This window comes from Lygodium microphyllum, chromosome 17 (assembly GCF_053477565.2).
Source record: "Lygodium microphyllum isolate KBCC chromosome 17, Lygodium_microphyllum_v1.1.10, whole genome shotgun sequence".
NCBI classification, from domain to species: domain Eukaryota; kingdom Viridiplantae; phylum Streptophyta; class Polypodiopsida; order Schizaeales; family Lygodiaceae; genus Lygodium; species Lygodium microphyllum.
Genome location: NC_141151.1, coordinates 75,757,849 through 75,829,937, shown reverse-complemented (window position 1 = coordinate 75,829,937; position 72,089 = coordinate 75,757,849). Strand labels below are relative to the sequence as shown.

The 72,089-nt window shown below is 39.9% G+C and overlaps 1 protein-coding gene across 1 annotated transcript; it reads left to right on the top strand.

Annotated features, from left to right (window-relative positions):
• Positions 1-11,801: 11,801 nt before the first annotated feature.
• On the top strand, positions 11,802-58,901 carry LOC148022049 (TCP-1/cpn60 chaperonin family protein). Its single transcript, XM_087697648.1, has 14 exons — positions 11,802-11,981; positions 23,347-23,408; positions 23,994-24,066; positions 24,683-24,750; positions 24,863-24,932; positions 39,572-39,640; positions 39,719-39,790; positions 39,917-39,990; positions 40,151-40,428; positions 40,589-40,973; positions 41,100-41,225; positions 41,343-41,447; positions 57,973-58,047; positions 58,135-58,901. The coding sequence occupies exons 1-14, from the start codon at positions 11,957-11,959 to the stop codon at positions 58,318-58,320; spliced, it is 1,668 nt and encodes a 555-aa protein (XP_087553774.1). The 5' UTR covers positions 11,802-11,956; the 3' UTR covers positions 58,321-58,901.
• The last annotated feature ends 13,188 nt before the right edge of the window (positions 58,902-72,089 follow it).

Here is a 72,089-nt window from a genome sequence, read left to right as displayed (position 1 = left end):
ATATTGGACCCGAATATGATTATGGATGGCTTTGCCACTTGGATTTGAGCTGCATTTGATGTACTTGGACTTTGGTCAATTGCTTTGAGCTTCCATACTTAATCACTTATGGATATTAAAGCTTCATCAGACACTTACGCTTTCAGATATATTTGTGATGCGCTTGGGCTTCCTATATGTTTTGATGTATATATCTTGAGTTTTGATTACTCACTTTGCATTCCAAATTCACTTCTAGTGGGAGACACTTGTACTTACTTGGCAAGGCTTGGATCTTTGAGGTACTGGAACTTTTGGTTCTTTGAGATAGTGGAACTATTGGTTCATGTATCTACTCTCTTATATGCCATTAGACATTGTTACCTCTACTTATGGGATGATTTGATTCTATATGCTTTGAACCCAATATACTTATGGGATGTATGGTTTATTGCCACTTTGAGTTTGTAACAGTCTTTGGTATCAATGGTCTATGCTTAGTCACTACTAGTTGCATTCTTTATATCCTAGTTGCTACTTGGATGTCCCTCGTATTTGCCCATAGTTGGATTGACATATACTACTATCTTTATTTCAGCATTGCTGTAATTACAATTTTTAGTATTGTCCTTGAGAATATACTTTGGTTGTCTATTGTTGCTTAGAGTTGACGATCAACTCTATGCTTTGGTGTTCCATAAAAATTTCCCTTATTTTGGCTAAGTCTTCAAGGCTGATTTGCAATCATTTATAATAGCCCATTCTCTTAGATTTTGCATTGGTATCCTGTCATTATGGCTGGTTCTTCGAATGATAGTGCTATTTTCAATATTGAAAAGCTTCATGATGACACTAATTTCACCTATTTAAAGACATAGATACGGCAAGTAGTACTAGTTTAAAAGAAATAGGTTTAGTCTTTGAAAACCAAGAGTATAAAGCCTGAAGGCATTGATCAAGATACTTGAAATGAGTTGGATAAGCTATGTAAATCCACTCTATTTTGTCATTGTCTAAACATGCTTATGCCAATGTTGTGGAACCAGAGAATGTCACAACTCTATAGAAACAGAATTTGTATCCTTTCTCATTAATTTGTCTATATAATGATTTATTAAATTTATTTCCTTTGCACTAATTAGATATAAAGAAAAGTGCATTGGAGCTGGCCATTGATGAGTGGTCACAGGTTATGGTGGACCCACGCGGTGGGTTAGAGAAAAGATAGTTCACACTTCCACCTATATGGCCCAATTGGGCGCCTGTGACTAGAACTCACGCATATCAGGGCTAGACTCGCACACAGAAAGGATTGATGCCTTGAAGTGTGGGCTAGATCCACCAGAACAGACAATTACAATCAACAAGATGGCATGATCATGAAATGCTTGTATAATGTGCATGTGTGGGCTGAAAGCTTGAAATGCACATTTCTTTGCATAGGAAAGTCACATGAAGATTTGGATACCATTTTTGCAATGTACACAGAAAAAGCTTTCATATGACACCCATATTGGGGGGTCCCTAAATTTTAGGAGATCCCTAAATTTTAGGAGGTCCCTAAATTTTAGGAGCCTCGAATTAGCCTAAAAATGCTAGTCCTAAAAAATAGGAATGTCATTCTAAAAATAATGAGTTCTGTACTCTGACTGTGCTTACTAAATTTGGTTGTTTCTATTCTTGACAGTATTCAACCCAAAAAGGAAGGCCATAGAGAAGAGACAAGTGTCAAGACACTTGTCACACAAGTTTCCAAGTGTCCCACCACTTGTCACATCTCATGACATGTGGTTGGACACTTGTCTTGTGCTACTCCACTTTCCCCTTTTATACTAGCTCTCCCCTCTCCTATAAATAAGAGCTCGTTTTTCTTCATTCAACATCATTTTTCTTTGTTGTAAACTCATGTATAGCACCCACAGATAGCCAGAAACTGGCCCCATCCATCCCCATCATCATCCCCCACTTCTCCATTATCAAATTTCTCCATATTCCCTATTCTATCACTGCTGTTTTACAGGACAGCAAGCCTGTAAATTCATTACAACACCTCCTTCTCGAGCTCTTTCTTCCATTTTAGCAACAAGAAGCAAGCCCTATCCATGTAGTGCTGATCAAGGATGGAGAAAGGCTGATTTCCCCTTTTTCTTCTCTCATACTGTAAAGAAATCAGTTCTTATCATTGCATAATAGATCATGCATGTGTGTTTGTACATCTTTGCATGATCTTGTGAGAGTGAGAATTACTTCTTCTCACTCTCAGGTTGATTGTAACTGAGCTCTTTCCTAAAGGACTTGGGTTGAGCAAAAATACATTCCTTCGGGGGGGGGGGGGGGGAGGAGGGGGTTTGCCCATCTTCAACCCTCAATCTTGTCTCCATTACTTTTACATTTTCATGGCTGTAATTTTGTGAGTAATTTTCATTTTCAGCTTTAAGTGTTCGTTCTCTTTTATATTAAATCTCGAAAACAAGCGAATATCATAATTGTTAAGCATACGACGTTGTTTCGGGGCGTTTACGTTGAGACATGGGAAATGGAGCACAATGGCAACAAATCATTCCAAAAGAATGATAACAAGAGAGTAGCTGACGATGAGGAGTATTCAACCCCAAATGAAGGACAAAAACAGCGGCAAAAGCAGCCATCAAATCAAAAGAAGATGAAGCCCTATGCACCTCCTAATGCTCCTCAATTTCGCTCCAATCTATACCCACAAGCAAAGCAACTTTCCGAAGACGAAAAGCAACGCTTCATGAAAGAAGGGAAGTGCTTTAAATGTGGACAAACAGGCCACATAGCGAAGTAATGTCCAAACAAGGGATAAAGCAAGGTTTCTGACAACAAGCCTAAGTCGCTAGTGAAAATCAATGCTATCAGTGATGTAGTTGCAAACACAACTCACACTCTAGAGATGCGCAAATTATTAAAAGCTTGGGGACAGTTACAAGGTAAGCAAGCACTATTCTTGATAGATCTTGGGGCGAATGAAAATATCATTTCCTTGCAATTAGCTAAAGAGCTTGGATTAAAGAATGAAGAGATGGACACTCCGGCAGAAGTTCGCCAAGCTTTAAATGCTGATGAAGGTGACACAGTGAAGACTGTGATACCCTACATTGGCAAGCTCAAGTTTCAAATTCAAGGCTACATTGACGAAGATACCTTCTGTATCGGAGACCTTGATGGTTGCGATGTGATTCTTGGCATGCCCTGGAATCATAGAGTAGATTCAACCATCTTCTCTCAGAAAAAGAAGGTAGAACTCACCAACAAAGGCAAGAAGTACAAGATCCAAGCTAGAGTTTCTGGAGACACCATACCTATGGTAAGCCATATGCAAGTCTCTAGAGCAATTAAGGATTGTGTTCAATGTTGTCTGCTTTATGTCACTGATGTAAAAGATAATATGAATGCTGAAAATCAAGAGCAACTTCAGCTCTTGGAAAAGTATAAAGATTGTTTTTCGGAGGATCTTCCTTATCAGCTTCCCCCAGAAAGGCCAGAAGACCATCATATTGATATTATCCCGGGTAGTTCTCCTCCTAATATAGCACCATACCGTGTGAGCCGTCCTCAACAAGAAGAAATCAGAAAGCAAGTCGAAGAACCGTGGGCTAATTAGGCCAAGTAGCTCACCATTTTGTTCACCGGTTCTTCTTGTTCAAAAGAAAGATGGCACATTCAGGATGTGCATTGATTATCGAGCCCTCAACAAAATCACTGTGAAGAATCGGTTTCCTATTCCCAGAATTAACGACATTTTGGATCGTCTAGGAGGCTCAAAGGTTTTCAGCCGCATTGATCTAAAGAGTGGTTATCATCAAATTAGGGTAATACCACAAGATGTACACAAAACTGCTTTTCGCACTTCATACGGTCTTTATGAATTCTTGGTGGTTCCTTTCGGATTAACCAATGCACTAGCCACCTTTAATCGAATGATGGAGCACATCTTTAGAGAGCATCAACAATATGTCGGTACTTTCTTTGATGATATTCTTGTCTTTAGCAAGAATGAAGAGGAGCATCATCAACACTTGGAAATTGTTCTACAATTACTACAACAAAATCAACTCTTGGTAAATGGTAAAAAGAGTGAATTTTTCATGCATAAAATAAATTACCTTGGGCATGTCATCTCTCCTGAAGGGATTCAGATGGATCCTGAAAAGATCAGGATAATCCAAGAATGGCCTCATCTTCATGATGTACATGAGGTGCGATCGTTTCTTGGCTTATGTTCTTATTACCGCCGCTTCATCAAGCATTTTGCACATATGGCTTCTCCACTTCATGACCTTACAAAGAAGAAGATCTCTTTCCAATGGAAGGAAAAAGAGAAGGCAGCCTTCACAAGGCTGAAAACAGCTCTTACTTCTGGACCTGTTCTTATCATTCCAGATCTGGTAAAACCATTTGTGGTGGAAGCAGATGCTTGCGGTGATTGTATTGGTGCAGTGCTAAATCAAGAAGGCCATGCCGTAGCCTTTGAAAGCCGCCGTCTAAATGATGTGGAGAAAAGGTATGACATTTATGAAAAGAAGCTCTTAGCAGTGGTTCATGCTTTAAAGATATGGAAACATTATCTTTTAGGCAATGAATTCCTTATTAAAACTGATCATCAAAGCTTGAAGTATTTCAAGACTCAAAAGCATTTGTAGGAGAAACATGCAAGATGGAAAAATTTATTGTCTATGTTTCATTTTCAAATTATGTACACTCCAGGGAAACAAAATGTAGTTGCTGATGCACTTTCTAGAGTGCCTCGCATTGCAACTATTACAGTGGCTCATCATGAAGATTTTCAAACGATGAAGAATACTTATGATGAAGATACTGATTTTGCAGCAATTTGGTCAAATTTACAGCAAGGAGGTTCTCATCCAGATTATTCCATCAAAGACGGTTACCTTCTCATGAACAATCGCCTTTGTGTCACTCTTCATGTTTGACAAAAGGTGCTTAAAGAAAGTCATGAACCCCCTTATGCAGGACATAGAGGGAGGGGAGCCACTCTAAGTGCAATTGAGCGCTACTTTTATTGGCCAACATTACGAAGAGATACACATAACTTCATTGAGGCTTGTCTGGTATGCCAAAAATCCAAATATGATAGGCAGAAGATTCCAGGATTGTTGCAACCTCTTCCAGTGCCCAAAGATCCATGGGAATCTATCACAATGGATTTCATCTTAGGTATTCCAAGAACACCTCAAGGTCATGATATGATTTGGGTCATAATTGATAGATTCAGCAAACAATCACATTTTATTCCATGTCATAAAACATTGAAATCCGCACAAGCTACAAGACTTTTCATTCAACATATCTTCAGATTACATGGTATGCCTTCTGAGATCATTTCAGATAGAGACTCCAAATTCACAAGTAACTTTTGGCGTGCTTTATTTGAGAATTTGGGAACCACTTTAAAGTTCTCCTCAACTTTTCATCCTCAAACTGACGGCCAAACAGAGGTGATGAATCTCACTCTTTTGGATATGTTGAAAGCTTATGTTAGTGAACATAAGTCACAATGGGAGAAATATCTTCCATTATTGGAGTTTTCTTACAACAATACAGTGCACTCATCCACAGGGAAAGCTCCAAATGAAATAGTACAGGGTAAAGTGATTCCTCCTCCAATTATTTGCACTAAAGATAAGATTTTTGCTGCTGATGAGTTTGCTTCAGATTTAAAAACCGCAATGGATCAAGTTCGAGCCACTATCAAAGTTGCCCAAGAGCGACAAAAGAAGCAAGCAGATAAACGAAGAAGACCTTTGGCTTTTGAAAAAGGTCAATATATCTTGCTAAAGTTTGATAAAAGCAGGCTCAACAAGGTTCTAGTCAAAATTCATCTTTTCTAAAGCTCTCCAGTAGATACTTTGGACCCTTCAAAGTGATTGAGAAAATAAATGAAGTTTCTTATCGACTTGAGCTTCCTGCTCATTGGAAAATACACAACGCTTTTCATGTAAGTTTGTTAAAACCTTACATAGGACCAGAACCAAAGGAACCCATTACTGAAGATCCCCCAGAAGTTGAAGAAACAGAGCAACTCTTAGAACCTGAAAAGATTTTGTTTCTCAAGGATCGAACCATGAGAAGTGGCCTTGTGACACAAAAATTCTTACTAAAATTCAAGAATCTATCCACAACAGATGCACAGTGGGTAGATGAAAAATTCATGAAGGATTACCCAAATATTCTACAGCAATATCAAGAAGCTTTTTCAGCTGAGGACAGCTGAATTAAAGCCAGAGGGCTGTCACAACTCTATAGAAACAGAATTTGTATCCTTTTTTATTAATTTGTCTATATAATGATTTATTAAATTTATTTCCTTTGTACTAATTAGATATAAAGAAAAGTGCATTGGAGCTGGCCACTGATGAGTGGTCACAGGTTATGGTGGACCCACGCGGTGGGTTAGAGAAAAGATAGTTCACACTTCCACCTATATGGCCCGATTGGGCGCCTGTGACTAGAACTCATGCATATCAGGGTTAGACTCGCACACAGAAAGGATTGATGCCTTGAAGTGTGGGCTAGATCCACCAGAACAGACAATTACAATCAACAAGATGGCATGATCATGAAATGCTTGTATAATGTGCATGTGTGGGCTGAAAGCTTGAAATGCACATTTCTTTGCATAGGAAAGTCACATGAAGATTTGGATACCATTTTTGCAATGTACACAGAAAAAGCTTTCATATGAAACCCATATTGGGGAGTCCCTAAATTTTAGGAGGTCCCTAAATTTTAGGAGCCTCGAATTAGCCTAAAAATGCTAGTCCTAAAAAATAGGGATGTCATTCTAAAAATAATAAGTTCTGTACTCTGACTGTGCTTACTAAATTTGGTTGTTTCTATTCTTGACAGTATTCAACCCAAAAAGGAAGGCCATAGAGAAGAGACAAGTGTCAAGACACTTGTCACACAAGTTTCCAAGTGTCCCACCACTTGTCACATCTCATGACATGTGGCTGGACACTTGTCTTGTGCTACTCCACTTTCCCCTTTTGTACTAGCTGTCCCCTCTCCTATAAATAAGAGCTCGTTTTTCTTCATTCAACATCATTTTTCTTTGCTGTAAACTCATGTACAACACCCACAGATAGCCAGAAACTGGCCCCATCCATCCCCATTATCATCCCTCACTTCTCCATTATCAAATTTCTCCATATTCCCTCTTCTATCACTGTTGTTTTACAAGACAGCAAGCCTATAAATTCATTACAACACCTCCTTCTCGAGCTCTTTCTTCCATTTTAGCAACAAGAAGCAAGCCCTATCCATGTACTGCTGAGATCAACGATGGAGAAAGGCTGATTTCCCCTTTTTCTTCTCTCATACTGTAAAGAAATCAGTTCTTATCATTGCATAATAGATAATGCATGTGTGTTTGTACATCTTTGCATGATCTTGTGAGAGTGAGAATTACTTCTTCTCACTCTCAGGTTGATTGTAACTGAGCTCTTCCCTAAGGGACTTACGTTTAGCAGAAATACGTTCCTTCGGGGGGGGGGGGGGGGGGGGTTGCCCAGCTTCAACCCTCAATCTTGTCTCCATTACTTTTACATTTTCATGGCTGTAATTTTGTGAGTAATTTTCATTTTCAGCTTTAAGTGTTCATTCTCTTTTATATTAAATCTCGAAAACAAGTTTGCCCCTTGACTGCAAATGTTTTGATTCATGTGATCATTGTCTTTATAGCAAGTAGACATGCAATTCTAATAAGAAATCCAATATTATGTGCATGGGTGGGCCTTTGGCTCTTGTTCATTCTTATGCATGTGGTTCCATGCCCTGTTAGTCACCACTAGGTGGCATGAAGTATTTCATGATTTTCATTGACGATTATTTGCATAAGGTTTGGACATATCTCATAAAGTGGAAATAAGATATATCGGCTACCTTTTAGGATTGGCTTGCTCTTGTTAAGAACCAATTTGGGTATAGGCTAAAATGCCTTAAGGTCAGATAATGGGAGTGAATATGTCTCTAAAGCATTTGAGTAGTTTTGTGATGAGTGAGGTATTAAGCATAAGCTAACCACCCCTTACATCCCACCCTAGAATGATGTTGCAAAGCGCATGAATAGGACGATTCAAGAGAGAGTTTGTAGTATGCTTAGCTAGGTAGGCTTATTGCAACATAAGCAACTTTTTTGGATTAAGGCAGTTACTAACCATCGTACACACTTGATAAACAAATCCATGCGCACTGCTATTGGTTGTCAGGTTACAGAGGAGGTATGGTTTGGAAAACCTTCGTTGTATGCTCATTTACGTGTCTTTGGATGTGAGGCTTTTATGGGCAAACTTAATAAGATGGATCCTAAGTCAATGAAATGCATCTTTCTTGGTTATGGAGATGCAAGTGAGATGGGCTATTGCCTATGGGATCTGCAAGCTTGTAAGGTCATTCACAGCCATGATGTTGTTTTCCATGAGGAGAAGATACGCAAGCAATCTGAGCAGGTAGTTGAGGTTTGCAGGAGTATCTTTCAAGAGGAGCCTCTTGTTATTGTATACCTAACTAGACAGCTTGTAGTTGATGCTCCAATGGCCCATGACCATGATGTTAGACACGATGCTCCAATGGCTATGATCATGAGAAGATGAGGTAGTCCACTAAGCTGATTCAATAATTTGGGGTCATTTGTATGAATTTTCACATAGGTTGTGAAGGTAGACTTCACATGAGGATACTTCTTGTATTTTATGGTTTGCAAAAAATGCAATGGTATGAATTTAAGCTAGAGCATTGGTGGAATGAATATTGTAGGAGGTGTCAAATTTTTGGCACCTAACTAGCTTCTTCTTGATGTTATTGGCTTCAAGATATGTATTGCTATTTTTTGTAGTTTGCCATTTTAAAGTGAAGATGTTTTTGAAAACTACTAATTTTAGTGGTTTGCTACTTCTAGACTCCAAGCGACTCTCTTCTTTGATTACTGGCCTAGGTTAACTTCATTTGATTTAGCTTTGATTACATATGATCAACTTTGACTTGCTTCTATCATTGCTACTTTATGTTAATAACTTCTAGATGTTGTGGTGCAATCTAATAGGAAAAATTTGCATTTTTTGGAGCATCACTGTCCTAGTTTTAGGTACCAATTGATGACTATCAATCCAACTTTTTTTTTTGGGTTGATATTAAGGAAAAATTTTATTACACTTACCTACACTTTGAGCAAACAACCTCTACTAAGTTAACACGTCACACAAATGCAATCCAAAAAATAGCAAGAAAATATACAATTCTGGTGCTCTAGACTACCAAAACATGTGTGATAAGAAAAATAAAATAAATAAGGAATTTTGAAAAACAAAACTAGAAAGTATTATTCATTTATGCTAGCAACTTGTGTACTTGAAAGATAAAACTTATGGTGATGACCAAGATGAATGGTTTCTTGGAAGAGGATAAAAGCTTTGAAGGTGTCCAAAAAGTGATTTTGTTGTTAAATCTATGGAAGAATCAAGGTTTTGCATTGTGGCAATGCCATTTAAATAGGTTGGATGCGTATGACTAAGCATATACGACTAATTACATGGTCGAATCATTTAAATATAGTAGACAACACATGCCATGCAAGGTGCTCATGCAACTTCAGTGCAATCCAAAATCCTTACCTTAAGGTATCCATAGTTGGCATCTTAGCTCCTAAATGGTGTCCAACCCTACTCACACAAGCCATCTTATAACAACACACTTAAACCACTAAGTCCATTATAGTTATGAGATGGAATGCAACATAATGCCTCTACCCACGATCCAAGGGTGGAAATGATAAGGCTCTTCCATTATAAGGAGTGTCAAAAAGGGTTAAACTATTGCACATGAGTGTTATGTAAATAAATATACAAATATATAAATATATTGATTGCATGAGAGTATAAACATGTATATATACATGGTAACATCACCAAAAACCTTGAGCAATATTAAGCACATAACTTCTTTGAATGCATGTTTAGAGGGGCACACTCTATGCTTCTTCACAAGCTTGGTGCTTTCACTTGTAGGAGGAGGAGGACAATGATGATGATGATGACGATGATGATGGTGACAAGGAGGATGAGGACAATGAGAAGGAGGAGGAGGGCGATTCACTATATGTTTCATCGTTGGACTTTAACATCCAAAATCTAACCTAATTGTATTTCACATGTTAGAAATTGGAAATATCTTTAAACATAGTGATAAACAAGTGTTGTCTTGATCGATGCTTAGTTGATCAATGTGAATGAAACATGTCATTGGTTCATTGGGGAAAATCTGAGTCCCATAGATTAATATCTCTCTCAGTGCACTATTATAACAATAAGACCAACTAATCACATGATATTGTAACTAGAGTGCGCTTTGTGCATTGGAGCATTGCAATTTGCCGATTTTTAAATTTCCCTTGTGCTCATTTGGTGATTGATAAAGGGAAAGGAATGAAGCCCTTAAAATAAGGAAATTGATTTAAAAAAAGAACTATAAAGTGTTAATTAACTAGCGGTAGTTTCCCCTTTAAGAATAAGTTAAATTCCTCTAACCATTAGTATAACACGTCATTACGGGTAATGCTAATAAACTATAACATGATAAGATCAATCCATCATTCAACAAAGTTCAAACAATTCTTTAGTAAAACAAATGCTTCAATGTAGTCTTGGCATTAAACACACCTCGAGGCTTGTAATAAATTGATTAAGAGTCATAGAGAGGATTATGATGGACCTAGATTTCTCACGAGTTTTTGTAAAGGCTCTTCACAATAGTCTTGAAAGATGTGCATACCTTCTAATTATGGAAAAGTTTAATATCTAAAAGTTGCTATATGATGTACAATGATAGGTTAAGAATTATATGCTTGGTGAGTTGTGATAATGAATGCTTACTTGCACTTGGATACCACAAATTGATACCAATTGCTTGAATTGAAGCAATAGGTATATGTTAAATTTGTCCTAGGAGAAAATTGGAAATGGGGAAGCATTTATGTAGATACATTTGAGATTATGTGCATGGTTACAGGAAGTGCATTGTGAAGGTTATCGTGGAAGGGAGTGCTAAGCAAGCACAAGCGTGTCACTAGAGATGCCAAGCAACTAAGATGCTAATGCACTTCAACCACCACATGTAATGTTCTATACAATGGTATCTTTAACTTATTCCCCTTCATGGTTGGATTGTTTAAGGAGATGATATAGGATGCCATTAACATAAGATAAGAAAGCCTCTCTCATGGAGATACTTTACACAATACACAATGGTCATTCATGCACACAAGTGAAAGTGGTTAGGAGAGCATCATGAAAACGGCCATGCTTCAATCTTGTAGTTGAGAGCATCAATGGAGGTTTTGAGCATATTCAAAGATGTGCATGTATTGGTATGCCATCAGAAAAAAAAAGAAAAACAAGCCGTTGCACAAGGTAACATCTTTGACTCGACATGATCGAAGATCTATAGAAACATCATTTGTTGGTAAAACTTGATGGAGGATTGGTAGAGTGGCAAGCTCGGACCTATAGAGTCAAGAGTGTCATGTTGGAGTAACCACCATATGTACTTATTTTTATAATATTTAAACTTTGAACATGCGTCAAGGGATGTATCCAAGGTCTGAACTTGTGCACCCATGTACATACAGACATGCTTGAACCATGTGGGCTACCACCATATTCGCATTTCATACTCATTTGGCTTGCAGTTATTTTAGAATTGGGTAGATGGCCAATGAATGGACATATCCACCAAGACGCATTTCTAATGGGCAGGTTTGGACTTGTATAGGGCTAAGATTTGGGTCTAAGACCCTAAAGACAAAGTAGGTTTCTTTCTAGAAACTCTCGAATTTCCTTTTGCACAGCCAGCCAGCCTAGAGCGGGAAGTTGCAAGAAGAAGAAGAAGAAGAGAAGAAGAAGAAGAGGAGGGGAAATACAGAAGACGACAGACATTCATCATGCAAGCCCCCGTTCTCGTCCTGAGTAAGTCATCTCTCTTCCCCCTTTGTGTCTTCATCTTAGCTGTTACGACCGGTCCTAGTGCGATCTTGCTCAGAGCCTCCATCGGAAGCTCGGAACATCCACATGCACATTTCTCGCAGCAGATGCTATGTAGAAGCTACCTACATTGGAAAGCCTTACAAAGGAGCATTATGCAGTGACGCATCTCCCGAATTTGAACTTTCTCTGAGCCAGAGTCATTTTAAAGGCTCCTTTGCCAGCATTATTACTCGATCGCACTCAAAGAATGGATTTGCTCCACTTTTGGGAGGCTATACAACAACTTTCATTGCTTGTCAGCGGGCCTTGGTTACTAATGAGGCCACTTGAAACGTATCTTCACACTGCTCATGTGCTACAAGCGCATGATGTTCGCAGATCTCCTAAAGCTTGCAAGGATTCACGGCCACAAAGACTTTTGATTAGATACTTATTGGTGGTGGTTGCTTTTGGCTTGCTTTCACTGTCATGACGCGCAGCACAATATGCGTTTTATAATCACGTCAGTTTGCTGTGAACTTGGACTGTTTTAGTGCTATCTACATTAAGGTTTTATAAGTTTTCGTCAAAATAATCCTAATGATTACTTATCCACATGCAATTCTTGTATACCAAGTGCAAGCAGCTGACTTGGCATCAGGAATAAGGTCAACGTGTAGACCTTTTTGTCTAGATGAAGAAAGCATTGTGAACCTTAACAAGTAGTAAATGGTCTTAGGCCGAAAGAAGTCCATGATGATGAGATATTGAAGGTTCTGTCGAATATTGGAAGTTGATTGCAATCGTTTGCTTCCATGCCACTCTAGCGTGCATGTGATTGATAAGAGGGATAAAGGGAAGCTTTGCTAGATGGGTTCCTTATCATCTAGAAGCTAGCAACTATTGCAAATGCAATGTTGTAGTAGTTGCCTTCTTCATTACTGCTCTCATAGTTACTTGACAATAGCAAGAGTGATGAAAGAGAAGAGGGGATAGGATATTTCACACCTCGTAGGTTGAGCTCTTCCCTATCTTGTTGTTAAAAGAGTCATCAAGTGAGCAAAATGAATCCATTTGCTTGTGGTTTCACTACTATGGATGACTTGTTCGATTTTCACTTGAGAATGTGGTCCGACTCAAGAACCTCCGAATAGTGGAAGCCTTGCTTTTGACTAAGGAGGCCTACTTTTTTGTATCATCCAAAGGCTTTGTCAAGTGCAATGGAATCCTCGGATACAAAAGCAAATAACAAAGCCTCCTAAATAAGATTCTCAAAAGAAACAATGTCCCTTGATAAAGATCCAAATCATGTTTACGTAGAATCAAAGAGCATGTTCGTAACTATTATAAAAGTTGTAGCTATCAAAGTTGATATTTCCCTTCTCACTACTTGGGAAGTCTTGGTTCATTATTATCTTTTATTGGTGGGTGGTGATTGTCCTTCTTGTTGATATTATTGCACATCCTTCCCTTCTTGGTTTTTCCTTTACTTACCATGTTGCACATTATTTTGGTTTTTAATTCACTTACTACATCTTTACCTTTCTTGAACCTCTCCTTGCATCAAAAATCTTGAGTGATCCCTTTTCCAAGGGCCACTATCCACATCATACTATCTCTTTACCATCATGTATATGATTATTGTTTTGTGGCATGGTGATGGAATTAGAGATCCCTCTAAAGTTTGGAGCTTGAAAAGCTCATAGGATTATGTTGATACAAGCCCAATGGCCCCCCTTGGTTTTTAATTCACTTACCACATCTTTACCTTTCTTGAACCTCTCCTTGCATCAAAAATCTTGAGTGATCCCTTTTCCACGGGCCACTATCCACATCATACTATCTCTTTACCATCATGTATATGATTATTGTTTTGTGGCATGGTGATGGAATTAGAGATCCCTCTAAAGTTTGGAGCTTGAAAAGCTCATAGGATTATGTTGATACAAGCCCAATGGCCCCCCTCTAACGCTCAAATAGGGCGATATGGATCTTGCTAGTGCGATTAGTGGGGTAGGAGGCTTATTCAAGTAGGTGAGTGGTGACAAAAATCTCACCCAATACTTGTACATGGAAGGTTAATGTGGATGTTTTCACATGTTAGCTAGGTGGAATGCGTACACATTGTAAACCTCATAATTGTGTGTATAGTTTATATATTGGAAAAACTATGCATTGGAAAAATACCACACTTTCCAAACATATGGAGCTGACCCGTTTTTCTATCATGAAACAAAGTGTGAATTGGCTTAACCTTTAGCACTTTTTGTTTCATTTAGTTGATGTATCATGAAAGTCTTTCAACATGTTTGTTATTTGCAGTATAAAATTTATTTTAAAAATAATCTTGTAAAACTTGTTAATTTATATCCAATATCTTGTTCCTTGAAAACATGGAAATTTAAAAGGCACATATAGTTTTACCAAGTAGCCAACTAGACCGATTTCATACTTCCATACGTGTACATACATGTGTATGGGAAAAATGATGGAAAAAAGTATGATTGGGTTTGTGAAGGTGGCTTGGGAGAGTTGCTCCACCAAGGTCGTGGGGGAAGGTGAGTTCTTTTGGCTCTTCATTTTTGTTCTCTCTCTTTCATTTGCAGCCATATTTGCTACAAGTTCACTGTCTCACAGTAGCAAAGCTTCATGCATGGTTGCACATATCCAAGATTGCCATGCAAAGTGTAAATTTTATTGAAACTAGGTTTGAAACAACAATATTCAAAGCTAAGATACTTCAATTGATAGGAGAAGGGATGAACAATAGATGAGAGAGAAATCTTCAATTTTTGGTTGGAGAAGACTAGCAACAATAGTCGCTTGCATCAAATCACCCCCTAGATTAGGTTTCCTGCTTTCAAAAGTGCCGAGGATGTTGTCATCTATAGCTAGGAAGCCACAAACTCAGGTCACCTATAGCAAAATGGCATTTTGATATTGTCCAAATCCTATTTGCACTAGTCACCTTGCTGCAAATGGTCTCTCTTGAGTTGCTCCATTGCCCAAACTATCTTGAGAAATGGTAGGGTCTGCAGGGAGGAACATAGAGCGTGTATTGGCAAAAATTGTAACAAAGAAGCTCTAAAACATAGAAGAAGAATGAAGATTAATAATGAACACTGAATTGTGCTCAATGAATTTAGCTAATACAATGGAGTGTGCCTTAGGATGGCCGTGTCTTTAGGACTAGTACTAGCGCATAAAGAAGTTGAGAGATGATTGCACTATCTTGCGTAATTAGGTGGGAGCACGTGTGAAGGAATGCTTTATGGAGGGAGCAAAATGCAGTTTTCCAAGCAAGGGATGTTGAATAATAGATCGGAGATGAAGGACAAAAGTAGCAGGAGAAAAAAGTAGTCCTTAGGAGTTGTCAGTGAGCAAAAGAAGCTAAAATCTCTTTGAAACTTTGGCAACTATCAAGATGATTGTTGTGTAGCCAAATACAAGATCAGTTGTCCACTAAATGCAGCTATAGAAGACCACAAAAACCGATTGCAATCATGAAGGTATTGTATGTTTTTGTTTTAGGCTTTAAACTTTTGACTCTAGGATATAGGTGGAATGAAATTTGGATCTATTGTAGCTTTATATGATTTATGTATGGTAGTTATTTTTTAAAACCTTGAGGTTGCCAACGAGACAAAATGCAAAATAAAACCTTGAAAGATGAGACATCAGAAAACGTTTTTGGTGATTATGATTATTTGTTAATGCACTTAGTGACTCTAGTTGCTCAATAGATTGGCCTAGAACAATCTTTGCTAGCCTTGGATGGCATGTTTTTCCATTGCGTGCTAAGTGGCAAACCTACCCATGTTAGGTTAGTGCTTAGCCTACATGTGCGGGCACATAAACTCATAGTGAATAACAAGAGAGGAAAGTGGGTTGGAACGTTGCATCCATTAATGTGAGAAGAGAATGAAAGAACAATCCCTAAGGTACTAAAGGACCACACTTGAAGTGGGTGTTCACATGAGGAAAATAACCCTTTTGCAGTAAGAAGGTAAAAAGTGCATGTGGTTAAGTGAGCGTTCACACTAGAACAAGGAACACGATGATCTCCCTTGGATAGAATGTTGTAAAGATATATAGGGAATCATGAATGGTTAATCAAGTCCCAAATGGTAGTAAGCCTAATGCCTTGTAGAAGGCTCTAAACTTTTCTCTCCAAAGATCTTAAGTAGACACATTTGCCAAATTGTCCTATGTAGGAACATAAACCAATTCAATCTCCTTTGCATGCGACCCCTCTATGACGTAATGGTAATGTATCTCAATGTGCTTAGTGCGATTATAAAACATTGGGTTCCTTGCAATTGCCATGGCATTCTAATTGTTAGACTTTAGCATAGAAGAGTGGGTGATTGTTGTCCCACATTGAGAACAACCAAAAGTTGCATGAGCCATACATATTCCAATGTAGTTGTAAATGCTAGTTTGTATTCAACTTCACAGCTTGATGTGGCCACTGTAGACTGCCTCTTGTTTAGCTAGGAGATGCATGAATGGTAATGTATCTCAATGTGCTTAGTGCGAGCATAGAGCATTGGGTTCCTTGCAGCCGCCATGGCACTTTGACTATTAGTATAGATAGGAGCGGGTGATTGTTGTCCCACACTGAGATCAACCAAAAGTCATATGAGCCATACACACTCTAATGTAGCTGTAAATGTTGTTCTATATTTAGCTTCATTGCTTGATGTGGCCATTGTAGACTGCTTCTTGCTTAGCTAGGGGATTCATGAATTACCAAGCATGAAACAATTTCCACTAGTGGACACTCGTCTGTCAAAACAACCAATTCAATCACTATTGGTAAATGCATGCAAGGAAAGAGAAGTGCCTTTAGGGTAGAAGAGGCCCAATCATTGAGTGCCTTTAAGATAATGAGAGACATATTGTATTGCTTGCAAATGCTTAGTGCCAATGATGTCCATGAAGCATACCAATTGAGAAGCCTCATATTGAATATCTAGCCTTGTATTACACAAGTACTATAAACATCCTGAGAAGCATCAAATGGATCTCATGCACCCTCAAATGTAATCCATTGGTCTATCTCGATTGGTGTAGAGATAGGCTTGCAGTCTTGCATGTGAAAACACTCAAGGAGTTGCACAATGCACTTGGAATGTTGCAAAAGAATGCTTCTGCTCTACTACAGTGAATTGAATGCCGAGATAGTAGTGTAAATGGCTAAGATTTATAACACAAAATGCACACTACAATTCGGCGTTCAAGGCTGTAGTATGGATTTGTGGGCCCAATCAATAGCATATCATCCATATAAAGAACGAGAGTCAAGAGATCACCCCCATTCTTGTGGACATACAACATGCTCTCAAGGTGCAAATCATTGAAACCAAGAGCAATCAAGTGAGCATGCATTTTCTTGTAATGTGCCCTAGGTGCTTGTTTCAAATCATACAAGGCTTTATGCAGCTGACACACCTTGCCCTCTAATCCTTTCTTTACAAAGCTAGGAGGTTGAGTGACATATACTGTTTGCAAGATTAGTTAGTTTGTGAGTGAGATTGTGTATAAGTAGTAGGTTGGGGACATTATTTATCAATGTTGTTTAGTTGGCACTTGATTTATTGGGGCGAGATTGTGGTTGATTGGGCATTTATTGCTACTCGACTTGATTATTTTATTCATTTTCAGTTGATTTGTTGGAGAGGGGGAGTCAATGGCAATGTCTACTTACCCGACGATTCATTGTTGTCTTGTATTGTCTCTTGTCTTGGTATATGGATTCCATTTCTTGAGTGTGGCTAAAATAAGCATGTTTTGGGGCTGTCTAAGTGGCTAAGTGTCTAAGTGGCTAAGTGGCTAAGTCCATGGTTCTATTCGAGAGTTGTGGAGTGCGGAGAGTTTCCACTATCTCTGGAGGTGGGGATCTTAGTGGTCCGCAAGTCAAGGAGCGGCAAGGTCCATTTACTAGCACCACGAGATGGACCAAACTATGCTTTCTTCTTTCAGACCTCTCATTCAGGAGACTAGGCCATGACATAGATAGAGGAGGAACTGAGGGTCTAGGTTGCATACCACATCTCCCAATGGATGGGTGAAGGAGGGCTAGCACTCTTCTCCCAACAGTGGCCAGGGTGCATGATGGACATTAACTGGTGGGTTGGAGCCGAGGTCCCACATTTCAGTATTATTTTTCAAGCCCCTACCTAGTGGAGCTCACCGATGGATGTGATCAAGTGGCCCCTCGCATAGGCTGCCTACTTCTACATGTGCACAGAGTCACACATCTCAACTTGGCTGATGGACGCCACGGTTGTACTACCTGGTTCTTTTCAATCTTTCTTTCTCTCGTGTTGTGCAGTCTATTACGATAGATTCACATGCTTCCATTCTTACACCCACTTATGACATAAACCTCCTCATGTAAATTGCCATTCAAAAAAGCAATTTTTGCATCCAATTGATACACATGCCAATCACTATGGGTAGTTGAAGTGATAACACTAAGATGGTAGTCATACATGAAGTAGGTGTAAACATCTCATCATAGTCAATCCCATGCTATTGGCCATACCCTTGGACAAGAAGTGTGCCTTGCAGTAATCAATAGTATCATTAGATTTGTGTTTTAGTTCTAGGCATACCCTTTGACAACAAGGTGTGCCTTGTAGCAATCAATGCTACCATTCGATTTGTGTTTTAGTTTGTAAATCCACTTTGTGCTTATAGCATGCTTGCCAGCAAAGCAGGTAAGGCACTTAACTCCCATGTGCCATTTTTTTGTATAGAATCCAACTTAGATTGCAATGCTATCATTCAATGCTCAGTCCAAGAAGCATTATGAAAAGTTATAGGTTCTTTGTTACACATAGTAGCATCAAGAGCCTAGGCAATAAGATAACCTTGAGCATGTTTAGTGGTGGCCCAACGTTTGCGAAGGAGAGAAACAACCTGTTTGTTGTCTTATTACTTGTACAGTGTCTAATTGCCATCTAGAAATACACTTTGATTCTCGAATGGCCAAAGATTTGAAGGTTGGAAAGTCGTAGAAATTGGCCAAGTTGCAATAGACAAAGGAAAGCAAATCAACACCAGAAAATTGTGAGGGTAGACATCCACAACAAAAAACAACATTGGGCCCGAACATAGATGTTTCGATACCATGTCAGAATTTGGAGCGATGGAAGTGTAGAAGATTGTTGTATTGGATTGCACAACTTGAGAAACATAAGAAAACGAAATAACATTTCAAAGGGAGAACTTAGAGATATGTTTGGGAAATGGAATCTATATACCAAACACGAGACAGTCGCGTACAATAGCTAGTCATTGGCTGTGTGGGCACTAGCATTGGTTCTCTCTGCAATAGGGCTCGCATTGGAATTTGCAAATGATGAATGAATGATTGTGGAGGAGGGAGCTAATTAAATACGCGAAAAAATGTGCCATACAAGTGATCAGGTTGGCCATCAATAAATGTCTAAATCACCATAAAAATGACCAATTAAAAAAGGCCTAATGAACACTACAATACCTAGCCCACTAAGAGACACACCCAGACTGACTCGTGAGCTGACTAGGTTACTAACAATAGCCATTGCCATTTTCAGCCAAAGCCAAAAAGATTTTGCAACATGCAAACATCTCATATTTGTGCTTCAATGCATGTATCTGGCAATGGCGAGTCATGTCATCAATGAAGGTCACAAAATACAAGTATCCTTCAAGGTGAGGAGATTTCTTGAGTGTGAAGTCTTCTTCGACATCTTTATCTAGTTTTGCCTCCCCCCCTCCCCCCAAATCCACAAAAAGAAAAAAACTCACTACTACATACACACATAGCCCCTTCCCCGTGCTCCTTGTTACTCACCTCGTGTTCAATTCCATTAAGCTCTACATCTTGCCATCCTTGCCCAAACTCCTCTTCACCATCCCCTCAACCTCTTCTTTTTGAGAAGTCCTAGTGTTCATGTACTTGGGAACCATGGCCCCAAAAAGACGTGCTCTAGCTACCATGCGTACTATGTAACCACAAGTGCAGCACTTTTGACTCCAACCCAACCACTTGTGGATAGTGCGACTCCTACATCAGTCCTACCCTTGGTGGAGAGCATGACTCCTTTATCCCCTTTACCTCTTCACAATGGAGTTGATGTGTGTGGGCTCACAAACAACACTATGCATAAGTTGTAATTTTTGATTTGCATGCACACTTTTGGAAAAGAAGGCATGATGCAATTTATCAATGATATCACTCTCATCTACATTATAAGTAGGCGCTTTCAATAGAGGGAGGTCAAGCACCATATTTTAGCTTCTCAATCTAAACAAATTGTTGTACTTGAGATGACCAAACCAAGCATGCCACAACTCTGCGTCATCCATTGTAGTGGTGTCAACCTATAGTACATGCTTTGATACTTTCTTCTCATATAAATCAAGCTGATAAAGGTGGTTGTGCAATGAGCATGTGACAATGAGAGCATTTGAAATTGGGCTTTGGAAGTAATGTAAAGGGTAGTGATCATAAACTAACTTGCATATATGAAATAAACCAACAAATAAACAAAATACTCATTGAATAGAAGAGCTAGAATGCTCTTGTGGGGTAGATGACATATGATAGGCCCCAAAGTTGGCATTCCTTTTGGTATTTCTTTATTATTATGTTATTCAATGCTTGCATGCATCACAAGTGACTTGCTATGACAAACTAACACTTTCTTAATGTCAATAATTTCCATGTGCCTTGACTCTTGAATCAATGAGACTTGTTTCAAGTGTAGTGTCCTTAGTTGCTGTCACCAACCTTGACCAAATGTGTGACAAATTTGTCCATTCACACTTTAAAAGTGTAATGCATTTCAATACTTGCTTTCCTTGGTCCAATTGAATCTCGAAAGTGACATTGGAGGTGGAAATGGTAAGACACTGCTGCCTGTTGCAAACAATGTGTAATATATGCAAATCTCAGTTCTCAACTGATACTATTCACTTACGAAACCTCAGCCCTATTCATGCATCAATCCCAGTGCTTTGCCTTGACCTTTGCATGCCCAATCCATTGTCAAACCAAGTAAATTCAGATGTGCTCTTCAGATCTACACTACTATCATAGCAAATCAACATTTAATTTAGGCATGAAAACAAAGGGCAATTGCTTTGAATCTTGCAGTATGCATTCCATTAGGTACTACTTTGCATTTCCCTAATTTTCCCATGTGGCACAATCATCCAATTAACTAAACACACAGTTGTTACTCCATGTATTGACAAATATACAAATGTTGATACATGTTTCAAATAACCAAGCATGTATTTGGTACTCCATGTACTACCAATGTACAATTGATAATTGTGCAAGTTGGTAGTCATTGGGCTAGTAAACAACCAATGGCAACCGTATATATCTATGACTATAAGTGGTACTCATTGGACTTCACCTTGGTCGAAGGATCTGAGTCGGAATTTGAGATAGAGGATGACTCGTTAAAGGAGTCGGCATCCTTCTTTGTTTTCTGCTCCTTTTTCTTCTTGGAAGCCGCTAACTCTTTATATTCCTTCCTTAAATGACCTTTCATGCCACAGTGGTAACATTGGGCCTTCAACTTCTTCATTTTCGAACCCCTCCCTGAAGTTGCAAAAGCCTCATGGGAATCTCCATGTAGCATATCATCAGTGGATGTGCATGGAGCAGCCATCTGTAGAGGATTTAGAAAAGAAGTAGAGAAAAGAGGGAATTTGGAGAGGGAACACAACCAAAACACGAGCATAGACTACAAAAAACAAGAGTTCACATATAGTATAACCCAAAATCCAATCAAAATAAGACAAAAGTTGCGGGAAGAAGTCTAAAAATCAGTTAGAAACTGCCAAAAACAGCAAAAATGGCCTGATAATGTAAGCCCCCAACTAGTAGGAGATGTTGAAACATCAAAACACAGGCTGAAACAGATGCGTAGGTTGTATGGATGCTGACATCAGCCAAAAACGCAGGCAAAACAGGGCGCCTAGTAGGAGTAGCAGCCGCCTGATCAGCAAGAGGGAAAACAATCCTGAAATCAGCAAGAAAACACAGCAAAAACACAAATCCTGAAATCTGATACCATGTCAGAAGTGGTGCAGCAATGGAAGCATAAACATGTGCTGAAATAAACTGCTGAACACAAGACAAAAGAAAAGAAAAGAAATAATACAATACAGATGAGAACTCATATGTATGCCTGGGAAATGGAATCCATATACCAAGACATGAGATAGTACAGATACAATGTGAGTCACTGGCTGTGGAGGCACTGGCACCTGCTACCTCTCTCCAAGAACTGTCCAGTGATGAATGAATGTGGAGGAGGCTGGCAATAAATAGGCCAAAATAAATGCCTAAAATATGACAAGTCGGCCAGCATTAAATGCTGGCCGACTAGCTGCAAATAATGCCAATCCACAATAAACATGTCAAATAAAATGCCTAAAATGTCTCTGTGCCCAGCCTGCTGAACCACAAGTCCAGACTCGACCATGAGCTGACTAATCTGCTAATAGTCTGTTGGGCTTTCTATGCTGCTGCTGCTACTGCCTATGTTTATGGAGAAACACAAGGCTGCCTATTTTTTGTTATGGCAAGGTTTTCCAAGTTTTCACCTTCTGTTTGTTGGTTGCTTCTGGGTATACAGCTGCATTTGCATTATGGCTTCAATAACTAATATTACAGGTTTTGGGCATCTCACATGAAATCGAAATATATTTTTTTGTTGGACTAAGTGTTGTAAAGCAAGTCACCTAGCTACTAGTTGTGCAGTTGTGAGGAGCAATCTTGCCTTGTCACTATTTTTGTCATAAGAAAACTGAGGTTTGGAATCATGATCTTTTCAGGTAAAGGCTTTTCAAACATGGTTCAGATGGGGTTTTAAGACTCTAATGAGAATGTTCACAGACAAATAACACCAGGATAATAGTTTTATTAATTTGGCATGATAAAGTTAGCCAATTTTAGTGTCGTAAGCTGTTGTAGACATTTGTTAATATGTTGCTACATTTGATCCTAACATTGCATAAGTAAATGGGTACTCTAGTACACACTTAGAGATGCAGTCAAATAATTACCTACAGGGTATTAATGTGTCTAACGATTCCGTGACACATTGAAAATGAATATACAGCTTAATACAGCCCAGTTGTGCGGAAATAAAGTTTTCTGGAAATGTGATACTGATCTTATTTTGTGTAGACATTACATCAGTAGCATCCATGTTCCACATTTAACAGTTTGCTAAGGGGCTGGCTTATGGGGAAATTCAAAATCCACAAGATTCTACAATGAGTGTGTTACTTGTTCAGAAATGATATATTATCAGTTAATCTCATTGGCATATATATGTTCTATGTCTTGCAGATGATGCTGTTAAAAGGGAGACTGGTAAAAATGTACATCATGCAAACATACAAGCCTCAAGGGTAATTTGTTATTCATGACTGATGTTGAAGTATGAATGGATGCTGTCTGTTTTTAGCTGGTGGATTGATGGGCATATAAAAGCTGTTTACATTTTTCCCAAATTTATCTTCCTGGCTCTGTCTGATGGCTAACCGATGTGATATGGTTGGTGGTAAATTTACCTTCAAGTGTGCTTATTAAAGTTCACAACTGGGCGAAGAACTTTTAGAAATGGTTCTGTTATGACAGGTCAAATAGTAGCAAAGTAGGTGCTCCATGTATTTGACATTCTTCTAATATATGGTGCACCTTGTATGGACCTCTTCAATTCAATGACCTGTGCTTATGCACATGGTAGGGAAGGGCTTGTTGGACCTATTTAACTCACCTATTTTCTGTCATTCATCATGTTCAAATTCATGTGTGGTGGTGACCAAGGCTTTCAATCTACCTTGTTCTGGCAGTGGGGGGTTGCTTTCTTATCTTTTCTGACTCGTGATACATCTACTTTTTTATGAATGTGAGATACTTTTTATCTGCTAAAGTGAAAATTTGTGTTTGTAGAATACTCAAGTGATTCATTGAAGTTTGCTATTAATTCTCAGGCTGTGGCAGACATCATTCGTACCACCCTGGGGCCAAGGGCAATGCTCAAAATGCTACTTGATGCGGGTGGAGGTATTGTTTTTATCCAATTGTCTCTAGATATTGGGAAAGCAAACAGTTCATGCAGCTTTTACATGAGGTTGTGTTTGGTGAAGCTTGCATTCCCACTCAGAAATTCACTGAAATTTTGGAGTTTCTAGTTTGCTTAATGCAGTTATATATTTTTCTGATTGTGCTGGTGCCAGTTGTAATATGCACCCATTGCAGTTATATATATTTTTCTGATTGTACCGGTGCCAGTTGTAATATGCATGCATCTGTATCCCTAGTTGTCTGAAGACAAAGCTTGTTGGATCTCAAGCTCAGCATGTAACCCATACAGTGGATTCTGTGAACTTAGATGGAAGTTATTTTCATCTCACAGTAATGCAATTGATGTTATGATCATATTCTGCATATATCTTGAGGCAAGTTCTTTTCTGGAAGAGAAAAGTTTGTTTGTCAGCAGTGTCTTTGGATCCCGCAAGTAATTTTTATTATTTGAACTCCCAAAAGCTCTTATGAATATGATTCTATTCTTCTCTACTTCAATTCTGTATATGCTTCAAGTTTTCTAGTACAAAAAAGTTTGTTCATTTGTAACATTTATAATATTTTAACGAATGGTGGTGTTGTGTTTTTCTCTCAGGTATAGTAGTTACAAATGATGGCAATGCTATTTTAAGAGAGTTAGATCTAGCTCATCCTGCAGCAAGGGTATTGATAACTTCTCAGGCCTTTAAAATGCATTTTCCAGAATCTTATCATGAGGCTTTACATTTGTTCATACATGGGCAGTGTGTGCAATCTTGATTCTCTTTTGCTGCAGTCAATGATTGAGCTGAGTCGCACTCAAGATGAGGAAGTTGGTGATGGAACCACATCAGTCATTGTATTAGGTGAGCTGCTGGACTGTTGGTGTGTGAAAATGCAGTAGGGAATTATGTAACAATCTAATTCTTGGATTTGTCAATGTTTTTTGTGTTTTAAAAGCTAAAAACTGCTGCTTTGAACAGACTACACTTCTGCCTTTCTCCCCTGCTCCCTCCTTTCATCCTTTGGCCAATGGTCTCTCTTTCTATTTCCCTTAAGGCCATGGCACATGCCATTCCTTCCTAAATTCCGTTCTCTTCAAACTGCACCATGTTGCTATGCCTTTGGAAAAGGACAGCATCTGATGCCAAAAATGCTAATTCAATAAGGAAAAATGAAAGGGTGCCTTATAAGAATGAGTGGAAAATGGGACAATGAGGCTAGATGTTTTCAACCTTTTTCTTAGGCCTACTTTAACACACTGTTACCAGTAAGCTGGGTCTTAGGAACAGTAGAAAGCAGGCAGCTGCTCATACAGGAAGAATTTCTCCTATTTAAAACATTCCCGAAAGCCACACAACAGATTCCAGCTCATCATTCAGCATCAAATGCCATTGACCTGGTGCTGTACTGATCTCACATGTCATGTATCATCAGCAGGGCTCTTCCAGTCATAATTATGTACGATGAAATCAAAACCACTCCATCAACAGTCTCAATGGCTTTTTTAATCAGCCATACAATCTGCACAGACAGCTTATGAAATACAGCTATCTGCATGCTGAATGACTATCCTCATTTGCATCACCTCTCCAACCTTGAAGGTGCCTTAAGTAGTGAATGCACGAGTTCCAAAAAGTAAGCTTTCAACCATGAAGACTTTTATTGAATGTCCAACAGCCTTCATTGAATAAAGACGGAAAGATCAGAACTCATAGTTGAAACATCTTTGGGGTCACTAAATGTTTTCCAAATTAAGTTTATAATTATTAACCTTTTGGTTTCATAAAGTCCAGTTTCACTGATCGTTGTTAAACATCCCATCATGGACCTAAAGGCATACCATATTTAGGGTTTGTTTGCCACCAAAAAGTGGTACCCGAAGTACACCATGCTCAGGGTCCACTATATCGTATAGATGTTTGTCAGGCATTAGCATGGCCAACATCCACTCTCTCACAGTCCCTCTCTGGCTCAGAGACATGTGAATATTTGCGCTTAATATGCTGCCCAAGCAACAAATACAGGGAGAGAAGCATGAGGTCTGCACGAACAGCCAAATCATTTGCTACCAAGCTGGTGAAAAGGCTGCCTGGGTGCACAGGAAGGCTGTAGCAGCAGTAGAACCTTAGAACACAGCAGCAAATGCAAAGTCATCATGACAGAAAAACACAAGAACACTGCATAGTGAGAGGAAAAACACAAGAACTCAAAGATGATCATGAACAGGGAATGGAATCCATAATGAACATGAGAATGAGATACAACCTTAGAGGCAAACATCCCTTGGTGATCACCTACAACTACCCATGTCAGTCCCCTCTGGATGCTACAATGAGCATGAGAGGAGACTGGGTGTGTATGAATAGATGAATATGGCATGGATGTGAAACAATAAAAGCAGTGCACGTGTGATGCCACAAAGTGGCTAGCCACACACCACACCTAAAATGCCCATAAACCGATGCCAAACTACCCGTGCAATGTATGCTACTAACAGCTACTAGAGACATGTAATTTTGGAAGGCACCAATCATTTAGCCCTTGAAAAAGATCATAGCTATTGTGGCATGGTCTCCACTAGCTGATGTATTTGAGTTACATACCTTCTTGTTCCCAATCATAGGGGCTACATATGAGAATGTTGTTTGGACTTAGTTTGTAGACATTGTATTTGTCTTCAAGGTTTTGAAGATCGTCTATATTTCTCACTTGGCCTTCACCTTCTAGATCCTAACAAGCCTCTAATTTTTTGGTTATCAAAGATGCTTTTGGGGAGGGAAATTGGAGCTCTTTTGCAGCAACATGGTTACCCTATGTTCATGAAAGGTGCAAAATTATTGGGCGCAAGCCACATTTGATATACGACCAAGAGCTTCTTCTAGTTGTTTATGCCTCGTGCAAAAGGAGGTTTTACTTGATTGAGCTTCAAGTTGCGGGATTCTCCTTACTCTATACTTTTCCTTGTGGAGCTTAATTAGGCTCTTTTCATTTTTACAGATGCTTGTGGAAAGGGCATTGGAGTAGTATGGTTGTGTCGCTACTTATGAATATGGTAAACTTGATGGGCTTGGTTTGCAATATTACACTTACAATTTGGAGCTTCTTGTAGTTGTGAGCACCTTTGGCAAATACACAAGTTATTTGGTTGTTTTACTTTTGAACCTTAACGAGTCTCGTGGTTATCATGGATGCTTGTAGAAGGGCTTTAGAATCCTTTTGCATGGGCATGTTTACCTTGCAGCTTACGTAATGTACAAACTTGATGTGCTTGAGTTGCAATATTTGATTGATGGTCAGTAGTTCTGTATGCCTTATACAAATGGATGGCTTAATTATATAGACTAGAGGCTTTAGACTAATGATATTCTTTACGAGGGCTTCATCTATTGTGAAAAGGTGGATCTAGAACATGGCTTGAGGCGAAAGCTATGGAGGTTGGAAGAGAAAGAGCAGGTTCATGAAGACACTGATATGATTGACTGTTACACAAGTGAATTAGGTTCCAAGATGGAGCTTGGACTCATAAACACAATCTTGTGTATAGACTGATAATGACACAAAGACTTTACTGAAGGACAAAAGTACTATGACATTGCATTAGAAAAGAGAGCAAGTACAATGCTTTATAGGAAATTGGATGGTAGCACTTCTCCTACTTTGCTTATGGGATTCTAGTCTTGAGCCCACATTGCTCCATACAAAGAGGCTAAGTAGGTGTGATTGTAGAAATCTCAATACCCCTTCTCAATCACAACCAGAAGTACAAAGTGTGTAGAGGCTTTAGTGAGAGCAACTTGCAAAGTGTGGGCACACCATAAACATGGCAAAACATCAGAGGCTGTCACAGAAAAGGTTACGTGTGGGTACCACAAACATGGTGGACATTCAGAGGCTGTACCAGGGGACTCACAAAGTGTACAGAGGCTGTAATACAAGGCTGCATGAGGAGTTTACAAGTTTATGTGCGAAGCATTAGGGCTAGGCAATACAAGGCTAAAAAAGTCTATTCGAATAGAAAGACTGATGAGGTTTGTGCTTCTCCTAGTGGTCTTATTCTTCTTCTTTTGCTCCATGTTCTTCTTCTTCTTTAATAGCAACTAGATAAGCCTTTTGGGACCTCTTTTTGGCGTGGCAGAGCTTCTTGGTGTGTCTTGTTCTTTTTCAATAATCACAAAAAATTTGGTCCTTCTTGCCTTTGTACTTGTTGTCAACATATAATGCTTGTTCATCTCTAGAGGTGCTTGGTTCTTCTTTAGTTTTTAGCTTCTTTTCCTCCTCTAACAGTGATGCTTGGATATCAACTAGCTCAGGGTTTGGCATATTGATTAGAGTTGTTGACACATTATTATATTCAAGAGGCAAACTTTTGAGCAGAACACCAATGCAAACATATTCTTTCATTTTAGTGTTGATTCCTACAAGCTGGGTTAGAAGTCTTTCCATGTAATTTAGATGTGTGGCAAGTGATGTGTTGGACTTTATTTGAAGTTTGAAAAATTCAATCAAGAAACCATACTTTGATGACTTAGAGATTGTGCACCAAACAAAGTGTCAAGTCTCTTCCATGTATCCTGTGAAGTATCACAGTTATTCACATGGTGGATATAGTTGTTATCTAGCTCTAGTTTGATAATAGCTCGAGCCTTATCATCATTTTTTTGCCAAGTGGCTGTAAGGTCCGCATCACAAGCCTTCTTCTCTTTGCCACTGGTGATGGCCCAAAGACCTTCTTTATTAGGATGAGCTTGATACGGGTCTGCCAGGTGTGAAACCCGACCCCTTTGAAGCGAACGGTCGGAGAGTCCTTACCCATGTTGGAGTTGGAGGATCAGCAGCAAATGGGCTTCAAAATTCTCAGATTTCAATAGCAGAAGACTTGATCTTGAGTGTACTTGATAAGAACAAGTGCCAAAAGACACTAGATGAATAGTATCAAGAGATACTGGTGCTTGTGGCTCGAAGCTTGAGACCTTTAGAATGACCTTCAGAATCTCCCCTCCTTGATTTAATACTGAACAAAGTGCTGGACCATTTTAGATTCAGTGGATCAGAGTGACAAAGGCTTGGTTTGAGTGTCAGGAGAGAGAAAATAATGAAAAGATGAAGCTTTGAGTTCTTGGCTATGGCAGTCACAATTAGGGTTTGCAGGGCAGCTTGGTTTTTCACAAATTGCAGGAGTTGTAGTGCATCATTTCCAAAACTTTTTTTTATAGAAATGAAGCTTACTTCATGGGCTATCAATGCCCTATGATGATGGTTGGAATTGCGACTTGTGGGAGACGCAGCAGCAGCACGAACGAACCAGGCTTAGTTTGGAACGACCTGCAAAATCGATAATGTTGGGTCTATGGAGCAGTAATGTCGTGGTTTGTTGTGCTGGCTAGGGGCACCTTGAGCTGGGGAGTAAGTTCACAGAAAAACTCTCAGAGAGATATGCTTTGTATGTAGAGATCCAGCTCCTCCAAGTTGGATAGGTGCTGCTATCCACATGCACAAGTATGACAACAACTTTGAAAAGAGGCAACGCTGAAGTTATACTTGCCCAATGTCAATGATTGAGGTGCCAAGGAGGAGCTCTGGAAGTAGAGAAGTACTTTTCCAGAAGGAAGTTCAGAGAGATTTGACCTGTGGAGAGAGATATGAAGGCTTCAAGCTGATAGGGTGCTGTTGGTTATGGTTGCCATGGAAGCTCTATTGAAGATAGGAATGCAAATGAAGTTGGAGATGGGATTTAGCACTCAAACTGAGCTGAGTAGAGAGTGAAATGGAGCTAACACATGCTAAGCCATGCTCAGCTGCGCTCTGGTACCATGTGAAAAGATGGATCTAGAACATGACTTGAGGTGGAAGCTATGGAGATTGGAAGAGAAAGAGTGAGTCATGAAGACACTGATATGGTTGACTGTTACACAAGTGAATTAGGTTCCAAGATGGAAGCTTGGACTCATAAACACAATCTTGTGTATAGACTGACAATGACACAGAGACTTTATTGAAGGACAAAAGTACTATGACATTGCATTAGAAAAGAGAGCAAGTATAATGCTTTATAGGAAATTGGATGGTAGCACTTCTCCTACTTTGCTTTTGGGATTCTAGTCCTGAGTCCACACTGCTCCATACAAAGAGGCTAAGTAGGTAATTGCAGAAATCTCCGCATCTATGAGGAGAGGGTTTGACTTTGCATAAGTTGTTCGTATGCTTCTTTTGACCTCATATACAATATTCTACAGTTTATTTATATTATTTACGACGGCTTCATCTATGAGGAGAGGGTTCATATGCTTTTTTTGATCCCATATGCAACATTACATTCATGTACATTGAAACATGAAGCAAAAGAATGTCTAATGGTACTTGCTAAGGGAAACTTGCTCCAAAGTCCTCAGTAGTAACTCCTTCTATGGGACAGTATGCATCACAAATGAGGTGAGAACACTTGTACAAAGAACATTGTGCTTTGGTGCGGATGGATGTGATAAAAGTATCACAGCCATTTCCTCCAATCAGACTATATTCCCAATGGATGCTAACTCATCCCGAATCTTCTCCATCTTGTTGATATGGTCCTTCATTGTGGGGGAATCATAGACAAAGAGTTGTTTGAATCTCATCTCATAGTCTTGATGAGCAAAGGTCTTGAGGTGGTATAGAGAAGACAATTGTGTTAGCAAGTCATCTCTTGGACAGGCAGGCACCAGGTGGCAGACAGGTGCCCAGGTGCCACATGGCTTGCAGTTGGATTGCAGTAGTCGATTGCATTAATTGCAGCCGACTTGCATTCTTTTGGTCATTATTTTCAGCCTATTTATAGGCTTTGTCTCGAGTAGTCTCAGTTAGTTGTGTCTCACAGATTTCAGGCTGTAGACCATGGAGACTACCATCGGGGTTGGAGACTAAGATCTTTGAGGTGGAGACATATGAAGATAGTCTCTTTGCACCCCTGTATAATTTTGCATCCTTATACAACATTCTTCATTGTAGGTTTTCTGCGTTTCACCTTCTCTTTCTCTCTCTCTTCTTTCTCTGTTCACTCTACCTTGGTCATTCGCTTCCGCATTGCTTCACTTTGACATGGTGTCAGAGCACTAAAGGATTGACCTAGGGTGGTGGACTCATCTGGAGAGGAGATTTCAGCGCAACACAAGGCTGCATTTTCAGCGTTCAAGTGCGAGCAGGTGGGCTGCACCTCAGAACAAGGATGAGGTGAACGTGGGTGTGCAAGAAAGGAGAAGATTTGTTGAAGTTGCTACTGAGAAACACTTCACCCTTCACCTGCAATTTGCCTTGGCTGATTCATTCATTCCGTCATCTCTTCTCTCCAGTCTCTCCACTACCCTCACACCCCTTCAGGAGGACATTGCGGTTTGTGGTTCGTGGCTGTCTTTATCCTCCTCCTTGTGCTACGACACCCTTGTTCCCTTGTATCACATTCACTCCATGATTCAAAACTTCATCATTCCATTCATCAGAGTTTCTTCTCTCTTCCCTTCTCTTCTCCATGTTTGCCAAGTTCACTCCATGTTCATCTCCGCAAACCCTACTGCGGCAAAAATCCTCCACTCCAGTGAAGGCAAAGACCGGTGGCGGGTTTGGCATCCACTTCTCTTCATCTTCCGCTACATCAAGGTCTTGTTTTTGCAGGTTTCAGGTGTTTTCAGCTTGCTGCCCACATCCCTTTCGCGGAGGACATTGCAGTCTCAACTGTCCCTTGCTGTCATCTACAGTTTGGCTCCTGTTTCTAGCCTTCCACCCGTAGTTTGCAGTTGTTTACAGTAGAGTGACTGTTGCTGATCACTCTCCATTCAAAAACAAACTCGTTTTTGCAAATTTCAGGTATTTCAGCTTGCTGACCACACCCCAGACGCGGAGGACATCGCGGTCCAAGCTGGCCATTGCTGTCTACAATAGTTTGGTGCCTATTTTCAGCCTATCACACACTATTCGGAGCTGGCTTCAGCATACTGATTGCTACTGCTGATCCAGCCTTTCTCGGTTGTGTTTACCCACAAAGATCCTCCTCGTTAGAGAAGACAAAGACCGGTGGCGAGTTCGGCATCAACATTTGATTTCTCTATAATTTCCATTGCGCATTTGGAGATATTTTTTTTTTCCCTCCCACCCTTCCTTCTCTAGTTCGCCACACTGGTATCATGGCGTCTCCACCAACAGATTGTCCTTCTACTAGGTGCTACTATTGCGGCACGAACGGTCATTCCTTCGAAGACTATCGACATCGATCTTTGCTCCCCATCTCGTTGGAGTATATGTGTCTTTCACCAAGCACTCGTTGTGCCACCTCTCCTTTCTAGGCCACAGAGATCGTTCTACATTGGCTATCAGAGTATTATGCTTAAGGCAATAAGCCGCACCCGACGCGCACTAAGTCCTTTTGAGCACACGAAGGCTCCAAGACCTTACGAGGCGATAAGCCCTCTTGGAGACCACCCCATTGCGTGGAGGTTTCCTCCACCCACTTCTGGATACAACAGCTTCCACGGTCCACATTTCCTCCACAGTCCACTCTCCTGAGAGCTCGTGATTGTTCCACATCCTTGGCTCATCCCGAGCCTTCTTCTTTTCCACCCTCTTCCACTCAGGTTCGAGAGGCCACTTCTGGGTGCTTTTCGGTTTCTTCTTCCGAGCCTTAGATACCTTCTTTGGCACGATTGGCGGCACTTCCTTCGTCATTAGATGCTTCGCAGTCGGTAGACCATGAGTGGTTGGATTTTCTCTCTCTTAGATTGGGATTTAGAGGGGGATTTTTTTACTTCGCCCTCAAAGGGGGACTTCCAATTCTTCTTCGGTTTCAGAGGAGGCTCCTACTTTTACTCCTTCCGATTTAGGGAGGAACCCTATGTGCCATGAAGTTTTTTGCACGCCACCATCTTTCACTTTCGAGGAGTGGCTCTTCTTTGAGCAATCATTTTCTCTACTCATACCCATGATCTAGAGGATCTACCTAGATCGAGGCCCTTGGGTCTTTAGCAACGACTTGGTGGCTAGGCCTTCGTGTTGCTTCCAGCATGGAGTCACGGAGCTAGTGGTTTCTCTCCCGAGGTTGAATTTCGGGTTCTACAGCTCATCTAGTCTTCTGATTATCTTCAAAGGTCTCATTTCAGGTGGTATTCTCAGATTATAGGATGGATCTTCTTCGTCCCTTGGTCAGTATGGAGCCAACTCTCGAGATCGAGTATGGGCATATCCTTATGGTTCTTGGCACCACACAAAAGTGCGACATTTCTCCTATGCATTGCATGTTTTCATCATCTTTGTACTAGGGCGATTGGGCAAGTGAACAATTTTCCCACGATGGACATTGTCCAAGCAGCACCTGCTGCATGAGCATTCTTTCGCATGTAGCATTGCATCTCCGCCTCACTCTTCTCTTGTTTTCCTTTTTGGGCCTAAGAGAGGGTGTTGAGAAACACTTCATCCTTCACCCGCAGTTTGCGTTTTTGCGTTTTGTGTTTAGGGTTTGCAGCCCCAAAAAGGGGTGCTATCCTAGACTGACTGTGCCTATTTATAGACCACTCTCTTATTCATTCCTCACGGTTGATTCATTTAGTCCGTCACCTCTTCTCTCCAGCCTCCCCACTACCCTCACACTCCTTAGGAGGACATTGCAGTTAGTGGTTCGTGGCTGTCTTCATCATCCTCCTTGTGCTATGGCATCCTTGTTCCCTTGTATCACATTTACTCCATGATTCAAAACTTCATCATTCCATCCATCAGAGTTTCTTCTCTCTTCCCTTCTCTTCTCCATGTTTGCCAAGTTCACTCCATGTTCATCCCCACAAACCCTATTGTCTCGCTGGTATGTTATCTTTTGACAGCTATTGTTGTTTTTTGTTGTTAGAGAAGGAAGAAGGTTGCATTTTGGGCCTTTTAAGTGCAGATCTTACCTTTTTATCGCCTAGGCAGGTGAAGAAGCGGGATGAGCGAATCATAGCCCTAGTAGGCTGTATTTTCACAGTCAGAGGGGGTTGCTCTTTGTGTTTTGTGCAAGCATTGTAGGTGAAGATGTCTTCTTAGGCCGAGACAGAGTTTCAGGCGATCATGGACCGAAAGGTGCCCGTTTTATACCGGCTCTTCCATCATATCAAAAGCTTGATGGTAGAATTACCGCATTTGGCGGGTTATGATGCTTGCTATTCTGGAGTTCTATGATTTGGCGGAGCTTGTTACGGAGGCTGTTTATCGTCCTTCTTCGCGAGATGAGTCTAGATTCTCTTCTAGTGATAAGGTGGAGTTGGCAAAGACTCATGCACATTGGGGCAAACTCAATGCTCGCATTCACTCATTTTTATTTCTCACGTACTACAACTAGTATCTCTCATATTGAGCATTTGACGGTGGTCGAGGAGATATGGTTGGAGTTGGATCAGATGTACAATCGGATGATTGTCATGAAGTGAGTGTTTTTGGAAGTGTAGATGCAGACCATGAGTGTCAACAAGTCATCTTCTATGCGGGAGCATATAAACTAAGATAGCTTCACATGCAGGTACAAAACGTAAAGAAGGTGATCACTTGTCATGGCGATAACTCTTCTTTCATAGTTACTGCTTCGCTTTAGTGGTTTTTATTCCACCTTGATTGCTTCAAGGCGGTCTGAGACTCTTTGGTGGAAGTAGTTGGTTCCTATGGTCTTGGACTAAGAGGAGCAACTAAAAGGAACCAATGCTTCAAAATCTGAGACCTTGGTTGTTCAGTCCTCTCAAAAGGAGGGGAAGGACCAAAAGAAGAAGGAGGATAAATCTAAGGAGGACAAAGACAAGAAGTCTACTTGTCACATTTGTGGCAAAACATGTCATTAGAAGAAGAATCGCCCCGACAAGGAGAAGGAGAAGGAGAAATCTTCAAAGGATTTTTGAGCGGTGGTTGCTCTTTCATTAGTTGCTTTCCTCCATTTGGAGGTGGTTGAGGATTTGACCCTGACGGCTTTTGATCCTGTGTTGACGGCCCTATTTACTCAGGAGTGGATTGTTGACAGTGGTGTCTCTTGGCACATGACTCCTTCAGCAAGTGTTGCTCATTTGCAGCCTTTCCATGGTTAGATTCTCATTGGTGATAGTTTGTCTATTCCTATACAAGGACGGGGCAACATGAATCTTATTTCAGATGGATGTGGTGATGCTCATATCTCCGAGGTACTTCATTTACCAGCTTTGGGAAACCATCTTCTTTCGGTGCGTAGGATTTGTGCCCTTGGCCTTTTGGTCGAATTTGATGTGGATTCTTTTTAGATTCTTGATCAAGGATCGGGACATGTTATTTCTTCAGGTTATGAGGAGAATGGAGTCTACAAGAAGTTGTCTTCTTCTGCCTTAACTTCTGTCTTCTTACCACACAAACTCAGTCTGAGCTTTGGCATGCTGGTTTGGCCACCTTAATCATGATTACCTTTAGGAAGGTGTCAAAGAGAGCTTGTTCGAGGATTACTGGATATTGTGGTGAGCCAACAGCCTTGTGTATCCTGTATCCATGGGAAGCATACTTGTGATGTTGTTCTTGGCAAGGCTTTGAGGCAGTCTTCAGCACCCTTGGAGCTTGTTTCTACGGATCTTTGTGGACCGATGAGGATGGAGTCTCTTAGAGGGAGCTTGTATTTCATGCTAATTGTGGATGATTACAGCAGGATGAGACGGGCTTATTTCTTGAAGCTGAAGATGAAGGCTTTCTCCAACTTTAAGGATTGGTTGCTTTTTGAGGAGAATCGATTGGGCCGGAAGTTGAAGACCTTACGATTGGATAAGGGCGGAGAATTTGTTTCTAATGAGTTTGCTTGTTTTTGTGCAAACCGTGGTATTCACCAGGAGTTTGCCTATACAAGCATCCCTCAGGAGAATGGCATCTTGGAGCAGAAAGATCGCAGTGTGATTGAGATGGCCCGTACCATGATGTAGCATCGTCAAACCCCTCAATGTCTATGGGTTGAGGTTGTGGCTACCGTAGTTCACATCCTTAATCATTCTCCTACTTCCGTTGGTATGACTCCTTATGAGGTGTTCTTTGGGTCCAAGCCAGATGTTTCCTATTTCAGGGTTTTTGGTGTGATGCTCGTGTTCACATCTCGAAGACACAATGTGACAAACTTGAAGTGGCTTCCAAAAGATAGGTGTTTGTGGGCTATAGCTCGCAATCTCAAGGCTACCGATTGTATGATCCTGTTAAGCGGGATGTCTGTACGAGCTATGACGTTTGGTTCATGGAGGTTCCAGCCCCAAAGGGGGGTGAGGAACACTGTGTTCTTGGAGATCTTGGTGATAGGTGGGCCCCAACGACTATTCCTCTTGAGGACTCTTCTTTGGTGAGGAGCTTAGTTCCTAGCCACCGGATTCACCGATTGCTCTCTTGCAGTTGATGGAGAGCGATGAGGTGAGATCCAGCCTCCTACTCGTTGGGCTTGTGACACTCTTCGTGATGTAGGGATTGAGGGGGTCCGTGAGGAGTGGCAGCCGCAAGATGGCCCGCAGTGTTCTCGAAGGAACCAAGCACACCACACTGAGCTTGTTTACACTAATTATTGTTTGATGACTCTTGTCATGTAGGATTGGGAGCCCACTTCTGTGAAGGAGGCTTTGCAACATGAACATTGGCAGAAAGTGATGGAGCAGGAGTTGGAGTCGATTGAGAGGAATGGTACTCGGTATCTCGTGCTGAAGCCTCCTCATAAGAAAATCATTGGAGTCAAATGTGTTTTCAAGACCAAGTATCGCAGTGATGGCACATTGGACATGCACAAGGCCCGCCTTGTTGCTAAAGGTTTTGCACAACGCTCATGCATTGATTTTCATGATACTTTTGCCCCTACAGCTAAGATGGCTACTATTCGTGTAGTTCTTGCCTTGGCTAGCCACAGGAGATGGTTGATTTATCACTTGGATGTGAAGTTTGTCTTCTTGAATGGAGAGTTGCAGGAGGTGATCTATGTTGAGCAGCCTTGAGGCTTCGACTCTTCTGATGGTAAGGTGTACAGGTTGTGGAAGGCTCTCTATGGCCTTAAGCAGGCTCCCCATGCTTGGAATGAGAAGATTGACTCGTTCCTCCAGGAGAAATTAGGGTATTGGCATTTGAAAGCCGACCCCTAGTTGTATGTATACACCTCAGGTGGAGGTCGTGTGTTGTTTGTCCTTTATGTGGACGACTTGATTGTGACCATATTCAGATGGTTGAGCAGATAAAGGCAGCATGTCATGAGAAGTTTGAGATGACGGACATGGGACTTCACTTATTTCTAGGCCATGAGATCTATCAAACTCCAAGGGGGATCTTTATTTTCCAACAGTAGTACGTTTAGGACCTCTTGGCCACATGTGAGATGGAGGGATGCAAGTCTCTTACGACTCCTATGGACCTGAATTAGAAGGCTACCGCTTATTCTGATTCTCCCTTGGCGGATGCTACCCATTATAGGGAGTTGGTTGGTTCATTGATTTGGCTTCTTAATACCCGTGTTGACTTATGTTATGTTGTAGGTGTTCTGGCTGGGTTCATGAGTGAACCCAAGATGGTGCATTGGCAGGCTGCTCAGAGGATTTTGTGGTTCCTACGAGGAACTCGTGATTTTGGAATCTATTATCTTGCTGGTACAGGTGCTACAGACTTGGTCCTTACAGGTTGGAGTGTTTCAGATTGGGCTAGTGATGTGGATCATTGGAGGTCCACCACAAGTTATTGTTTTACCTTGGGTGTTGGTGCTGTTTCTTGGAGCAGCAAGAAGCAACCTACGGTTGCCCTCTCTTCAACTGAGGTGGAGTATTGGGTAGCATCTTCTACTACATGTGAGACAATGTAGTTTTGTAGGCTTTTGGAGGAGCTTGGCTGCCCACAAACAGGTCCTACTATTCTGCATTGTGACAGTGAGAGTTGCATTGCCTTGGCTTGGAATCTTGTGTTTCATGCTGAGATGAAGCATATTGAGTTCCAATACCATTTCATGTGGGAGAAGCTTCTAGATGTGACCATTTTCCTAGTCTATTGCAAGAAAGAGGACAATCTTGCAGATTTGTTTATGAAGGGGCTTCCCCAGACTTAACTTCGACAACACTCTAGATCCCTTAGCTTTCTGCCATGTCTAGGATCTGAGAGGAGGTGTGCAGGTGCCATGTGGTAGGTAGTCGGCCAAGTGCCACGTGGCTTGCAGTCGGACTATAGTAGTCGGCTGCATTAATTGCAGCTGACCTGCATTCTTTTGGCCATTATTTTCAGCCTATTTATAGGCTTTGTCTCCAGCAGTCTCAGCTAGTTGTCTCACAGATTTCAAGTTGCAAACCGTGGAGATTGCCCTTGAGGTTGATGGAGACCGAGATCTTTGAGGAGGAGACATACGCAGATATTCTCTCTGCACCCGTTATAATTCTGTATCCTTATACGGCATTCTTCACTGCAGATTTTCTGCGTTTCACTATCTCTTTCTCTCTCTTCACTCTTTGTCTTGATCATTCGCTTCCGCATTGCTTCACTCTGACAAATTGGGCCTAAATATCTGAGGCTCTTAGGGATAATTATGTTGGAGATTTTGAGTGCAGATAATCTTGAATGTTTGGCATAGTTTTCCAAAATGGCATTTTAAACCCCTGAAATGGAAATGTGAAATGGACTGAAATGTTTTGGTCCCATCCTTTTCTTTGGAGTTTTCCCCCCAAAAAAAAAAGGGTTTTGCTTTGTTTCTTGGGGGTTGTGGTCCTGGCCTGTTTGTGGGGCGGGGAGGGACTTGAACTTTACTCATCTATGTTTTTTGTTTTTAGCCAATAGCCAAATGTGTTTTAGCTTCAGCTTTTGTTTACAGCCTTCAGATTCTACTTTTATTGCATGCTTGTCTCTCTCATTGAAGCCATCTTTAATGAGGGGATGCATGGAGTCACACATAAGATTTGCATAACTATGAATGTTCTAACTCTTGAGGCTCAACTCTTACTGACTAGTAGCTACAAAATAGTGAGTGTAATGGGTATGCCTGACAATGTAAGCTTCTAATTATGTAAAGGCTAAAGTAGTATCTTGTACAATATAGCACAACTACACTCACACACTCATGTGCACTCTCACACACTAAGTATATTTATATTTATATTTAAATCTATATTATTTGGGTTCTTGTTTTCCCATTTCTCCATTTCGGGCCCAGGCTGAAACCTTGTTTGGCGACTTGAAAACGCGTATCCTTTTTGCCGTTTCCGAAACTCCAGGCAACTATGGTGTTTGGTGATATTTTGTTAGGTTTGCATGCCATCAATTCATTTGTGGCCATTAGTTTGATATTTGAACTTTGAGAGCCTGTAATTGATGCGATTCAGTTGATATTTGCCAGTTTATCTATTTAAGGCTTGTGATATAAGTTTGCTGAAGTATACTTTGGAAGTAATTGCACCATTTTATGTCCCGATATAGAGCTCTACTTAAAAAATTGAGATTCTATTAGCTTGGTGCTGATGTTTTGGCTTGGTAATGATTTTCACTTTTACAAATGGTGTTTTTCTCTCTGTCCATGTTGCAGCTGGTGAGATGCTTTATATGGCAGAATCTTTCATTGAGAAGAGCTACCATCCTACTGTTATCTGTAGAGGTAAAGATCTTTCCAGAAGGTCTGCTGTTGCGATTTCAACCAATTTAACTGATGCTTACAGTGAATTAATATGTGCAGCCTATAATAAGGCTTTGGAGGATGCAATAGCAGCCTTGGATGAGCTTGCTTTTCCCATTGATATAAGTGATCGTAAGTGTATTTCTGTTTTCCACCATTCTGGAACACAGATATAAAGCTCCTCTGTTGCAGTTTCCACTTTGTAAAGTATTACACTATGCATTTTAACTGGAAATATCATTTTCTTTTTCAATACAGGTAAAATGATGCTGAATATTGTCAAGAGTTGCATTGGCACAAAGTTCACAGGACAATTTGGAACATTGATTGCTGTACGTGCTCTTCTTTTATGTGCACAAAAATCATTCTTTCAGAGACTGCTGGGTTTTAATGCTTTGCTCCTCCTATTTTTCCCAATTTTAGAGGTTTGGTGCTCATTTATCATTTATGGTGAAGGATATGGCTAATTTCATGCTGATTCTGACTATTCAGGATCTAGCAATAGATGCAACTACGCTAGTGTCGACAGATCTGGGAAATGGCCTGCATGAGGTTGATATTAAGAAGTATATCAAAGTTGAGAAAGTTCCTGGTGGGCAACTTGATGACTCCAAAGTTTTAAGAGGGGTAATGTTCAATAAGGATGTTGTAACACCGGGCAAAATGAGGCGTAAAATCATCAACCCAAGAATCATTCTCCTGGATTGCCCTCTCGAGTACAAGAAGGGCGAGAATATGACAAATGCTGAACTGATGAATGAAGATGACTGGTTGGTGAAAATTCTTTTGCTACTAGCATTCAATTGTCTTTATTTTTGATGCAAAGGGGCTGTATCTACAGCTTCAAACTGGTCGGAAGAACTTGGATCACTTTAGGAATGTCAGCAATTTGGATCAGCATAATGAATTATACAAACTTCCAAATTGCAGGCACAAACTTCTGAAAATGGAAGAAGAGTATATATTGAACCTCTGTACACAGATCGCTAGTTTGAAACCAGACTTGGTCATAACTGAGAAAGGAATCAGCGACCTTGCCTGCCACCACTTAAGTAAAAATAATATAAGTGCAATTCGAAGAGTACGGAAAACTGACAATAACAGAATTGCGAAAGCTTGTGGAGCTGTCATTGTCAATCGCCCTGAGGAGTTGCAAGAGTCTGATGTTGGAACAGGTGCTGGATTGTTCGAAGTAAAGAAAATAGGGGACGAGTTTTTTGCCTTCATCACAGAATGCAAGGACCCTAAGGCCTGCACCGTTCTCTTACGAGGAGCAAGTAAAGACCTGCTCAATGAAGTTGAAAGGAATTTGCAGGTTGCCTTGCAAGACTTACCTTGAATTTTGCTTGTAGGAAGAATTTTGTGAGCAATTTTATGTATTACTTTCCATTATATAGGTTCTGTGCCCTTCCATTGTCCTCTAACTGTGCATCTTATACAGGATGCGATGTGTGTTGCACGGAACATGATAAAAAATCCAAAACTTGTCCCTGGGGGTGGAGCAGCAGAGATGGCTGTTTCGGCAAGTTTGAAGCAGAAGAGCTCCTTTGTGGAGGGCGTTGAGAAGGTTTTCTTTCTTGCTTTTCCAGTTTTCTTGGTAGAGACTAAAGAATTTTCCAAGGCATATTTAATTTGTTCAATCTTCCTTGCAATTTGCCCAAACTGACCGTTTGGTCTTGAACAGTGGCCATATGAGGCTGTTGCCCGTGCTTTTGAAGTTATTCCGAGGACATTGGCACAAAACTGTGGAGTGAACGTTATCAGAACAATGACAGCTCTGCAAGCAAAGGTAGCTGCATAAAGTCTTTGTGTAACTTGTTTGCTTGCTTTGTAGTTTAGTAGTTGCTGGCCATCAGTAAGATATAGTTTGGTTACTTCTGGAAGTCAGTTACAGTTTGAAGATCACAGGAGATTTGACAACAGCAGCCTTTACCATTCTCATGAGTTGTGCGTGGAGGTTGTAAACTGGAATTATCAAGTATATCTGGCAAGGACCTTCTCACTAATTAAGTGAAAGTTCTCTAAACAGTTTGGAGTTAATAGAGCTTGGTTCAAGTGAATGCTATGGGAATCACGTTATGTGCTTCAAGTCTGGAAAGGTGGGTACTAGCCTCTAAACCTGCAGTCATGTGTCATTGTAAAATCTCCAGATCACCAGCTTTTTTATATTGGCCTGTCTGTCCAACTGCTTTGCAGGTTCCCTATGAGTGTTCACCGTGCTTTGCTGGATGCTGTGGCACTATAGTTCGCCTTTTGCTATAGTTGGGCGGTGGTCCATGAAAGCATAGCTCTCTTGCTTCCTAGAGGCAAAGGACTAAAAGACACTCCTCGGTGATAATTTTTCCATGTACTGGGAGTAGTAATTTTTACTTCCCTCCTCTCTTATGTTAAAAGCCATGGTTTGTTATGTTGGGTGCACCATGAGTTTCTTGGGACAATGGAGCCTCTTGCATTGGAGTTCTAAGTACCTACACCCTTATGGAGATGCAAGCTAGGGTATTGTCTTGGTCTGCTATTATGACAAGCCTTTTTGAGGACTTGTGTACTTTTGGAGATGATTTCAAAAATCTTGAGTCCTTGGAGGATCAGTGGGGGAGAGGACCCGAGTTTGATGGTCTTGCAATTGGAGTATGAGGTCTTTTGGGAGAGATCCCTCCTATTGTAGGAGGGTGGCTAGGTGGCAGTCTGGAGTGCCTTGATATGGATGGGGCAGCTTGTAAGCATTTAAATTACTCTCTCAGACCATGCTTGCTTTATCCTCTCTCAAGCTGCATTTTTATTGTCCTCTGACTTGTGGTTTTGATTGATTAATCTTATATATGAGAGTAGAAAGGTCACATATTGGGTGCACAAGCTTTGGCATGGGGATTGAGAGCAGATCTTAGTGATCTTAGATGTGATGGAAGTGAGCAAGTTTCTTTAGGAAGGTGATGTAGGTGGTAGGGGAAGAGGGCCCTCAGAAGGTGTTGCCGGTCTTGCAAAGATTTAGTGACTTTGGTAGATCTGGCAGCCAAGGAATCCCTTACTATGTCAAGGCAAACATAAAGGATAAGAGTATGGACTTTTGTTTTTGGGTCATGTGGCATATTGGGCAGTAAGGGCCTTTTATGTGCTGGGAATTTTCTTGTGTCTCGTCCCAACTTTGACAATTAGATTCCCAAGACTGCTGCCTACAACAAACTCTGTGCCCTTTTGAGAGAGTGCTGCACACAGCTTGCACGCAACCCTAGACAGGACTGCTGAGATTGCTAGGGCCAGACACTTCAATTCAGCCCAGTATGATACTGTTCAGTCCAGTCCTGTCTTGTTCCTTGTGCACAAAAGAGAGAGTACATCGGGTTCTTGATGACACTGCAGGAGAAAGAAGGTGCTGCTGATGCACGTATGACAGCCATGACTTCTACTCCCCCATGATTGCTAGAAAAGTTGCAACCCTCTTTCTCCCAAGTGTTATGATTGCTGAAAACTGATCCCCCACTCATACAAAAGTTCCACAATTAGCCTTTACTCACATTTATGCCTTAAAAGCATTTGTTGAAAACATTAGATATACTATATTCAAGTGTCCCAGGACCAAACTGTAGTCAAGTGCTCATTTAGTGAAACTTTTCATAGTAAGATTTAAAAAGCTCCAAATTATTCAAACGTGCACTATCCATTTGCACATCAAATAAATAATACATAATTATGTGGCTCTCACTATTGAACCCCTGCCTCAAATTTAGGTGCAAATAGACCTGTCCATGTCCTACACAGTTTATGCAAGGTCTTCCTTATCCAAAGATCTAGGAGTTAATCACATGTGAACCTTGAGTTGGAAATAACACATCTTGGTGACATAAACTACTACTTAAGCCGCCACCCCCCCGGAATGTACATCACTTAATATAGAAGTCCCAAAGCAAATATACTATCAAGTATCATCAAGTGGCTTCTAGATCTCTAAGCCCATTTGTACGAAGGGAATGGAGGTGCTACTTGCCTCCATCCATTAGTGAATACTTTTGAAACTTCTCCAAATAGCAATACAAAACTTTACCCTTTATCTTCTTTTTCTTATGTGCCAAGAACTGGTTGAGAAACATCATCTCATCTAGTTCCTCAACTCAATGTCAAGTTGAATCTCATGAGATATCCTTTCGCACATCACCTTGAGAGAGTCAAACGACTTATGTATTATGGATCCTCTAATGATTTGTTTATTTTAACTTGTTAGTCGTATAATTGATTCTCTTTATCATTTAAAAAGGTCGATAATATTTCACACATAAGTAAGGAAATATATACTCTTTATCCTTCATCCAATCACCCTTTGCTACTCAAGCTTTTTGCCATAATGATTTGCAACTCTGTTTTGCTTTTCTTGTGACTTTGGAGAGTGAGCTTAACCTTCTTGTAAGCTTGGTCCAAACTTTTCTCTTACTTATCTACCTCAAATATCACGTCTTTAGTATGTGAGATAGATGGAACTTTTTGTCTTGCTTCAACTTTGTCAAATGGTGCCTTGCTCGTGGAACTATAGACAACATTGTTGTAGATAATGCTATCAGAAACAAATATTGTTTCCATTTGGTCTTATGCTCAAATAGAGTATTTAAGGAGATTGAAAAAATGGAATTTGCCTCATTTGAGTATCCATTTCTTTGCGGAGGACGACGAGAACTTCAAAGTAGTTTGTCACAAGGATGTGAAAATTTGATGCTTTGCTTATGTTTAATTGGCATTTGATTAAAGGATTAATCAAATGTGCAATTAAAAGATGCACATGTGTTGCACATGTGAGGTGCAAGCTACTTTTTCACAATTGAAAGCCAAAGGACCATGTGAAAAAGATGGGTGTTAAAGTCAAAAGTTGTAACAAGTTACACTTGTTAGATTTTAGGTGAATTTTGGTGTCAGTTTGCCCCTAAGACCATTAATTGGCCATTAAGTGTCAGTGGCGACACTAGGGACTAGGCATTAATTAATGGATTAATGCTTGTTCAAGGGTCAATTAATGCATGGGACCACTTTGGGTTGCAAATGGCCTAGCCAATTAATTTTTTGGATGGGCAAGGTTAATTTTTTGGACATGGATTAAGGGTTGAATTAATTTTCAGAATTAATTAATTCTGAAAATTAATTAAATGGTTGGAAATTGCTGTAAATGGATTAAGAAAGCTGCCACTTGGCAAAACTTTCCCATGCAAATGGGGAAAAGGCTAAATAGGGCTGAAGGGAGAGGGAAATCTCGTTTTTTCATTTTGGAGCTGTTGGGAAGAGGTATTGGATTGTTGCTGCCAACTTTTGGGGTCAATTTCCAGCCATTAGAGACCATTTTGGTGATGGAGATTGCATATTCTTGACCTTGGGAAGCTGACAATTGTTGCTGATGCACTTTCTCCTAAAGATCGTAGTCTTTGATGCTCCTATTGTTGTTGGTGCATCCGTTTGGGGCTGGCACAGCAGGGCAGCAGCTGATTTTGATCAGTTCTTCGCAACAAATCTCAGAATTTTCTCTCTCTACAGCATTCTCTCATCTCCTTCAGCCTATGCTCAGCCATTGTCAGCCATTTGGAGGAGATTTCAGCCATTTTTGGTGGGCTGATCTGTAATTTCTGCAGTAAACCCTAATTTACGCCAGAAATTAGGGTTTAGCAGCCACCTTGGGATCCGTGCTAGAGATTGAAGGCTCAAGGGATTAAAATCAGCAGCTGATAATTGAAGATTATCAAGGGATTTCAGGAGCCAGCCCATCCCGAATTGATTTAGGGCAGCATTTGGCCAGCCAAGGGTCAAATTGGAGAAGAAGTCCTGGGTGAATTAAGGGGCAAATGACCCAAAAGTCTTGCTGGTCATTTATGACAGCAAGAGCAATTGGTTAGCAGAGGAGATTGAAGAATCTCGAGTTGTACTCCTTCCAATTGAATGAAAGCTAAAGAAATACTGCAAGGGGCGCCAATTTTGGAGCCAAGAGGGTGTCTACTGTCCAAGAATGTTATGGTAAAGTGTGTATTTTATTTTATGTGCATTTATTTATTGCTGAAATAACTCTTAAATCAGGTTATCACCACCCATTCCAAGAAGGAAGGCTGGCTTCATAGTCACCATATTCTCAAAACTTCCTCTTCAAAATTAACTAGTCATTCTCGGATCTCTATCATCGATACCTTGCTATGATCTAGAAGATGGATTGAGATGTAACAATCTTAATATCTTTGTGTGCCATAGTTAGCTCTTTGACAATTCATGCATGTGTGCATGTATGTACCTATATCTTGCCTCAAAATTGGCCATAATAAGAGAAAGTCTCCGGTGCTTTTATTGTAGCATCTATGCCTTCATGCATTGCATATGGGGGTGCATGCCTTTCAGGCATAGTCTATTACTTTGTTATATATAGGTTATTGTGCATAAAATCAAATCTATTTTTGAGAGCACAATGCTCATTTTATTGACCATCAGACAATTGATTATAGGTTGGCAAAATCCTCATCTTGAGATAGATGTCAGTCATCGATGGATCTTGGCAAGCATGGGAATTTGATTGATGAAGAACAAAATAACGTTTCGCTTGTGAAAAGCAAAAAAGGAGCAAAGAATCTTTTAAATATGCACTTGTATATCCAAAATCTTCTTCTCTACACATGCAGGGCTAGTCACTGGTTATCCTCGACATATTCCTCTAAAAGAGTATTCACAAACTTGAGCAATTGTAGCCATCTGAGCATTAGAGCGAGGTGGAGAATTACCTTGGTTAGGGGCCTCAGGAGTAGTAGGAAGTTTGGCATTAAGATGCTTATTGCATTTGACAGATGTGTGAACATGAGGGGACAAAGCCATCTCGTCATTTGCAGGGCACCATGTCTTCCACCATATCTTCTTATATGTCCATGTCTAGACTCAAAGTGGCAACAATTGGATCAACATAGTCCATGTGCAAGCTGATCAATAGAATCCATGTTTACATCTACAATCAGAAAAAGGGGGTTGGTAGTAGCAATGCAAAGAATTGCTGAGGCAATGGAATATTATGGGGAGCCCTTCCCCCCCCCCCCCCCCCCCCCCCCCCCCCCTCTCTCTCTCTTTCTCTCAACAAACCCTAAATCTCGCCCCCTTTCCCCTTGAAAAAAAAAGAGGCCGATTGAGCATAAGTGATAAAACATGATAGATTAGATTCAATTAGAGAATAATATGTTACACATCCAGGTTGCATTATTGACTTATGTAAAAGTTTAGTCTTTGGACAAGCTATACTCTGATTTAGATCTCAAACATCATGATTTATTCATATCACACAAAGAGAATGTCTATGAGAGAAATGAAGTTTTTTTTTGGTTTGCTTAATTGTTTTGGAAAAAAAGTCCATGTTTGTTATGCAAAGAAACGTTTGTTACTTTAAGAAAAGTTTGTAAGTTTCAAAAGCAAAGAAACACGTTTCTTTGTTGCTTTGGTCAATTATGGGCAATGCCCAATGTAGTTTATGTGGCGAGAACACTTACTAAATTGTCAAAATTTAGCGTGTCTAGGATTTTAAAAGTAGTGATACTAGACTCTTAACTCTAGGTGAGTTAGGGATAGGTCTAACTTAAGAGCTATTGTACTTTCATTCTATCATTCTAGTATTTGCATCTTTTGAGTGTGGAAGTGTTGCCCAATCTTGCTTGTTGTCTTGTGTTTACTCTCTTTGTCTTTTTCCATTTCCAATAGTTGGTATCAAAGCTAGACATGTGGGTTTCGTCTTGCCACCACTCAACTGGTGTCACCCACGGGAAGTCCACTCAACTGACAAAGAAAGAAGAGTTGCTGTTTTGAAAGAGAAGTTGTTTTGGAGAAGATACTGCTACTGTTTTCAGCATGAACACAGTCCCATATGTAGTCATGCATAGCCTTGCACACACAGCCTCTCTCAGCCCTACCCACAATTTTTTCAGGCTTACCATTTTCTTTGCCTTGCTCGCTATTTTTTGCAGATTTTGAAAAACATGCTAAAACTCTAATTTTTACATTTGGCAGTTTTCAAATCTTTTTGCAAATTCTCATCCATCTTGCTCATCTCATGCTCAATTTCAAAGGAAGTTTCAATATCTCATACTTCGTATTAGGAAATTTGGGGGTTTTTGATCAACTTTTCCAATGTCTAAATGTTTTAAAGAAAATCTGGGGTTTTAATCAATTCGAGCTCCCTTGTGTGAATCTCCACCAAAATTGCTAAGATTGCATAATTTCTTCAACATTAGTGCAAGAAATATGGGGCTTGTTTGATTCTTGACTCTGGCATGCATTTTGGTGGTTTCTTGAAGTATTGGTTGTTGTGGACATTTATCTCGAGGTGACACTCCATCAGATTTTTAGGCTGTAATTATAAATCTCTAAAAGTTCTTAGAAAATTTTCACTGAGATTTGGGGCTTTTGCGTGGTTGGTATCCCAATGCATTGGACAAGTGTTGGAACTGTCAGAAGTGGAGCAGCGGTGGAAGCATAAACATGTGCTGAAATAAACTGCTGAAACACAAGACAAAAAGAGAAAAGAAAAGAACACGATACAGATGAGAACTCAGATGTATGCACGGGAAATGGAATCCAAATATTTGAACACGAGACAGTCGCATACAACAGTGAGTCACTGGCTGCGTGGGCACTGGCATTGGCACTGGCTCTGGCTCCTCTCTCCACAGAGTCTGCAGATGGTGAAGATGATGATACTAACTGAGGAGGAGCACTGAGTATAAATAGGCTGAAAAAGTGGGGAGCATTAATGTTGGTCGGACAGCATTAATGCTGGCCGACTGGTGCATAAAAATGCTCCACTGGCATAAAATGCCACACCAGAAAAAACCTAAAATACCTAATAAAAATGCCCAGCCCAGATCAAGCTCAGACTCACATATGAGCTGACAAATACTCTGCTAATACCCTCTCTCAGATCATGGGTGATCTGATACAATACAATAGTACAATGAAAAGGGAATCAGAAACTATATAACATAGAACCACCAAGTAGAACCATGGATACCCAAAAAGTGGGTGATCAAGCCACCACCAAGGTGCCTCGGAGAGAACTTGATGTCGATGTTGATCGTACCAAACACCTGAAAATAGAGAAGATCATAGCATGTCTCTGTGTCTATCATCAATGTCTCGCAGTAGCATACAAGACCATCCTGTCAAAAATGCCCCTGAACATAGGTGACCATGGATTCCCCGCCTTTGGCCAGACCGCCAAAGCGTCCCCTCATGTGAGCTCCAGACGAAAGCCTCCCGCTCTTTGTCAGATAACCAACTTATCATGAACCTAGATGTCAATCCCAGCTCCAAGATTTGATTCCGCCAGATTGAAGTCGATGCGTCAGGGACGTCCCTCTCTGGAACATGTGCACCTGTATAAAAGTATAGATGAGGCGCGGCTGTCCCATCTGAACACCCGCTCACAGCACAAGAGAGTCGTGAGGGATGACCTCATCACCACCACTAGAAAGCAGCCGAGGAAGGGGCCACCAAGCCCTTCCCGCGATCCAAAGAAGAGGATCCCTTCCGCGCCTTGGACTTCACCTTGGTCGGAGGATTTGAGTCGGAGTCTGATGAAGGAGAGGACTCATCGGTAGAGTCAACATTCCGCTTTGTCTTCTGCTCCTTCCTGGAAGCCGCTAACGTCTTGCAGTCCTTCGGCAAATGTCCCTTCTTGCCACAGTGGTAACACTGGGCCTTGGACTTCTTCTTCCCGTCACCCCTCTCTAAAGCTACATAAGCCTCGCCTCCATAATGTGCCGGAAGCCGCCCTTGTAATCTCAAGGATATCTCATGCTCAAGAAGCATTGAGGTCATATGTGTAAAACTGACAGGAGTCGATGATGTCTGCGCCCGCAAAGCATTGGCCACTCCATCAAACTCCGGGGGGAGCTTGTAGAGGACCATCCCGACGAGATGCGCCTCGGGAAGAGCAGATTGCATGTGCCGAAGCTGGTCCTGTACCTACGTAACACGAAGAAGAAAAGACTGAATAGTATCTTTCGGCTCAAACTTCATTTGCTGGAGCTGGCCATAAAGTGTGACTGCCCGCATGGTGGAAGGTGCCTCGTACATCTACTGCAACTTCTGCCATACTTCAGGAGATGTCCTACAGGAGGTAACCGCCGGTAAGACCGCTTTAGAAATACACCGAAGCAACGCCGAGTAAGTACGGGCATCGTCCGAGTCCCATGTGAGCACCCCTTCCTCATGGTTGTTCTCATCAAAGTCTTCAGGAGGAGGAAAAGGACGGAGAGGTCGAGGAAGAGCTCCACAGACGATGTACCATCTTTTGCACAAACCAAGCTTTCATGACAGCACTCCATGTGAGATAATCAGGTCCATGTAACTTATCATCAGTGGAAGTGCACGGAGGAGCCATATGGAGAGGATAAGAAGAGAAGTAGAGAAGAGATGGAATTTAGAGAGGAAACACAGCCAAAACACAAGCACAGATTGCAGAAAATGAGAGTTCACATGCAATATAACCCAAAATCTAATCAATAGAAGACAAAATCTGCTGCAAAAAGTCAAAAAATCAGTCAAAAACTGCCAAAAACAGCAAAAACGGCCTGAATTAACAGTCACCTAGCCACGCGAGATGCTGAATCAGCAAAACGCAGGCTGTAAACTGCAGAAAAAAGGTAGAAAACTGTCGCCAGCAGCTGCAGATGAAAAACGTAGGCAGTAGAGGGTGCGTAGGCAGCAGGCAATGGCAAAACTGCAAAAAACGCAGGCTGAAAACAGCCCCAAAACAGGTCGCCTAGCTGCCACAGTAGTCGTTTGATCAGCAGGGGTACAAAACAGTCCTGAAATCAGTAATAAAACACAGCAGAAACACACATCCTGAAAATTGATACCATGCCAGAAGTGGAGCAGCGGTGGAAGCATAAACATGTGCTGAAATAAACTGCTGAAACACAAGACAAAAAGAGAAAAGAAAAGAACACGATACAGATGAGAACTTAGATGTATGCACGGGAAATGGAATCCAAATATCTGAACACGAGACAGTCGCATACAACAGTGAGTCATTGGCTGCGTGGGCACTGGCACTGGCACTGGCTCTGGCTCCTCTCTCCACAGAATCTGCAGATGGTGAAGATGATGATACTGACTGAGGAGGAGCACTAAGTATAAATAGGCTGAAAAAGTGGGGAACAATAATGCTGGTCGGACAGCATTAATGTTGGCCGACTGGTGCATAAAAATGCTCCACTGGCATAAAATGCCACACCAGAAAAAACCTAAAATACCTAATAAAAATGCCCAGCCTAGATCAAGCTCAGACTCACACATAAGCTGACAAATACTCTGCTAATAGGAACAACATTATTTTGTTGTTTACGTAACGTTGGACTATGAAATTTCAGTAAATCTAGAAATTGTAGTGAAAAATTGGGGATTTTTGGCAAAGTGGCTGCATTTAATGCTGGGCACACATATTGAGGCTTATGCAGTTTTATACCATTGAATTGCTGTAAATTGCAATTTGGGTATTGTTTATGCAATTTGGGCACATTTTTCAAGAAGAGAGTTAGTTTTGACAGTTTTGCATTTGCTTTAGTATCGTGTGGTTGGATTTTGGTACTTAGTTGAGTACACTTCACACTTTAGCTTGGAAGTGTTTGGCTGCTCAGTTTGTGCATAAAATGTAGCAATGCCAAAATTACGAAACTTGAGATCAAAGTAACGTTTTGGGAGTCCTCACACAAGAGGACAAGCTAGATGGTACCAAATCCTTTGTGGAGTTTTATGGTGCACAATCTTCTTGTTGCAAAGGATCTCTGGGATTATGTTACATGTGATTTACTGAGATCGGGTGAACTTGCTCTTTAGACATCTCAACATGGTGCTAGAGGATAGCTTGTTGCTCTACTAGTTGCTGTAGTTGGTGTCCCTGCTCCTTCTAGAGCAGATTAGAGGAGATGGGACTTGAAAGATGCATAGGCTTTGTCATGGATAGACTTGTTAGTGAAGAGAGCCATTATACCTCATATATGCTGATGCAACTCCTCCAAAACTTGGGATATTTTGGAGTGCATGTTTGTAGTTTTTAGTCAATTCAGAATCTTCTACTTACGAAGAGAACTAGCTAATGCATATATGGTTGAGGCTAACAACTTGACTGATCACCTCATACACTTGCAAGATATCCGTGAGCAGTTGTTGAAGATTGATGAGGTTATTTTGAATGCATAAATGATAAATGTCATTCTGAACTCACTCCTTGAGTCTTATCTTGGTTTGCACACCTCGCTGAATTGATCTTTGAGGGGGGTGCAACAGTCTCTTATTTTTGTGGAGTTGGAAGGTCTCTTATTGCAAGAGGAACGAACTTGGAGAAATGTTGCTATGAGGTTAGGGGATATTGCCATGCTCTCTAAATATAAGGGAAAGGGCAAAGTGAACCAGTTTGTAAGAAACCAACAAAAGGTTGATTCGCACAACAATCAAAGGAGGCTGCCCAAGAGTCAGAGAAGACAAAGAAAAAGGGAAATTGCCACGATTGCAAGAAACTAGGACATTACGTTAATGATGCAAGAAAAGGTTGGCCAAGGAGAAGAAAAAGGACTTTGGTTTGGTTGTTTAGGAGACATCTGCTAGTCGGTCTTCGGATGGGGATACTAAATCTAACTTTTTAGAGGAGGACTATACTTTCTTGACATGCAGTCATGATACATCCATGGTTGATGGTGCATTTAATGCTACTGAAATGCAACATACTTGTGGTATTTTGACAGTGGGGCATCTAGGCACATCACTTCATGGAAGTGCTTGTTGACATCTTTACAATCAACCTTGCAGAGAAGTGTGCTACATGTGCTAATAACGACAATTATGATGTATATGGCATTGGTTCAATATTGATCACTACTTTAGATGATTCGAATTTCATGCTTCTTGATGTTTTGTTTATGCTTGGTATCACAAAGAACTTATTGTTGATTTCAACTTTTAATAAGCATGGATTTGGGGTCATCTTTGAAGATGACAAGTGCATTAATAGAGATAGAGAGAGAGACTATGCTCTTCGATTGTCATGTACCTTGTATAAGGACCTATTTTTGTTGGATACGTATGAGTGTCGTTCTCATGATGCTCTGGCAGTTAGCACTCTTATGTCCCCATGCCGGATGCAAAGCTTTGGCATGTTTGCTATGGTCACATGAGTTTTGGCAGCCTCATGACTCTTTAGAGGTGTTAGATGGTTAATGCTTTGCCGACTTAGAATACTCCATCTCCCCATGCTTGTGAGGGTTGTATTCTTGGCAAAATACACAAGCTTCCCTTTAAGAAGGATGGTGTAGTGTGTGCTATTTGGAAAATACAACTCATACACTTTCACGCGTGTAGTCCTATATAGACGAGAGCACTCATTGGTCATTTGTATTGTGTTACATTTATCGATGACTACTCTGGATACACTTCGGTTATGGTTTGAATGCAAAATTGGATGTATTTATGCACTTCAAACAGTTGGGTGCAAAATTGGAAGCAGAAATATGTCTAAAGGTGCAAACTCTATGCACGGATTTTTTTGGGGGGAGGGGGCAAAGTATATGTCTCGTGCATTTCGGACATTTTTACCTAGGCATCGCATTATGCATCGAGCCATTGTGAAGATGACACCTCAACAAAATGGAGTGGTTGAAAGAAAGAACTGCACACTCATGGATTGGCAAGAATACTTTAGTGTAAAATGCATTTTTATTGGCTATAATTTGGAAAGGAAAGGCTATCGCTTGTATGAGCCATGCACAAAGAAAGTGTTTATTGGTAGAGATGTGATCTTTGCCGAAAATGCAGCCTTTTCACATGATCAGTTTGAAATGCTAGCCATCTATGACTTGGGTGATGCATTTGAAAGTCTCCTAGCACATTCTTTGGGGTCCAAGCATGCTGAAAATGGCCGGACAGATTTATTACAGCAAGCTGTTATTACAGCTCATGCTCCCAAACATTAGGAATTTGATGATACTTTGCCTCCAATAGTTGAACATGCAGTACAACAAGAAGGACTGTTGTAAATGTAGCAAAAACAGTCCCAAGATGGTGATGCATTTGAAGGTCTCCTGCCACATTCTTTGGGGTCCAAGCATATTGAAAATGGATGGACAGATTTATTACAGCAAGCTGTTATTGCACCACATGCTCCCAAACATTAGGAATTGATGATGCTTTGCCTCCAAGAGTTGAACATGCAGTATAGCAAGGAAGGCTGTTGTAAATGTAGCAAAAATTGTCCCAAGATGGTTGTTGTAGACTCTCCAAGAGAGTAAAATGGATGCTTCCTTACCTTAGCGCACTAGAAGGGTTGTTAGACATGCAACACATCATGTAGGGGGGACTCATTTGGCTGATTTTTTGGAAGTAGATGATTCTTATGATGAATATGCATTTATGAGCTCATTGTTAGATGATAATAAGTCTACTTCCTTTGAAGAAGCCCAATAGGATGAAGATTGGATGTAAACTATGCAAGAAGAATTGGATTCTATTGCCACCAATTATACGTGAATCTTGTTGATTTGCCCCATGGTGAGAAAGCCATTGGAACCAAATGGGTCTATATTCTAAAGCGCAAGGCTGATGGTACTATAGACACGTACAAAACATGTTTGGTAGCATGCACAAAAAAAGGGCATTGATTATGAGGAGACATCTGCTCCTAAATCTGGTATGAGTACAATTAGGTGTGTTGTTGCAATGGTTGCAAATTATGGATGGAAGGTACATGAGTTGGACGGATACCATTCTTGAATGGGTGTGTTCATGAGGATATTTGTGTGTCACGACCTCTAGGGTTTGTAGAGAAATGCAAAGAGCATATGGTTTGCAAGTTGTCTAAAGCTCTTTATGGTTTAAAGCAAGATCCTCGTGCATGGTATGCTAAGATTGATGCTTATTTGCTTAGCATTGGGTTCACAAATAGTCCAATTGCATCACACCAAGAATGAAGGGGGGGACATGTCGGTTATCGTTCTATATGTAGATGATATGTTGCACATCAGACCAAAAAAGCATAAACTTGCAGATTTCAAGGCTCAATTGAAACATACTTTTGCTATGTGAGATATGGGTTGTTTACACTATTATTTGGGGGTTCAACTTACCCAAAATTAGCATGTCATCATCATGTCACAATCGGATTATGTGGATAAGCTTTTGCATACGTTTAATATGCAAGATTGCAAGTCTATGTGCCTTGCTATAGAGCCCACACTCAAGCTGTCCATGCATGATGGCAAAGAGATGTCTGATGTTGCAATTTACAGCTAGGCCTATAGCCCATGGATAGTACATTGTCAAGCTGCCAAGCGGATTCTTATATATCTACAAGATACTCAGTCACATGCTTTATTATTTCCCAAGGGGGAGGGGGGAGGCTTGCACTTACAAGATTTGAGAGATTTAGATTGGGCTTGGAATTTAGACACTAGGCAGTCGACTTGTGGACAATGTTTCTTTTTGGGCCGTTTATGCATTTCATGGCTAAGTATGGAACAATCTGCAATGGTTACCTCGTCTTGTGAGGTTGAGTATAGAGCAACCTTCATCGCAATAGTGAAATGTGTATGGCTATATAGATCGTTGGTTGATCTATAGATTTCTTTGGAGACTCCTACACCCATTCTTTTTGATAGTTAAGAGTACTATTGTAGTGGCATGGGATCCGAGCATGAAACACATTGAGGTACGTTACCATTATGTCAGAGAGAGAGATGCTATGCAAGAGAGCACAGTTTGATGTATGTCCCTATACATGAGAATTATGCATACATTTTCACCAAAGCATATTCTCGTAGAAGTTTGAGGCTTCCTGATAAGTCCTTGAACTTGCTACCCTTTGGTGATTGATCTTTGTGGTAGAAATGATTGATCTTTGTGTACTTCTACCACATCGGCATTGTAGGGGGTGTTAGAATTGGCAATTTTGTGGGTAGTGCCCAATGTTTTAGTTGATTGGTTTATAGTATGAACTTAACTACATTAGTAAGTTGTGTCACCACTTCTAGAGTCAGTTCTAGAGTTAGCTAACTTGACTAAAGCTAGGGGTCTGTTCTACCTTAGACCTAAGGTTGTATTTTCACTCTCACTTTTAGTTCAGCAAGTACAATCTATCGTTTTCAGCTCACATTGTCTACTCTCTCTCTCTCTCTCTCTCTCTCTCTCTCTCCATCTCCAACACTTCCTTTGTGGACATGGTGAGGACGATTAGAAATGATGGCCCAAGCTTCAAGGCCCCTTCATACCATCACTTGCGGACTAAAGAATTGGATGATGAGGTCAAATGTGTGTAAAGAGATTTGCTTGATCTTAGAGAGAAGTAGAAAACAGATGATTGCAGCATTGTGTGTGATGGATCGTTTGATGCTCGTTTTGTGTATGTTTGGAAAACAGATGATTGCAGCATTGTGTGTGATGGATCGTTTGATACCCGTTTTGTGCATGTTTGGTTCCACATTCTTGCAATTAGTTGATACAAGTGCTGAATATAAGTCGAGAGTATATCTTTGAAATATATTCTGACAATGCATCCAATTGTCTTCGGGCTGATCAGTTGGTTGAGCAAGAGTGGCCGATTAATTTTTACACCCATTGTGCATGCTGTTACGTCAATTTGTTGTTTGAGGTAATTGGAGAACTTTCTTGGGTGAAGCTTGTTTGGAACAAACTTTGAAAGTGGTGAGATTTGTCTTGTGAAAAATATAGTTCTTGCTTTGTTTAGAAAGTTCAGTTTAAAAGAATTGCTTAAACCAGCACAGACTTGGTTTGCACACACGTTTATTCTTGTGGCAAAAATGTTGGATGAGTGAGTTTTCAATGGATTGCGCTGCATGGTTGTTAGTGATGAGTACTGTCGAAAGAAAGTGAGTAGGATTGCGGAGGCTTTGGAGGTTCCATCTATTGTCTTGGGTTCTTCATTTTGGATCAATGCCAAGATGATTGTGAAGCCATGTGCTCCAATTTTATAAGATTTTGCATCTTGCTAATAGAGGGGGTGCCACCGTGGGCCTTGTTTATAAGCTCACTGACTGCATGATAGAAAAGATTGAAAGTCTTGAAGGTATTGATGCTTCTAAGCTACATCAAGTGAAGGCACTTTGTGTAGGCCAATGACCATGATGCACTCTCCATTGCATGCTGTTGCTTTTGTGGTTCATCTGTTTGGAGAGCAAAGAATCTCAACAATGTCAAGGAGGTAAGGGTTGGATGGATGTGATTGAGTTGTCTCAAAGTATGATGTAAGTGCTTAGGGAGGGTTATGTGATGAACTAGGTAAGTATAGGTCTGAGTTGGGTACATTTGCATGTCCTATTGCCAAGGATGAGAAGAGGATGCATCAAGGTGTAAAATGGTAGGAAACCTTTGGGGTAGAGACACCAAAATTGCAGCAGTCGGCACTTAGGATATTGTCTCAAGGCGCTTGTGCTTCAACATGTGAGAGAAATTGGAGCGTTTTTTCTCTCATTCATACGTAGAAAAAGACCAAGCTTTGTGCATGTTCACAGGTCTCGTGTGTGTTCAGCTGTAGCTTCCTAAACCTCGTAGGTGTATATTCTATATACACAACACAATGCTCACAGCTCCTAATAATGTTTTCATTATATTATATGGTTTTCACATTAATTAATGTGACAATTGTCCCTGCATCGTCTCTAAACCAGAAGCAACAAAAGCCCTCTAGGATTGTATTTCGAGAAATTACTTTTCTCAAAGAAGATCAGGGCATAGCTGTTTCATTTTCTTTTCATTCGCATCCTTCGCAACAGTAATTGAAGACATAGACTTTGGGTTGTGTGCTGTAGTTTCCTGTTGGTCTGCACTCTTGTCACACATCATGTTTTGTTGCATGGTGAGGAGGGGCTCTAATAAGGTTATGGAAAAGTAAAATGGATCATGTTGGTTGGTGTTAATTAAGGAGAGAACAAGCTAACAATGAATGCTCAAAGGGATAGATCTGTCACGTCAGAATACTGGAAGATAATGGAAAGGGTTCCTTTTCAAGCTTGCAGATGAACTTGTATCTTTCTGCTTTGCGTTTGCATGCCTGCAACAGGCAGTTCTTTTGTTTTGGGGTTGATAAAAATTCTTATGTACAATTTATATGAATACTTTGCCCTGTTCAGCTCCTTTTTTGAGGGGCTAGGGAGATGGTTATGCAAAATCTGCTGGATCATGTTATCGAGCGATTGTGCTTAGATTGTTCTTTGGATGTCAGGTGACCAGATATGGACCTGAAGCTAGTATAAATGTTGACTGTGAAGTAGATCATGATTGATATTTTGAGCTGACTGTATGGTTTTAAATCTGTTGTGCAGCACGCCAACTGTGAGAATGCATGGATTGGAATAGATGGAAATACTGGAGTCTTAAGTGACATGAAAGAGATTGGGGTAAAATGTTTACAATCAGCTTTTAAATTGATTTTCTTTGTCTGAGACGGTTTCATGTATAACATTAAAATATCTTGTGCTTGACAGGTTTGGGATGCTTACAATGTGAAGGTACAAACATTTAAAACGGCCATTGAAGCTGCATGTATGCTTTTGAGGATTGATGACATCGTGTCTGGTATAAAGAAAAAACAAGCACCATCTTCGACTCCTAGTAAACCGCAAGTAGAAGATGAAAAGGACGTAGATAGTGAGCAGATGCTGCCAGAGTAAAAAGTTTAGAGTTTCTTGTGAACGAGTTGAAGAACCTTGGCTGGCAAGTCCCCCTTACATAGTGTTGGCCGTTTTGTAATGAAGCCTTGGTTCAGAGTGCCAAAAGTCTATCAATGAAACATCGAGTATGCTTTCAATTTGCCAATCCTTCAGTATGCATGGCAGCATTTCTAGTGGTGCTGTGTCCCACATCTTCAATCTTGGCGGATCAACTGCAGAGCTATTTTTTTGGAGCATGCAGAACCTAATGTGCTATCCAATAGAGGGGTAAGGCCATCTGTATTAGGCAGAGGAGCTGTGCTAGGTCTATGCAAAATGTTAAATGGGCAAACAAGGAGATACAACATTTGCCTGGAAGTTTTGAATATGTGGTTGTTTCTTTCTGATGCCCGATTTGCAGAATTATCAATGGGCCAGTATATAAGATGTATGATACAGACAGCAAAGACGGAGGCAAGGAGCACGATTGGAGTTTGGGTTACATGTTTAATAGCTAGATCTAAATGGATGAGTGTTCACCTTTGGAGCTCTGAACTCAACATGATTGCTCAATTATAATGATAAGAATGGCTTAAAGTTAATGCTAGTCTAAACTTGTTGAATACATCAAACCTTGTGGAGGTCTTAGAGAGGTATTTAATACTCTTGCTACATTATTTTGTAAATTAAGACTTAGTATTTATCAAATGAAAACAAAGGACAAGAATTGTGATGTGATTACACAAAATATGCTTCAATTTTAGATTCGTTACTACAACATTTTCTACATACTGCTGGATGTAATGATGGTTCTGTACACCCAGGGCCACTAAAGAAGTTCGGAAATTAATGTGAAACAAATTTGGGAGGCATACATTTCCCATATGTTTCAAGTAAGTTGATAGTTCCAACACCGGTTGTGTGTTGGTGAAACCCCTCCAAGGATTTTGATAGATAAGTCTTGGTTTGTTTTTTAAAGAAAGAATTCTCACACCTGAAACTACACTAGTGTTAAAAATATTGCCTTTTGAGAAGTTTGATTGAGCATGTTTCCGGAATGTTGTCTTTTGAGAAGTTTGATGATTGGGCATGTTTTTTATGGTTAGTCTTCTGAGTTGTCAAAAAGTAAGCATTCACATGGCTAGTGTCAGGGGCTCCCTTAACTAAAATGGCTGTGCCAAGGCTCCATTGTATTTGCAAAGAGTATATATTGCTCCATGATACTAGCATGAGGGATTCAGCTAGACAGCTTAGTTTTTTTCCTAGAAGACCACAAATGTTTAGGAACAAGTTGAGGTATTTGAATATGCCTGGAGTTGGCACGAGGAGAATGAGTTGTGCATGATTTCACTTTTAAAGAGGCTATCGTTAGAAATTGGAGCAAGCCGTAGTGTAGAAAGAATTCACAAATGGCTCCATCTTTATCAGCTACATGCACCATATGGTTGGAGTGTAGTACGAGATGGAATAGCCTTGTGCTGTGACATTGATGCTGCAATCTAGTATCAACATACTCTAATTGTTTTTGTGGGTGACAGGATCACATAGTGATTCTGACTTGGTTGGGGTTGTGATTCAATTGAGGAGACCAAGTTTTGGGTTATGAGATTTAGGGCAAGGTGTCATGTATAGTATGTGAATGTACATAGTGATATCTATACAGTGCTAAGACTTTTAAGATTGTGGATTATAGGTCATGCCTTTTGTTTGAATTATGTAAATAAGCAGTTGCATAACAGAATTAAGTTCCATTTTATTGTCACAGTTTGTTGGATGCATGCTTAGTACATTTCCATAGCTTACATATATCTGTTTCTAGGAGAAGGGCATTCGCTGAATTCATTTTCCATGTTGCTACCGCAATATGAAAATTATCTTAGTTGTCCTATTGAAGTAGACTCTCTCAAAGAGTTGTATAGCTTGTAGGTTCATTGTTTTTCGTTGGGGTTGAGAAGTGGACTAGAATACATTAAGGAATCAATACGACAATGTCAAGGATTGTACTTGAGGACTAAACATAGAGTGCATTGTCATAGTCTCTTTTCATATGTAGTAAGTCAAAAAATTTCTAAAAGACTAACCTTGTAACATGATATTTTTCAATGTACATAGTGAGGGACTCGCACCCCATAGAAGGATATTTTTGAATGGTTAGAGCTTCATGAAGTTTTTGTTGGGAAATACTTGCCTTTTAAGTTGGATGCATTAATTCGTTTTTTATGACCTGTGCATTAGGTTAAAATTGGGCTCATCACATAGCCATGCAAGGGCCTTTCTTCCTTATGCCAAGGAAAAGTGCACAAAGAATAGTCTATTAATCAGTCTTAACATCTTGTTTTTCACTTTTACACTAAAGCTTTACCATTTTTTTGAAGTGGACCTAGGTAGATCCCCATTGTTTGAATATCTCAAAATTGATAAAACCTTGAGTTGAAAATTTACAACTTGACTTTTGAGAGTTGTAAAACTAGCCAAACTTGTTAGTAGAAAATTCCAACTAATCATGACTTACAATCTTATTTAATGCGAAGAGGAAAAGGGTCATTTCAAAAATTTGCTAAATTATTAAAAAGGCTTTTTAGGGTGTTGCGAGTCATAAAAAACATATCCGTGCATGCTTAAGAGTCACTTTCTTCTTTCTATCAATTGGGAGAGGCTAAAGGGAAATTTTGAATGTTGAAACTTGCAAATAAATAGCGTGTTTGACGGCATGGTCTTTTTTGTCCTCTCTACATTCCATATCTCGTTTGCTTTATTGATGTATGCATTAGTTAATGAAGAGGATATTTGTCCAAAGGCATTGATATGGAATCAAACAATCATCCTTTTGGGCTAGACTAGTTTCCAAGTTCTTTATCAACTTTCAACTTTCGTTTTTTTATTATAGATGTGAGCATTTTGATTGTTATTTCATGTAAAGATTTAATATTGTATTCCAAGTGAGCGGTTTTGTTACTAGCTAACCTTGACATTAAGTTTGTAATTGAGGATTAACATTTGTCATAATTTCTATGTCCTTTGCCAGTCTTTTATTGAGTACTTTAGGTTATTTTACAACCAACTCTACACCTTACTATGGATAGTACCCATGGAAGGGATGTTGGAGGATGAATGCAACACATTTAATTCACATCGATTGGAAGAATTGAATTCCCTCTCTTAGAAGAATTACTTATGTTAGAGAATGATGTACTAGTTATGTTTTAATGTGTGTGCACAAAAGAAAAGATTGGATTAGAAATGTACTAGATGCTTGTTTATTAGATCTCATAAACCATTTCATAATTAAGGATGCACAATAATCATATTTTGAGGTTGAATGATGTAGATGATGAAGATGAAAGTATTTGATCTAAGTTGTACCATTGGTGGCTCTTCTTCAAAAGGTTCACTTTACCCTACTATTAGTTTTTATGTATTCTAGTGATGAGTGGTTGAAAAATTATGATTAAGGTAGGTTTGAAAGAAAGACCATGATGTGTTGAAGCTCTTATTTGGATAAACAACAAATTAGATACCATTAAGTGCCGATCCAATTGTGAGAAGTTGGTAGTGGATGGATGGGGATTATTCTAGGTCATTGGCACCTTAAAAGGGACTTGAAAAAAAAATGACATGTTTGGAATTTCAAATAGTGAAAGTGCAAGACATCCTTGTTTGTATTGCATGGAGGAGAGGAAGAAGGGAAATGACAACCAAAATTTCAACTTGTGATCATGAAGATTCAAGTTGGGAGCTAATATTTAGAATATCCTTGGCATGAGGACACTTCTACTATTAGATTTACAGTTGTAGGAATACAAGCACATAGCTTGGAGAAGAAGAAGGTTGAGAGAGAATAATTCAAAGTCTATTGGGAGGTATCAATAGAGAAGATTTATAAGATGAAGTATGCCCTAAAAGTTAATAGGCATATATATAAGCCTAGGGGAGAAAATACCTTTTAAAGAGGGAAAAAAGTGAGAACTAGCACTCATGTATAAGGAAGTGCCACACCTAGTGGATGGGAGTATCCCTAAAGCTTTGCATAAAGGTTCCAACTTCTCATGATGCAAAGCCTTTACAAAAAGGTTTGCAATGTTATCATGTATTGGCAAATAGACCAAGTTGATCTCTCCTTTGTATAGACTCTCCCTAACATAATGATAGTGCACCTCAATGTGCTTAATACATGAATGGAACATTGGATTGTACACAATTGCCAATGCACTCTAGTTGTCAATAAAGATAGTGGTGGTAGATGAGTGTCCAATACACAAATCAAACAAGAGGTATTTGAGCCCAACACTCTCAACGGTAGTTTTGAAAGCTTCCTTGTACCACACAAAAAGAAGCTGCCATAGTGGGCTTCTTCTTACTCAACCATGATATGCATGAGTTGCCAAGCATGAAGCAAAAACCACTTGTGTGGATACATGAGTGTTGTAAAACCTAGTCTAGTCAAAATGTGAAAAAGCATGTAAATTTGGTAGTAATAATCCCCCCCTTGGGATAAAAGAACCTAAGGTTCATAGCACCACTCAAGTAGCCAAAGATTCACTTTAGTGCTTGCCAATGCTGATTAGTGCTTGGCTCTAGGCTATGGTATTGGATGTCCTATATGCTTTGAGAACCCAATGTATGTGGATGGAAGGAGATAATGGATTTTCCAACTTAGGGATTTTTGGAAATCTTGTGTTGGACTCTAGGCTATGATAGTGTCTACAAAAATCAAACATCCAACAATCTGTTGATATAGAAAGACATCAAAGTAGTCTCTCACATCATGAAGGCTCAACTTCAAACTTGTGTCCCTAGGAGGAGCAATGGGCCCGCAGTCTTGAAGACCAAATATACATAATAATCTCTCAATATACTTTTTTCAATTAAAGCACTATCTCCATCACATTGCTTGAAGTGAATGCCCAAATAATGATATTATAGATGAATTCAACTCGGGCTTGAAATTAGAAATATCTGTGTCATTAGGACAAGTGAGTAGCTTGCCACAACATAAACCACAATGATCAAAGGCACATTACCCTCATGTCTAATATATAAGGTGCTCTCAATTGGACTATTTCGAAAACCATGTGTAGTCAATTATGCATGTGTCTTCTCATAACAAGCCCAAGGTACTTGCTTCAAACCATACAATGTTCTTTTTCAATCTACATACTATGTTTTCTTGCCCTTTTTTCACAAAACCATGAGGTTGAAACCATACACTTTGTCATGTAAATCACCATTCAAAATTATAGATTTGATGTTCAATTGATATGCATTTCTCCATTATGAGCTATTGATGCATAAATACTACGAATGGTTATCATACAATAAACGAGAGGAGAGGTCTCATGAAAATCAATGCCCTTTTGTTGAGCATAACCATTTGTCACAAGTTTAGCTTTATAGTGATCAATACTAGCATTTGGCTTGCACTTTAACTTCTAATCCGACTTGGTGTTAATTACCTTCTTGCTAAGAGGTAAATCATATAAGAACTAAGTACCATTATTGATAATAACATCATACTTAGCTTGCATAATAGGCATCATATTTTTTGAATTTTGTGCCTCTTCAAAAGCACAAGTTCACATCCTCATTACATAGACTAGAAGTAGCCAATATGTAATAATTTGATGCATAAAAGGCACAATGAGAGTACCAGCCATTTTGGCATTGTCCTAGATTGGTCAATCTCTAATCTCTCATCAAGAAGTGCATCAGTCATATGAGCATCAGAAATAGGCAAATCTTTGTGATCATGAGAAATCTACGCAGGGTAAAAATTTGCCCCATTTAGCTTTGCATGTGATTGCATACCATTGAAAAAATGTATGAAAGCATCATAAGGGTCATCATACATTGATCACTTTTGTACATGAAAGTAAAAAGCCTAAATAACATCTTGCATAAAGAAAACCTCATGATTAATCAAGATATGCTTACTAACCTTATCATGATTAATCAAGATATGCTTACTAACCTTATCATCCAACTTCTTATGTTGTTGCACTGATACCAAAGCATAAGCTAAGAAACCAAAAACATGCTATCAAGATAATCTGCACATTGTTGGGAAGACACAAGGTCTTTGGTTGTGAGAGTGAATAGTAATGGATGGATAGATGTATATGATGTTAGAGAGATTCTTAAGTGAGGATTAACGGTAATAAGAGATTTGGCATATTCTACATGAGATCAGAGATGATGATAGAGACTACATAGAGTAGAGACCAACAAGAGATGAAACAACACACATGAAAGAAACCAGAGGCTCAAAGTATCCCAAAACCAATTCTTGATTAAGAAAACCTGTTTACAATGAGAATCCCCTTTATCGTGTCTTGTTTCACCCTATTATACCCAGAAACTTGCATCAAACACTAGCTTCTACTCTACTACACTTAGTCAGCAAATCTGATGGTTCTGATGGCTTCAAAAGGGGGGCAAAACATAGGAAGCCTACTCAAGATCGCCCCGGATCTCCCCTTCTCCTCCTCACCGTTTAGAGTACTGTTTGTTGCTTGAAATTGCGATTGGCAGCGTGAAATCGAGAGCCCTTCTTTTCGCATTAGATCTCAAAAACCTACTGAACGGCAAGTTGGTTTTCGCATGACACCCTATTCTAGAAGTTTTCTACACCTTTTTAGAATATTTTCAAAAAAAAATATAAAAAATATTAAAAAAAAGCTAAAATTCTCCAAAAATCCTGTAAGTTTGAACCATCCATACCATGGATACTAACACTAATGACTAATATGACATTGACTCTCTAGATTAATATGGATACTAACACTAATGACTAATATGACATTGACTCTCTAGATTAATAAGAAAGTCGAATGATAATGCACTTGAGAGTTTTTCACACTATGTCTGCATAGCAGCACGACATCCACCCTCTTTGAACCTGTACATTCTCCGGTATGTGCCACATAGTTAATCTTCATCTAGATCAATATATTCATCTTCCATCCCTGCATCTTCATCGTCCTCTTGATCATCCAAGTCAACATAAATGTGTTCTTCATCGTGCACATGTTCTTTAATTGATTCACTTACATTCAGTCACTTAAAACTTTTGATCCTCTTTCTTGCAATAGAAATCTTCAAATGAGTACCATCCAACTCACACAAAGAATACATTGAATTATCATGTACATGCTTATATCGTTCTCCCAAGGTAGCACACTCCAAGTAGTAATAACATCCTCAATAGGCATAACAGACTTTTGGCTATACATCAACTCAGTAGGCATATATCTAGTCACTATACTATGTGTAGTGTGATCAGCCCATAAAGCATACAGAAGTAGCTTGGGCCACTCTCGAATCTTACCTCATCATGCCTTGGCTAAATCTTTGATGATAGATGGGTGTTCGCATTCACTTTTGCCATTGCCTTCGGGGTTATATGCTGAAGTGAGAGCAACCTTTATGCCCAACCTCAAGAAGAATTTCCTAGCTTCTTCTGCATCCAACTCTCCTCAATCTGCAGTTATCTTTCCAATGCAACCATAGTAGCAAATAACATCTTCCAAAAAAAAAAAACATACCGCACTCTTAGCCTTTGTTCTTAATACCTAACCTTCCACTTGTTTTGTTTGATCTTCCTTAGCAAGTACAATGTATCGCATTTGCCAAAGTCCCATAGGCATGGTCACCAAGTTAACGACCCATTTGTTATGCATGGCTAACGAAAAGGTAGGACGTAGACCATCACGATATCGCACATTGGAATACTTTTGGCAAGTAGCACATGCCTTTACAAACTACAACACATCTTTATACATACCTTTCCACCAATATCTTTCGTTGATCTTTGTAAAAGTGGTCCACACACCCCAACGACCAGCCCATAGACTCTCATGAAACTCTTTGAAATTTGTTGTTGAGTCTCCTTATCACATATTACCCTATGCAAAGTCCTATTTCTCTGCTTTGGATGCTTCTATAAATGGCCATTCTTTAAGAAATACCCATACGCTTTTCTTTAGATTCTCTTGAACTCCTGATCAGTCCATCCCTCCTACTTAGTCAAAGTGTTCAAGTAGTAGCGGCCAATAAGCAACCACTCACCATCATACATGTCTTCTGAAAATGATCCAAGAGAAGATGCATAAAAACAATGATCTCATTGAACATAAGAAGTGGAGTAGAAATTTGTACCGATATCATCTCCTTCAACAACCATGTCTTCTTCATCCTCATACGTGGCTCTCGATAACACATCTTGGATTATGTTTACGTGTAATATGGCAAAACTTTGGGTTCAAGGACTTGATGTAAGAAATCCATCGCAACATAGCAATATTTGGAGTTGAGCAACTAGTGATCATCCCAAGCAAAGGTAGACAATCTTTCTCAACAACCACTGATGCACCAATAAAGTATTCTTTATGAGACTTCAATGCAACAACCACTCCCCGTAATTCCCTCTTAACTTGTGGATAATTTCATTGTCAAGGACTTAAGACTTGGGCTCAAAGTGCACATCATATTTGTTTCCGTCTTCATCATCTTGTCCAATAGCCCACCCAATTCTTGCTGGACTAGTATCCACTGTAATAATAATAGGCCTTCCACACTCATAATTTTCTTTCCTTAGTGTGGGTGCAGATAACAACAAACGTTTCAATTTCCTCATTGCCTTTGTATGTGATTCATGATGCCTATGAAACTTTTGACCTTTCCTCAAACATCAATTGATAGAGTGCATCTGTCTATGTGCAAAGTGTGGAATCCAAATAAGATAGAAAACACATGCACCTAAGAGTCATCTCACCTTAGTTATGGAAGTATAAGTCTCCTTCATCTTTTGAATGGTTTCAAACTTTACTAGAGAATGCCTTCGACCATAAGACCCACACATATGTCCCACAATCAAAACTTCCTTGACTCCAAAAATTGACTTTGGCCTAGAAAGAGTAAGATTTACCTCTTCTAACAACCTGGATAAGATATTCTCACAAACAGAAATATGATATGCAACAAACTTGCGACACCCCCTCAAATGCATTGTCTCATCCTTGGCCCCTTCTTCGCACCCTTTTATAGGCACATCATTAGGAAAAGACATAGTAACATGTGGTATGAAGTCACAAAGGACTTTGTTCATCCCATGCATCATATGTGCAATCGAGTTGGTTGTTCTCCAAGGTAAGGTACAGATCCTTACTAAACCCAAAGGTGTCCTCGTAGTTGTTAAATCCCTACTATCCACATCTAATTGAAACTGATCATATCCAGAGTAGAGATCTTCCATAGAATAAATTGCCCTTTTTGAAAAAATTTATGCAAACTCATCCACAATTGGACATGTACCAACATTCTTGATAGTAGTCACTTTGTTCACCAGTTGCATATCTTGTATAAACCTCAAAGCTCCATTCTTCTTTGGCATGGTGAACCACCTATTTGAACATCGTGTTCTTTTCATTCAACAACTAAATCAACTTTGGTAAGTGAGCCTTAGGAATAGAAATAGGTCTCAAGTTCCAAGGCACATGAGGCACAATGAAAATAACCATTGGAGCAACAACACTAGGATCCACACATTTAATTTCATGCGGTTGAAAAGCAAAGGCCTTACCATGTTTTAAAGGCATCTCCTGGAAGCGGTTTTTCTCCTCTAGTACAAGAAATCCCTTGCATCCAATCTTTAATTCCTTTGAAGTCTCTGGTGTAAATGTATGCCCAATTCTTTGTGGATCTTGTAGGTTTGGTTGTTGAGAGGCTTGAATCATTTTCTCTCTATTATTAGAAGGTAGAGGTTGAGCAACATGTTTTACGTTTTTAGCGACAATTTTATACTTACACACACTTCTTTGGAACACATGTCTTCTTTGAAGCCTTCAATTACTTTGTACATGTCCATTGAACATACTTTGAAAACTTCATTACCTTCCTCTAGATTTGAATCAACTATAGCTGCAAGCTCTTCAATGGTGTCAACAAAAGAAACTTCTTCAAAAACTCTTGAAATCTATTCATCATCTTCAATCACACCACTTTCCTTCAAGCTCTTTGGAACATTACCAACAAGTTTCCATTCCTTCCTTTGCAAGTCTTGAAACTTTCTAAAACAGATGAAACATTTTGTTGTTAGCCCTATAAATTCTGTAGAAAAAGCTTTCTTACCTTCTAAACGAGGAAAGAACCTTATTCTTTGTGTACCATCATAGTTCCACTTTACAAAGGTACATGTAGAAAACCCATTATATCTTGACACTCTTTGAACTCCTTGCTAATCTTTGGTAAAGGATGCTCCTGAAGGCTGTCTTGATTCCTTGCATGATCTATACATACGGTCAAGAACTAAACATCACGTTGCCCATCATAACTTCTTATTCTAGCATAAGCAGAACCATCATCCATCACCTTAGTCTCCATATGGAGGACTGTAGTAATATATGGTTGTCCAAGAATCAAAGGGTAAGAAGGCATATCCTGTACAAAGAAATTTTGCTCATCTCAAACATCTCCAATAGTCACTTTCACATTAGGATAGGCACCATAAAAATATGGTGATGAGTTGTATGTTGCACAAATTCTCCACCCATGATCCATATCAATTAGCCACCTTCCTTTGGAGTAGAGACTCTTTGACATAATATTAATTTTTGAACCATGATCTATAAGTGCAACACATGGATTATCAAGATCACCAACCTTAACTAGAATCTTTGTCGTAGCCCTGGTCAAATGATTCCTTGAATAATGGTTTTTGTGAAAAACTTCAGATTCCTCAACATACTCAAATTGAACTTGCTTTATCTTTCTCAAAAACTGATTACAATCCACCACCCTTCTTGCATCTTCATCTTCATGTGTATGTGCCCCATGTACCTCATGTATACCATGTATCCCTTGGGACTTTAAGGTCTCTCCATCTCCTTGTGAGTGAGGATTGGTAGGATCTCACAAAACTTGTCACTTCCTCTTGATGATATCAATGATCTCCTCATGAAACTCATGTTTAGTGATTCCAAGTATCTCTCCCAAAGTAAACTCCACCTTGCTATTGAGAATTCTTTATTCCAACACTTTCTTCACATCTGTAGCCAATTCAATGTCAAATTGTAATTTGTAAGCTAGAGTTTTAGATTTACCTTTGCTTTGGTCATGCTTTTTCTCCCTTTCTTGGTGCATCATCCATAGGTACTTTGGGTGTAGAAACATCATGTTGAGTTGTATCATGAGGTAACTCTATCTCCTTTCTTCCACTTCCCCTTATTGCCCTCTTTGATGTACCTTCATTGCTTTCTTCTTGTTTGCACTTTTCTTCAACACTAGCTTCATTGTTTTGGCTCGTAGCAATGTATGCATACACTAACAAAGAGTCTATAGGATCATCCCAACTTGTTGTTTATCAAATGCAATCACCAACTTGGTGCAAAGCATCCCTAGCAACCTTCCCTCTTTCTACTGTCTTTATTGTACAAGGCCAAAGCTCATTAACTTGTTCAGACTTCTTATTCATTTTAGCATATTTCTTTGATACACATTCCACTTGTAAACCATATGTAGTAGCTTTCATAATGGCTAAAGCATGTCTAGCCCACATATCATCCATAAGTTTTCTCATACCACCTTTTCCAAAGTTGGTACCAAGAGGTAAATCTGTCTCCCACAAATGAATTTTACCATCTTTAAAGAAGACAACACCTTTATCTAGTGCATCTTTGAATGAGTCACAATCATTTCAAAAGTGATAAGTACTATCACACCATATGCATCTCGAAATAGAACGTGCACGAGTTTGAGGTCTTTGCTCAGAGGGTTGTCCTTTTTCTTCAAGTCTTGAAAACTTCAACTAAAACTCTCACATATCTTTCACTAACTCATCCAAAATTGAGTCTTCAACTTTGGGACTTACAGTTATTGGCTTGGTTACTTGCTTCGTTGTTGAAGTAGAAGCTAGAACAATACTAGCCACAACCATCTCGTCCCTTTGTTTTTGTCTCTTTGCAACATCATCTTTCACCTCTTTCCAATTAGTTTTTAGTCCTTGTTCAACATTCTTATCTTCCAAAATTACTTCAAGTCTTGTTTTTGAAGTGTAGGATGAGTAGCCTCCTCTGTAAGAAAAGTTTAGTCTTTTCAACCTCAAGAGATTGTTGTTCCCTATTTGATAATTTAAAGTATTTACACTCACACTCTTGTAGCAAATTTGTAGGCAATAGCCCTTTATTGGGTTAGCAACCCACTCGAAGAAAGTCCTCTTGGTTACCCGCTCTAGATCTTCCATAAAGTATTCTGCCTTGAGTGACTTCTTGAAATTGTTCCAATTGTCAGCATATGCCTATTGTATCTCTCTAATCCTTGTTTTTATCTCCATAACAATTACCCACTCAAAATTTGCTATCATTTGTTGCTCTAAGACCCTATTCAGCTCCATCTCATTTGCATATGTCTTGAGATACTTAGAAACATTACAACCTTCAAATTGATCTACCTTGTTTACCACCGATTGAAGTGCCTTGTTATAGCTTCCTCCATCCTCTCCACGCTTTGTTGTTGTCACATATACATTCCAAACTTCCTAAACATCTGCAACATCATTTAAAGACTACTTAATAGACCCCTAAGTTATGCCCTTACCCTGCCTTTAATAAAAGATACACTTCTCTGGCACATCTTGATGAGATTCGATTTTGCAGGCTTTATTACACCAAGAAGTGGAGAAGAAGAGAATGAAAGCCCTTCATGAACTTTGGGCTAATAAGTTTAAATTTGTGAAAGTTCAGTTGTGCTATATTATGGTGCTTGTTATGAGCTATTTCTTGGTAAGTTGGAACCTAAATGGGATGGACTATACAAGATTGTACGCTTAGGAAAGAATGGCTCTACAACCCTTCTAGTGGATTTTCAAGGGGTAGAGTTTCAAAGTAAGTTTAATTTTAACAAGATGAAGCCTTACTATGTGTAAGGGCTAACATGGGGCTTGGTGCCTATGTAGGTCCTTCATGATTTAACTTTAATTTGTAGTAGGTAATAAGATGAGTGGATGCCCCTAACGTAGGGTTCTTATGAAAATGGGAGTATACTTAGAACCTTCTTTTATTAATAATATGGAAGAATACAAGGCCTTGATTATGGGGCTAAATGTAGCCTGATGTGGTGGTATTTTTTGATTATTGGTTAAAGGTGACTCGCAGTTTTAGTAATCAATTAGCTAAATAGGACCTACAATGTGGAGGATCCCATTCTATGGATGCACCATCGTGCAGCCTTCGATATGCTCTATATTTTTTAGATGGTGACTTGTCAGCTAGTCCCTCGAGAGTGGAATCACTTTGCAGATTCCCTGGCCAACTATGCTTTCATTGAAGATGTCTTTCTCAATTGTGCTCTAGGGGAGCCTTTACAATCACCTCCTAACATTAGCCCTAGACTACTTCAAAGTCTTCTTGCTAACACGTCCTATTTTGGCCATCAATGGTTAGTTTGGGTTATGAGTCATGTAGTAATCAAGCACCTTTCTATTTTGTCATGGGCGCATAGGATTTTGTATCATCATCTTCGTTGGACACCCCTTGCTATCTATGCAGGGGGTCAGCTAATAACTTGATGCACTTAATTTAGGGCCTGAGGAGTCCTCATCCTCAGTCAGTTTTGTGCCTTAGTAGTGTTATGTTAGGACCGAGGGATTTTTTGAGCAGTACGTTGTTGACTGGTAGTAAAGTGGATTATCTCATTAGGCCAAGAGGGTCGTTTCTGTAGGGTTCTAATGTTTTACTTCATAAGACCAAGAGGACCGGTTTGTTGGTTGTGAATTGTTATATTCCTTTAGGACAAGAGGG

Coding starts and splice junctions, on each gene's coding strand:
- LOC148022049 (XM_087697648.1), top strand. CDS start 11,957: ATGCAAGCCCCCGTTCTCGTCCTGA. Junction 41,226..41,342: donor TTGTGGAGGGCGTTGAGAAG/GTTTTCTTTCTT, acceptor GGTCTTGAACAG/TGGCCATATGAGGCTGTTGC. Junction 41,448..57,972: donor TGACAGCTCTGCAAGCAAAG/GTAGCTGCATAA, acceptor TCTGTTGTGCAG/CACGCCAACTGTGAGAATGC.